The sequence below is a fragment of the Cryptomeria japonica genome, chromosome 7 (assembly GCF_030272615.1).
Source record: "Cryptomeria japonica chromosome 7, Sugi_1.0, whole genome shotgun sequence".
In the NCBI taxonomy this organism is placed as follows: Eukaryota; Viridiplantae; Streptophyta; class Pinopsida; order Cupressales; family Cupressaceae; genus Cryptomeria; species Cryptomeria japonica.
In genome coordinates, this window is record NC_081411.1 from 366,426,889 (window position 1) to 366,498,977 (window position 72,089).

The 72,089-nt window shown below is 34.4% G+C and overlaps 2 protein-coding genes across 2 annotated transcripts; both read right to left on the reverse strand.

Moving 5' to 3' along the window:
* Positions 1-41,324: 41,324 nt before the first annotated feature.
* Positions 41,325-42,414, reverse strand: LOC131040017 (uncharacterized). Its single transcript, XM_057972890.2, has 2 exons — positions 42,014-42,414; positions 41,325-41,857 (listed from the first exon to the last, which is right to left on the reverse strand). Exons 1-2 carry the CDS (start codon positions 42,290-42,292, stop codon positions 41,435-41,437), a joined length of 702 nt encoding a protein of 233 aa, XP_057828873.1. The 5' UTR covers positions 42,293-42,414; the 3' UTR covers positions 41,325-41,434.
* A 27,924-nt stretch (positions 42,415-70,338) lies between these two features.
* Positions 70,339-71,719, reverse strand: LOC131039998 (uncharacterized). The gene is made up of 2 exons (XM_057972866.2): positions 71,319-71,719; positions 70,339-71,162 (listed from the first exon to the last, which is right to left on the reverse strand). The coding sequence occupies exons 1-2, from the start codon at positions 71,595-71,597 to the stop codon at positions 70,740-70,742; spliced, it is 702 nt and encodes a 233-aa protein (XP_057828849.2). The 5' UTR covers positions 71,598-71,719; the 3' UTR covers positions 70,339-70,739.
* Between the last annotated feature and the right edge of the window lie 370 nt (positions 71,720-72,089).

The following is a 72,089-nucleotide window of genomic DNA, read 5'->3' on the forward strand; positions in this document are numbered from 1 at the left end:
GCTTGAGTAGCACGGGTCTCTTCGGAATATTAAAATAAAATTCTTGATATTCCTGGTCTATAGATAGATGTATTGTCTGTTTGACTGGAGTATTGGCACGTGCAAGGGAGCAGGATTACATTCAAGAGTATATTTATCAATGCCACGGTCATCGTAAAGCAAGAATTATTTTACTGCAACCTTGTCTTGTTGTTGGAAACTGTCATCGCAACAAGCACAATAAATCCACTCACATGTTCATCTGTCAGAAAACAACATGACGCTGCATATTCATTTAAGACTTCTTTTATGAATTTTTTATCCTTATCTTCTTCTGTCCATTTTTCAATGTCTATCTTGTAAATAAATTTACTATTCTCCAGAAGCCCATTCGGAGCCCATGTGTTGTCCATGCTCTACATTGAAGACTTTCAACTATGAACATTTATGTTTTCAAATACATTGATACAACATGTATATACATGTATGTTTATATGTTTACGCAACACAGAAATGTAGAGTAGAAACAAACGACAGTATTTGCTTGCAACAGCAGTTCTGTATTTTCTATATAAGAGTACATTGAAGAATACTCCGTTTTCTTTGTAGAGGCAGCAGCTGATCTATTTTTAATGTGTTTTGTTTGTAAAAACAATCTTCTGAAAGTGCAGTTTTATTTGTAAGAGCAATCGTCCTATATTAATTTGTATTGCATTGAGTATTTGTGTAATCTTTTCGTGATGGAAAGTGCTAAGTTATTAATATCTAAATCTATGTAATATCCCCTAAGGATCTCGCCCAAAATTTAACCCTTTTTCCCACTGAGTATTTAAACAAACAGTTTGCATGTGATGAGTATAAATGGAATTATTGAATGCAGTGATGTGTTTTCAGGCTTCCATGCAGATTTCGGGTTTGCAACATGTTTGAAATAACAATTGTGCTCAATGCATATAGATACATGGCAGTATTTTCAAAGAAATACACCTCAATTAATAACAGAATAATCCCGATTTCGAAACTGAACAGAACAGATCTGAGATAATATTCTGTAACCTTTTAATTTGAGATTTCAATCTTACGTAAGAAAGTTTAGCAATACAAATCACCCAGTGACTTTCCAAGAAACAATACATTTCTGGTGCACGGCCACGTACAACACGTCTGAAAGTAATCAAACCTGACCTCTTAAATTTCAAAGTAAGATTATTTTCTATTCCTTATGCAAATCGCAGTAGCGAGGAAAATACAATTATGAAAAAGAATTCCAGCATTGACCATACACTACACTTTGTTCTCAGAAATGACTTTACAGTGCTCAAGATTTCGAAACGACAAATCTTCAGAAATTATATCAATCTGAAAACCCAGCAGCTCTCAGAAATATTTTCTACATCCAACATTGGTGCACAAACAGCCCACGTCCAACATACAGCAGACATGAGCCGCCAACTATTCAAATTTTGTTGACAATAAAGTCAACCAGCATATTTCTCCCTAGAATCACGCAAGACACCCATACACAACAGCCGCTAATAGTTTCTATGCATGTGAATATATGTCCAACATAATTCAAATCTTATTGACAATAAAGTCAACCACCATATTTCTCCCTAAACTCATGCAAGGCATCCATACACAACAGCCGCTAATAGTTTTTATGTATGTGATTCTTAAATGGTAACTTGAAGGTTGTTAGTTTGATGTTTGATATTATTGAGAATCATAAACAGTTATTTAGTTCATAGGATGCATCAAGATATCAATATTTCTCATACATTCTAAATACATTGTAATAGATGTTTGGTGCACTCTAGAAATTGGATAATTATTTTCATACATTTTTTATTTAAGTAGCAGATGCTATCTGTGTTATTCATACAAGTTATAAGACTAACCACCAACAACTCATGTTGAACATATGCCTAGACTGTTGAAAAATATGATAAAACATACAGTGAAAATATGTTGATAATCTTATGCATCCAAATAAACAAATAACAATAAATCAAAGACAAAAAATTCATAACAAAATAGATGCAAACTATAACTCAAGAGTTACATGGAGAAACCCTTTTCGGAAAAGACTCCACACCCAAAGAGATCCTAGACTTTTATTAATCCTTCAAATGAGTTACATCAATACAACTGCTCTCTCTGAAATTCTGTAGCAATTCTTTGCTCTACGAATACCATGCTTTTCCTTCAACTCAAACAATAAATAAATATGCATGAGAGAAACTATAAATCATAAATGGCTTCAAAAACCACTTAGGTACAAATTAAAAAAAACAAAAATCTTCCTCTTTCAACTTATGATTTTATCCGCATTTTGAAAGATCTTCCTTATCTATAGGCATGATAGACATGTTCTTTGTTGGATGACTTAATTTTTCTTTACATTTATTCATTTGATGCATATGTATATGTATAACATAGAATAGGTGAGTGCTCTACTTCAAATAAAATGAGACACAGGGTGCTAGAAGCAGGTTTACATTTCATTACTCTACTATTGAACATCCTCCTAGCCAAAAATTGGAGCTTACCTATCACACTCTAAATGTTTACTATTTAGGAGTTGGATCATGTGAGGCCCACTTAACTTGACCTTTGTTGTTTTGATATTCTCACTTCCATAGTAGATTAAACCAACCTTGTTCTCACATCGAATTCTCACAAATAGTGCATAAACTCTATTCTCAAGTTGAATATTTATAGTCTTGTCATTGGTAGACTAAATTAACTCATCTCTTGGTTGGGAGGGATTGTGAATTAAAGTTTTGAACTCTCAACATGTTGAATCTCCTTTACTGATGTACCCATAAGGTCTCTCTCTCTCTCTCTCTCTCTGTATATATACATACATATACATATACATATACATACATACATACATAGATACACATATACATATACATATACATATACATATACATATACATATGTATATATACATGTACATACACACACACACAAACACACACACACACACATACATATACATATACATATACATATACATATACATATATATATACATATACATATACATATACATACATACATATATATACATACATACATACATACATATATACATACATACATATATACATACATACATATATACATACATATACATACATATACACATACATATAAATATACATATACACATGTATCTATACATATACATGTATGTATATGCATGTGTATATATACATGTAGACACACACACACACAAGAAGTCCATTAAATGACACTTTCATGTTGTGGGCCAATGTAGACACCCACATGCTTTTTTTTCTAATCAATGAAGATAAGGTAGATTAGCTTAAATTCCTAATAAAATGCCAATTATCACACATACCTGAAGGACTAAATGGAAGAAAATATCGTGAAGCATTCACTTACAATAATTTCATAATTAAAAATAGATTCGATATATGTGTGTATGCTAATTATGTGTAGGAAAGAAGAATGTGTTCTTAGTCATCACAAAGTTATATAAGTTCACTTAAATAACAATTTATTGGAGGTAATTGATTAATATAAAATAGACTTAGATTTCATCGTAAATTAACAATACTTGAGCAAATTGGAACTAAGTTTTCATGAGAACAACTTTAAAGACCAACCAACAATGAAGTATGATAACTTAATGAAGGATATTGAACAATCTATAAGGGTAATTGAAATAGCTACGAAAATATTTAAGAATAGCATATAGGTGCCAAAAATACAAGGACCTAAATCAATATAGCTAGAAAAATATTTAGTGATAGCATATAGTGGCCAAATGTACAATGACCTAAATCAAGATTTCTTAAATTCATTATTAACATATATGCCCATAAGGTTTTCAAACTTTATTGTGTAATGTAGAATAGAGAGAAGATTTCCACACGGAGTGTTTAGAACAATAGGATTATGCAATTCATGTTTTCAATTAATATATCTTATTAGGATAAACATGAAAAAAGAGAGCTTATTCATATTAATATATGGTAAAATAGTTATAAATGTGTTTGATATAGACAAGGGATGGACAAATATAGCTGGTCACTTAACTTGAAGCAAACCCTCTTCAATAAAACATTGGAATACAAACCACAAAGGTGTTAAGCTTGACCAAATCTTACTCAAAGAGAGTCAAGCAACTTGGGCTATATCCTTTTATTGTATAAAATATTGACTAACTTACCTGGATGTGAGCTATTAGAAATAGTGAGTGAGGTAAGATTATGTATGATAAATTGATAGTACATAGGTAAATATTTGAGATATATAAAAGATGCAAAACATTTCATTGGATTCACATGTCGAATATCTTTTTGTGGGATAGGATTAATGGTATAAGAAGAAAATCTCTTTAACAGTCATAAGACTAAGTCACGATATTGAGATAATATAATTTGTTTTTTCTTGATAAGTTCTCATTACTTGTCTTATGATTAAATTTTAATCACCAAACATATGCAAGTGTCAAATTTCAAATGATAAAGTGACACACAAACCAACTATAAGGGCTTCTTTCTTAGCAATTTTAATGGTACAAAAGAAATTGAGATGATAAGATAGAGGAATTGTCTTTAGTGAGGGAGGTACTAATATGACACCCGAATTAGAGCCAATTTGACATCTAGAACCATGAAAGAGCTAATTTCATGCATTATCTAATCTTAAAGGGATACCATGATGATCAAGAAATGAATCTTGATTAGGAAGAGTGAAGGGTGAAGGAGAATTAGTTAAGTGGCTAGTTAAATCTTGGCCTTTAATCACTTCTTGAGAAATAAACTTAAGGTCAAAATTTAGTTAACAACAACATATATTTATCAGTGCATCCTTAAGAGCGATATTTTACACTATATTTAACAACTTTTTTGTAGATTGCATTCATTTTCTAAGATTTTCTAACTAAAGTTTATTGAAAGTATAAGAATTCTTTATTTAATTATTTTTATATTAGAATAGGACATCTAAGATCCCTTTGCAAATAGCCTTGGACACCACCATGTTCAATATATAAAACAATAGTTAAAGTACAAGACTTGTAGATACTTCAACATACACTGCTATCACTAGTCATAGGAAAGGTATGAGCAAAGTGAAAGTAGTAGAAAAGTGAAGTGACTATATTAAAAATAGATGGGTAGGAGTTAATAATCTATATAATAGATAAGAATTTTTTTATCTCGTGGAATAATACTTCCTTTGATAAAACATCACCACTCAGCATAAAAATACATGAGTTTACCAAGGATGGAAGAATCACTAATTGCAAAGCATGTGAATATCATAATATGTAACATAAGAATATGCAATGGTTAGGGAAAATGGGTTATGAGAATCCATGACATAACATATTAATAGAGAACAAACCAAGGGTGGGTAAGAGAGTTCAAATAGAAATCTAGCAGTAAGCACAAACCCTAATATGGATAAGAAAACAAGACATTGTCATGTAAGAATATTGAGTTAACCATAAAATGTAATGAATATATACATACACAAAAGTCTATGATAATTAAATTAATAAGTAATGAATCACCATTGTATATAAATTTAATTAGCAAGAATTGACATCACACAATATAATTAAAATGGAAATTTAAAAGCTACAATAGTATTTAGCTCTAGCTTCAATGAAGATACCATTGTCTTAGATGTTAAGAATTAACACACTGTGATTTTAAAATCTTAAATCCTATTAGGACCATTATAGAACTAGGAATTTTACTATAATATGTTTTATTTCACTTTTGTGAGTGGAAAAGTAATCCGTGCATGTGCAATGGAATAGAAAATGGAGTGATGGATTAATCTTTATTTTTTTAAAGACTCCTCATGGAGTAATGGATCTAATCTTTAATTTTTTAGGACTCCTACAACCCCCTTGACTTGGTGTCTTTGATGCACGTATCCTAAAGAATGGTCCTTACAAAATTTACTTGCAAACTTGCTAAGAGAGGATCATGTTATCTTAAATTGAACCCCTTGGTGGACTCATTCAATGACGATAAACCACGATTTAAAGACAACATACAAACATACAATATTACCTTATGATATTGATGTTAAAAGATCATTCTTTCTAAATCATGTATAAATAAGATTTTCTTTATTTTGAATAATTCATGTCTCCGAATATGAATATAAGTCGAGTCAGTTGTCCATTCAGATTTAAACTAAAATGACAAATAAATAGCAGATTTAGTGAATCCATTGTGTATGTGTATGTACAGTTTAAAACAGGTGATTGTTTTGTTTGAAATAAAAACGAGACACAGAACGGGAGACATTTAAGATAAACATTTAATCAACGTATGGGGAGACATGGAAGACGAGGTTTGATTTTGGTCATTTCCGATGAGTTATGGCCACAGATGTTGAAGACTATTGAGAGGCTTTTGCTAGTTTTGTGAGCAGGAATAGTAAAGAGCAGATCGGTCAAGCTTAGAGTAAACTTGGATTACATTCAAAAGTATATCTATCATGGCTACAGTCGTCCTGAAAGGAGGAGTAGGAGTCTTGTCTTGACTGTATGCACTTACAGTCCACACAACTACCAGAAATTATGAAATCGTATGGCACAAGAAGCTAACGAGATCGCTAATCTCTAATTATATTAAATTTACTTATATTAAGATAGGAGAAAACATTCAAAGTTTGCGTCTCATCCATAAAATATCTTGTCATCAACATCCTTAGAAGTGACAATCAAAACATACAAGTTTTTTAATTTGCGTGGCAAGTGTCAAATTTCGTAACAAGAAATATCTTTCTATCATCCAATTCAACTTGGTAGGAGAATTTGAATAGGGATAATGAGGGGAGGTATTTTTCATATGCAAGTATTCTTCCCTTTCGTTAGTAGTATTTGATTTTAATGTGGACCTTTTTAATTGCAATAGGCTATATCTCATTTTTTATTTGTTTTTTGTTTTCTTTTGATTGGATTTAATAAGATCTTATAGTCATATTTATTTGGACTCATTATTCAAAACAACATCCTAGCATTAATAGTTGAATCTTTTGATTGATTAATTCAAGGATGATGAATGAAGATTTGAAGACAACATACAAGCATGCAATATGTGTAAAACACTTATAGAAGGTTGAGATGTGGACATTATGAGGAGAGTTGTTCTTGACATACAAGTATTCCTTCCACAAGTTAGTCTTGGCTTTTATACAAACCTTTTTAATTGTAATAGGGCACATAAAACACTTATAGAAGGTTGAGATGTGGACATTATGAGGAGAGTTGTTCTTGACATACAAGTATTCCTTCCACAAGTTAGTCTTGGCTTTTATACAAACCTTTTTAATTGTAATAGGGATATATCTCTTTTCTATTTGCTTTTTTTTTTGTTTCATTTTGTTTCTTTTACTGGCTTAATGAGATAGAACAAAAGCATTACCTAATTATTATTTTTATTTAACTTTTTATAAGGGTTGATAGGTAATTATTAAATAAATATTTAAGAATATTCAAAATTTTAGGTAGTTCAACTTATTATAAACATTTTGTTACATAAAATTATAATTTTTCAATTGAAAAAATTAATCAAAAACATAGCATGACAGATATGAGTGTATGCAGATTGTGATGTTATATTTTTCCTCCCCTTTAGTAGGTTGATTAAAGGAAATGATAAGCTACAATAAATTACATAAATGGAATAATTGAAGGTTAAATTATTGTGAAAAGAATACTATAAGGAATACAAAATAGCTCTTTAATAGAATAGGACTACGGATCCAAACAAAGAGCTTAAAAGATAACTATGGTAGATAACAAAAACCTACATAAAATAATTTAAAAGTAACACATGTCATAAAACTTGCACAATATAGGGATTAGAAATATATAATCTACAAAATAAAATTTTAGCAAATTATACATTGATGGCTTGGTGCAGTAGTGGAATGGTTGTTGGCTACTCGAGCTTTGAATAGTACGTGTGTTAAATTTAGATGTGAAGCCACCCAGGATCAATGTGATTGAATGAAAGAAAGATAAGAATCCAGAGATGAACAAAACTCAACAATCTCCAAGCATTGAACTAGATTCACAATCTGAGCTACTATGCTCTTCTCAATTCTTCAGCATAGGGAGAGGTGAGGGCTTGTTTATATAGAAACATATGGGCACATAGAACCAAGAGGAATAATAACTCCCTATAGCCCAAAAAAGGAGGGAGTTTTACCTACTTGGTAAATGACAAGTACATGGTTATTCCAACTCAGGTAAAGACAAGAAATGGTTATGGAGAGGTGGCAAATAAATCCAAAAGAGGGTGTGACATTCAACCACCCAAATGTGGGTGTGAATGACACATGTGAATGTAGGATTCTTCCACATATCATCACCCTAAGCACTATATTATAACCTAAACAAGCTTAATAATGTGTAGGAAAAATAAATATTCCCTAACATAAGAGAAAATAAAAACCTACACTAACACACCCCCTTAAGCATAGCTTAGGTGGGTGAAATACTCAAAGATGGGTTTTGACTACATGGCCATGTTAGGTACCCATGTACAAAACAATCTCTCACAAACGAAGTAAAGGAGAAAACCTAGTGGGACAAAAATCCTCCCCAAAAGAGAGAAAAGAAAACAAGTTTTCTAACACAAGAAGAAATCCCATGCTAGGAAGAAATACCCTTCAAATTAGAAAGGATAAGAAAGACAATGTAGCCTTCCCTAAAGTAGCTAATTGTACCAATGGTTGATGCTCGAAACTAGATGTAGAAAATGGACCACGATCATCGAACAACATTCCTCCACTTAGGAAGAAATAAAACCAAAGGTATATGTAGACTATCCTCCCATTCCTGAAAGGAAGATGAAGGAAGAAAGTGCAAAGTGTATGAAGTTTCCAAAAACTATACAATTTTCTCCATGTCGATGCCAAAAGTTGTCATTTTCAAATCAAGTGTTCTAGGCCACACTAATAAAGATGAGAATCCAAAACCTAATAGAGATGCATGTTGAACAAGTTCCAAAGACTCAAGTATCTCATTTGAATATTAAGACACCTCCTCCAGATGTTGGTAAAAAATATCCACACTCATGTCAAACTGTGATGAACGATCATGTGGATAATGAACAAGAGAGTCCAAATGTTCCTACACAACAACTAAAGAAGAAAAAACTTCATCAAAGCGAAGATGAATATCATGGATAGTGATTCCCAAGTCTAAAATATGAGACTCCACAAATAAACCTACAATGTCTATCAAGATGTCATCCCGAGAAACTGGATCTAGAAGACAATGTGTTTCCTAATTTATTGAATTACAAGTAGAAACACAAGTATCCTTTGAAGAAACAATAGATGGAGGAGAAGGAATGCAGGGTTCAAGAACTAGATTTAATGTGAGAATACCGAAGTACAAGTAACCAAAGTTCTCCTCAAAATAAGTGTTCACACTAGGAGTGTGATCAACAACCAAAGGATCAGAACCATCATCAGGTACAAATTCTAAAAAAGTATAAACCGAGATGCATGATCAACCATCCCAGTAGAAAATATCTCTCTTCTTTCCAAGTCTTGAATGATAGCCAAATTAGGTGTGAATTGCGCAATCTTCCCTATCCCACCATGGCTGATCTAATATATGGAAAGAAGATTGTCTGACAAATGAGGTACACACAAAACATCATTGAAAGTGTCATCCCTAATATCAATAGAACCTTTCCTAATTACACTCATATAAGTGTTGTTACCCATAAGAATAGGTTGCGTAACACAAGGCTCAAAAGATGAGAACATAGATTGTGTATAAGCCATATGATGAGAAGCTCTAGAATCTAGGAGCCATCTCCCTGATTCATAACTTGTAGCACAAAGAGATCCACCTTTACCTTTAGATGCTTCAAAAGCAAGTCCTGCATGACCTTTTACCTTAATAGATCTTGACTATTTTGAATTGAAAGAAGAGGTTGACTCAGACATTCTAGAAAGAAGATCAATGTTATTCTTCTTCAGAAGATGTTTCAATTCATCAACAACCTTCTTGTAGCAAGAATGTTCTTCTTGTCTAGTCCTCCTAGACAATATGAGCAAGTAGACTTCTCCTTCTTAAATGAATCAAATTTTGAAGATAATTTATTATGTGCTTGATCTATATGTGGCTTTTTCTTTGATTGCTTTTGCTTCCTATTAGAACCCTTTCCTTATTTCCCTTGTATAGCAACAAAAGCTTATGGTGTAAATTACTAAAGAATCCCCATGGCAATTAACTTTTATTGCTTAAGCATCAACATTTTTGTAAATGAATTGAATGAAGGTGTAGTATAAGCACTACCTATTGTCAATCGATGGGTTTTGAAGCTAGAAACAAATAATGCATACTCAGAAGGAATATTTCACAACAAGTTGAAAACCAACTATGCATCCTTCTTCTCAATACAACATTCTTTACATTGCCTCATGGCGATTAACTTTTATTGCTTAAGCATCAACATTTTTGTAAATGAATCAAATGAAGGTTTAGTATAAGAACTACCTATTGTCAATCGATGGGTTTGAAAGCTAGAAACAAATAATGCATACTCAGAAGGAATATTTCCCAACAAGTTGAAAACCAACTGTGCATCCTTCTTCTCAACACAACATTCTTTACATTGCGCTCTTAGCTCATTTGCTCTAGTGGCATAGTCTTGAATTGTATCAAAACTCTTAGGATCCAGATTTAGGAGATCACTTTCAAGTGTGTAACCTCTAATCTCATCAACTTGACCATATAATTTTCCAAGTTTATCCCAAGCTTCCTTGATTTTCTTACACTTTTCAATGTGAAAGATTAGATTAGGAGATATATATTTTCTCAATATTCCAAGAGCCATAGAAATTTTAATGAGCCATTCCATTTTCATATTAGGGTCATTAAAATATGAGGGTTATGAAATTGTGCCATCAACATAATGACTTAAACATTTTTCTATTAGTTTACTCCATGCATTAACTTTCCAAGCTCCATAATTATATGGAGTTAAGAGTGGAAATTTATGAGAACCCATAACTAATAATAAAAGAGCACAAGCAAGTAGATTAGAAACACAAACACCAAGAGAGACCTACCTTTTTTCACTCAATCAATAATGCTCCCAACAAAAAAATTATTTTGGCACTTTATAAATTGGTGCGTTTACAATGTTTGAGTAGTTTTCTGGAGTTTTACAATGTCTAAACATGGACTCAAATACTGAAAGAACAAAAATATCTCAATATGAGAACATAAAACTAGCAACTATGTGTAATGCTTGGAAATAAATCAACTTTAAACAAAATGGCACCTTGATCTGAGTTTGTATGTGAAAGCTACATACGTTTGAAGTTTGAAAAAATGAGGACTATCCTTTAGATCTGATTAGAAAACTTTATTTTTAGAAAATTGGGATCACTTGAGCAAAAAATGATGACTCCACTATGAAGAGCACAAAATTCTACCCTAAATAAAAAAAATTGCACCTGAAAATGCCTCCGTATGAGTGACATCAGTCTCTCCAAAGTTTGGGTGTCAAATGCAAGCCTCCAACCGTGAGGGGTCACAAAAATTAAAAAAATAACCTCTCTCCAAATTTGGAGAATGCAGCTATCTTTCAAGAACCAATCAGTTTGAAATCAGATTAAATTTGCAAAAGTACAAATCCTCCACCAAATTAGAGTACTACTAAAAATACCTCTATCATTTTTGGCTAAGCTGTTGCTAAACCTAGCAAACCACCAAATTTGGTTGAAAATTCCCGCAAAAATGACCAATAAATGTAGTGGAGGTGCCAAAATCAAACACAAAGGTCTAGGTGGGAAATAATTGTAGATCGCATAGTCGTATGGACATAGTGGATTAATAATAATATTTTGTTTTAAATTGCCATGAAGGCAATTTGTAGAGGGGGTTGGGGGGAGTGGGGCTTAAGCCTCACCCCAACCTTGCAAAGGTGTGGGGATTAAACCCCACCACGCTTAAGCTACAGAGGGGAATAAAGGAAGGGGGAGTGTTGGGCTCAACCCTCGTGTCTCGTGGTACCCTTGTGTACCTCATTTGGTATGGGTACGAGGCCCGACTGCAGGTCGGGTAGGTTGCACAATTTTTTTATTTTTTTACTTTCTAAAAAAAAACTCTTTTTCTTTTTCTTTTTTCTTTTTTATTTTGATTTTTCTAAAAAAAGATTTTTCAAATAATTTTTTTCAAAACAATTTCAAATTTGTATCATATTGGGCAGGCGGGCTATGGGGCTCATCTGCTAAAATTTTTATCCTAAAATTTTACTGTCACCAAAATTGACAAATTGATAGTCAATCTTAGCATTTTTTGGCCTTTTGGATGTGATGGCACAATCTATTTGACCTCAAAATGTGTCCAAAAATAAGCTACCCTTTGGATAAGCTAATGAAAGCTCTTCTTCACACCTTCACCAAATTTGCATCTGATGTCCGATCTATTAGACAACTTAGATAACCGGAGGACAACTGAGAGGGGGGGGGGGGGGAATCGGTTGTCAACAAATTATAAAAATTTAAGCATTAAAACCTTATTACTGGAATAACATATATAACAGATAAGCACAAATATAAACCACAGAGCATTTACCAACCATCCATAAAAGACAACACCAAGATTTGTATGTGGAAAACCTGGTAAAGGGAAAACTCATAGTGGGAAGCCTACCCACAGTCAGATAATACTTCTGTAGTAGGTATGTGATTAAAATAAGAGGAGATTGCACATTCAGGAAGGGCAATAGCCTAGAGCGCGGTGCTCATCACAAAAGGAGCCTCACTGACTACAAAATAAATCCAAACTACAATCTAGAAGAATAATGAGCTACAAGAATAGAATCTCCTATGCTTGAGTACAGTTCCAGTTAACCTCATTACTAGAGGTCTTAAACCTCTTCCACCAAGCCAGTTTGATCACCTATGATCGACCAAATCCTCTGCATATGATTACAACTTTATTCACACATAGATAATCCCATAACCTATGACCACATTAATCCCCATAAAATCCCATAATCTACAAAGAGATCTTACATCATATTTATACCAGCCTGGGACCTAAAAAATTAGGTCAGCCACCTAAAAGATAATACAAAAAATTCATAACTTAAACCCACCATCTAATGATCAACCAAGTCAGCCTGAGACTGAAATAACATAATCCAATCAATAAACCCAACTGGTAAAGCATCGAGATCATGCACCAACATGTTACATAAACTAATCTATAACCTAGCCAAATAAAATAGCATTAGGTTTGGACCCAAATCCAACACCACCGATCAATAGGAACATGAACAAGATAACCAACATCATCCTAAAAGCCATCTAGAAGTCATCCCAACACAACTTATCACATGCATCAAAAGGTCTTCAACAAATCTCTATCAATAGAACCCTTACCAGTGACCAAAAGGTTTACTAGAACAAGTGATAGCTCCTGAATCATCAAATAATGAACCAACTGATCATGATACCCATTTGAATAGCATGAATGGCAGTGTAAACTAAATGCACAAGCCAAAGCTTACCAGATCAATATCATAAACCAACCACTCTACCGGAGCCTATCGGAAGACGGTAAACAAACAAAACAGCCAGTGTTGCCATCAATGACAAAAAATCAATGCAAAACATAATCAATTCCTCCAATTGCCAACAATCTCCCCCTTTGGCATTTATGGCAACACTAGATGTGAAAAAACATCCAAGTGCCAAGAAATGCCAAAGAAGTCTCCCTCAAAGGAAGACAGTCAACAATCTCCCAAAACATGATATAACAATGAAGTAGCAAACTCCCTCTATGAATGATATCTCTGTTAATCTCTGATCTCTCCTCTTGACTGATATTTTGTTAACCTCTATTTTTCTTATATATCTCTCTCCCTTTAACATCAATGCCAAAAATATGACATGAACATCAAAGAAAAATCATAAATCCACTGAACCACATAACTGACTACTCTACCTGAATAGTACCACCAACACACCAATCCAGAATGAATAGTAGCTATGTAAGTGCATGTTAGATTGATGCTAATCAACATCATTCAGGTCTCTAGTGGAGGAGCATAAACCCTCAATCTGTCTTTGAAGTACTCAAATGATTCCTGAGGCAAAGGTTTAGTGAAGATATCTACAATTTGCTCTTTAGTTTTCACATGAACTAGTTTGACCTCATTCGCTTCCACCTTCTCCTTCAAAAAGTTATACTTGATAGATACGTGCTTTGTCTTAGAATGAAATACCAGATTCTTTGATATATCAATAGAAGTAGAATTATCACAGTGAATAACTATTGGTTCATTATAATCCACCTTTATATCTTTCAACATTTGCTTCATCCATAGAACTTGTGTACAGTTAGTAGAAGCAACAACATACTCAACTTCAACAATAGACAAAGAGTTACATGACTTCTTCTTGCTGATCCAAGAAACAAGTTTCTTTCCAACAAAGAAAGCTCCATTGGATGTGCTCTTCCAGTCATCAACATCTCTAGCCCAATTAACATCTATATATGCACATAGTGTAAAGTCATCATTTTTAGGATACCAAAAACCAAATTTAGTTGTTCCCTTTAAATACCTGAAAATCCTTTCCATCACACTACCATGGTTCTCTTTAGGATCACTGTGATATCTTGATACAATACAAACTGCATTCATTATATCCGATCTAGTCCGAGTCAAATATAATACACCTCCAATCATAGACTTGTACCTTATAGGATTTACCGATACTGATGCATCTTTCTTAGTCAACTTCTCACTTGTAACCATAGGTGTACCAACTAGTTTAGAATCTTCCATACTAAATTTCTTCAACAACTCTCTAGCATACTTACTTTGACAGATGAAAATACATTTATCAGTCTGAGTAATATGCAAACCTAAGAAAAATTTCATTTCTCCAATCATAGACATCTCAAATTCATTCTTCATATTTTTCAAAGAATTCCATACATAACTTATCCTCAACTCCAAAAATGATATCATCAACAAAGACTTCAACAATCAATATGTCATCATCGGTAATCTTATAGTATAAATTACTATCAGTATTACCTTTAGTGAAACCAAGCTTCAAAAGATATTTATCCAATCTTGCATACCAAGCTCAGGGGGCTTGTTTTAATCCATATATAAAGCTTTCCTTAACCTACAAATCATGTTTTTGTCATCTAAAAGTGAAAATTCATTAGGTTGCTCAATTCAAACTTCCTCTTCAAGATCTCCATTCAAAAATACACACTTAACATCCATCTGATAAGCCTTGTAGTTTTTATGGGCAACATAAGCAAGAAATAATCTCACAGCTTCAATCCTATCTACCGGAGAAAAAGTTTCATCACAATCAATTCCTTCCTTCTTAGAATATCCTTTACAAACCAAGATAGCTTTATTCCTCACAACTTTCCATCTTCATTCAATTTATTCCTAAAAACCCATTTAGTTCCAATAAGATTCTTATTTTTAGGTCGGTGAACTAAAGTCCATGTGTTATTCTTTTCTATCTGATCTAATTCCTCTTCCATAGCTTTCACCCAACTTTCATCTTTACATTTTTCAATTATTGATGTCAGTTCAATTTGAGAAATTAAACATACCTCATAAGCTACCAACCTTCTTCTTCTCATCACTCCTTTGTTCTCGTCTCAAATGATCTTATCAGATGAATGATTCAACCTTACATACCAAGGAGTCTTCTGAATTTTTATTCCTCTGCTCTTATCTTCAGTTACTATTGAATTTTATGATACTGCCAAAGTAACTGGTTCAACATTCTATTCCAGTGCAAGTGCTATTGGTTCAATTATGTTCATCACCACTATCGGTTCTCTCTCATAAGTTCTGATTTGATTTTTGTTTAACTCATCCACCTTGACATTAGTGCTCTCCATAATTCTCTGCAATCTTTTGTTATAACATCTATATGATTTTCTTTTATTATAATAATCAAGAAATAACTCTTCATCACATCTAGGATCGAAATTTCTAATGGAATCATCTTTTTTGATATAGCATTTACTACCAAAGACTCAGAAATACTTAACTATAGGTGTATGACCAAACCATAACTTATAAGGTGTCTTATCGGTGTCACCTTTGATATGAACTCTATTGAATGTGTATATCACCATGCTCATAGGTTCTCTCTAGTAGATATGAGGCAGATTAGCTTCCATCATCATAGTTCTAGCTGCATCCAAGATAGTTATGTTCTTCCTTTCCATAAATACATTCCGCTGATGTGTTTGAGGTGCAAATAATTGTCTCCTTATTCCATTCTTATCACAATAACTTTTAAATTCACTGCATGTGAATTCTCCACCCTAATCTAACCTTAAGCATTTAATCTTCAATCCTATCTCTGTCTCAACTTTAGCTTTAAAGATTTAAAATTTTCAAATGCTTTATATTTCTCCCTTAGAAAAGTAACCCACATCATTTTCGAATAGTCATCAATGTTTAGCATACAATATCTATCACCTTGAAAACTTTTGATTCTATCAGGACCACACAAATCAATATGAATAAGATCAAGAACACCATTAGATTTGTTGTGTATACTCTTAAAATAAGTTTTAACTTGCTTTCCCATTTGTCATTCCTTACATACCAGATTATAGGGCTTCACAATCTTATGTATATCTCTAACTGCCTTACAAGAATTGATCTTTACAATGCAATCAAAATTCACATGACATAACCTCTTATACCATAACCAACTCTCATCAATTTGCGCAATCAAACATGTCTTCTCCCCGGAGTTCAAATGAAACATGTTACCTTTAGTTTGAGTACCGGTTGCAATCTCCAGTCAAGTTTTGTTGATAATCTTGCATTTTCCATCCTTGAACTATAACAAAATCCCCTTATCTACCAACTGTCCTACACTCAAAAGATTATGCATTAAATCTTCAACATAACAAACATTGTCAATATCATGCTTACCATCTAGTGATATAGTTTCTCTTCCCTTGATCATGCATTCTTTGTCATCTCTAAATCTAACCAAACTGCCATCAAATTCTTGCAAATATAGAAACTTCCTTTTATCTCCAGTCATATGATGTGAACATCCACTATCTATCACCCATTCATCCTTGTCTTCAATTTTAGTAGCAAGTACCTTTTGTTCAAGTACCGGATCATCTTCCTTGATAACCAAAAATACCCATTCCTTTCCATTTCCAGATCCACTAGTTGAATCTTTTGTTGGCTCATCATCAGAATCAGTCACACCTTCCTCATCAACATAGTAGCATGATTTGTCTTTGTTTCTCCTGTACTTATGCTTGTTTTGATAATCAAGGTTAGGTCTAAAAGATCTTCTAACTCTTTTCTCAAATCTTGAATTCCTTTTAGAACATCTAGATGCAAAATGAGATATCTTTATACATGCAAAACATTTAAAAGGTGATTTTCCTTCGTACTTACTTCATGCAGGACCTTTAAGTACTTTTCTAGAAAATAGGGCTTCAAGTTGCTCAAAATCTTCATCTTCTTTCTTCATTTCCTCCAATTCCTTAGCATATAAGGCTTTCCAATCACTAGTGCCAGTAGAAGATATAGATGCATGAAAAGAAGGTTCAAATTTTGAAACTCCAAAAGGACCAAATTCCTCAAGCTCAAAAGCAGATAACTTTCCAACCATGGTATCCCTATTAATAGAGGTGTTTGCCATAGCTCTCAACTCATTAATTGTAGTAGCCTTCATCTTATAAGTTGGTGGCCAATCTCTCAATACTTTAGAAACTATTTCATCTTCTCTTAGAGATCCACCACAACATTGAATTCCCATGACAATCTCATTAACTCTCTCAATAAAACTAGTAATCCTTTCATCTTCTTCCATCTACAGGTTCTCATATATCACCTAGTATCCATCAAGTTTAGCAATTTTAACAGTAGGGTGACCTTCATTCAAAGTCTCCAATTTATTTCATATAGCCTTCGCAGTTGATTTGTCAAATATTCTCATAATTTGCTAATTGGAAAGTGCACACAAAAGGGAATCTCTAGCTCTATAATCATTTTCAATGTCCTTATCCAAGCGTGTTAGAGGAGGATTGCCAGATGTAGGATTATGAGGTGTATATCCATTATCAGTGATCTCCCAAACCTCCTTGCCAAGACATCTCAGATGAGTCTCCACCCAAATCTTGGACATACTCTATAATTTGTTCCACGAAGCCTAGGAATTTCTCTCTAGAAAATAGCAGTAGATGAACTTGATGAACTTGCACTATTAGATGCCATAGGACATTCCTTAATCGGTTAAGCTTTTGCAGTGAAGATGAAGCTCCGATACCAATTGTTAGACAACTTAGATAATCAGAGGACAACTAAGAGGGGGGGGGGTAGGTGAATCAATTGTCAGTAGATTATAGAACTTTAAGCATTAAAACCTTATTATCAGAATAGAAGATATAACAGATAAGCACAAATATTAATCACAAAACATTTACCAACCATCCAAAAAAGATAACACCAAGATTTGTACATGGAAAACTCGGTAAAGGGAAAAACCATTTTGGGAATCCTACCTAGAGTTAGATAATACTTCTATAGTAAGTATGTGATTACTGTAGACACTACAAGAAATGGAGGGATAAGATTGAGAGGTGTAAAAGATAAACGGTCAGCTATGATTAGAGGGTAGGTAAAAGAAATAATAAAATAATGAGAGGGTAGGTAGTGTAGGAATTAAGAGATGAATGACATGTGTCATGGGTAGAAAAGGCTAATAAATTAATTAAATAAATAAAGATTTATTTAATTATTAGAGGAAGTGGGATCAATTAAATAAATAAAAAGTATTTATTTAATTTAGGGAAAAGGATAATTTAAATAAATAAATGTATTTATTTAAATGAGAAATAAAGCTAGAAGAGGGTAAATGAATTAATTAAATAAATAAAGATTTATTTAATTAATAAAAGAATTAGGCTAAAGTAATTAAATAAGTAAAGATATTTATTTAATTATACATGACAATTTTAGGTGTCTACATTTTGCCCCTCTTTGAGACAATGCCGCTTGTCGTGTTGTTTCAAAGAAGATAATATGAACTGATACAAAGTTGCCCCAAGATGGGAATGATATGCCCCCTCAAGAGATTGGATGAAAATGTCTGAAAAGGGCACAGACAATCTCTTGATAAGAAAGAAAGGCTAGAATGGACTGATCGGATAGAGTGACAGAATCACGGGATAATGAAAACTGACTCGAGAGACAAGGGTTAGGGTAGTCTATAAGATAGACCATGAGGGGAATACATTCTCATTGTCATACACACATCCAAGAGATCAGAGTGTAGAGAGAGAATAGAGCAGTAGAAGTTAGCAGTGATGGCATTGATGCATAGATTCGATCGCATTCACCGATTTCAAAGGCTAGCAGATGCAGGAGAGCTGGTAAGTACCACAAAACCTCCTTGTACTTTGTCGCAATAAATGTTATCATAAATGCATGTTAGGTAGGGAAATAAATGTGCATTTAGGAATGTCAAACAAAGACAAAAAAAAATGCTAAGGAGTGTCTATGCTGGTGCCAGGCGCGTCTAGGTTGGCTAGGTGCGTCTGTGTTTATGCCAGGCACGTCTATGAATGCAACAACATCTGTGTCAAATGTGATCATGTCTGTGTTGTGCAGGCGTGTGTATGTTGTAACCCCTACTATCTGGGAGCCTTCTATATTTATAGAGTTGAAAGTGCCGCATGTATGGCCACACGAGCAGATGCCCTTACTAGTACCTTTTTGTTTTAGAACCCAAAATCCTTCTAGTTGTTGGGGCAGGAGGTTGAACCTCTGGAGTGGCCCACACACATACGGTTCTTAGTAGAGATACAAAGTTTGCCATGGGGAGTCTTTGTGGGGACTAATGCTTGGTTGCCCTGAGAAGTGAGTGCCAAGGGTGGAGCCAGTGGGGTCAAGCATCTAAGTGATGTAGAGCATCATGAAAACATCAATTAAATAACCATTATCAAATCTTCTCTCTATATATCAATCCATAATGATTTTAGATCCATATATCATGAATTAAACCTGAATCATTTAAACCCTTCATCTATTCATTTCTTGCAAATGAAAACCAAGAATTTGTCCAAACTATGAAATTTACTCTATTCCGGTCATGAAATTATAGTCATGAATAGTCATTAGTAACTCTTAAAATATTTATCACCTAGACAATCGCTCCGGTTAGATTCTGGAAATTCTAGTTATACCACTTTCCTCAAAATTATAGAACGATCCAATGGTGAAAGCCAAAGTTATGATGATTGTGCCAAAACTAGTCGCCGTGAATCAGGGTTTTGGGTAGTTCCAAACGGTTTTCACCAAAACTCTCACAACTTTCTCAAAAATGCATAAAATCAACTCAAACCAAAAGAAATGGAAATATTATTCAATATAATACACTATCATGATATAAATACACTTGTTTCCAGGTTGTACATGGCCGTAACAGGCCTGGAAACAAGAGGAAAAACTTCCAAGATCACAAAACAAGAGATTGAAAACAATGAAAATATGATACCAAAATGTTTCCAATGCATTCCAATTCCTTCTCCAATTTTTACACCCTCTTATGAATGACCATTATAGAGGTTTTATAGTCTTTTCATCTTCACATGGAAGTTACAACTACCCAACTTCCTCTTATGACCATACAACTTCCCACTTTGGTCTTTTTACAACTTTTGAAAAGTTGCATTTTACAACTCTTACAACTTTTGACTCAAATGACTTTACACCTTCAAAAGAACCTTCAAAACATATTGGGATGGAATAATAATGTATTTTTGTCACCATTTTATCCCTCAAAAGATATTTTATACAAATTTTACCAAATGACTAATTTAAGACCTTATTAGGACAACTTGGACAACTCATTACAATGGGCTCTTTTAGCCTTACATATTGATTCATATTGACTCAAAATGACATTACGAATGAAAATATAATTGAATATACTTATGAATTTATCTTTATCCTCTTATAGACTCCTTTTGTACTTTTGTGTTAGGTGCTCCTACACCATACTCTTGATCTTGAAATGTTTCCATGTCCCATGGAAATGCTTTGGTTAAGAACCTGAAAACAAAAATTTGTCTATTCCTCTTCATCATAGGATTGATGTCTCTGCTGCGCTCTCTCTATCCTTCAACTTTGACTCCTATCAATGGAGTGTATGTTAGCTACCTCTAAGGTACATTTCTAATATAAAGTCTGCTCCTCCATGCTGCTACAAACACCAATAACCTTTGTCCCTCACCTGGGAGTCCCTTCATGCCTCTCTCCCTAGGACATTTGGCGACACCCAATGGACCATCTTCTCTGGCCCTCTTGACAAACCTTCCTGTCTACCCATATGCAGCGAGCGAATGTGCACCTAGAACCATAAAAACTCAATAGCAAGAATCAAATCCAAAACCTTTACTCAACCCAAAATCTTGGTGTAGATTGCCTCTTTCGGCACTCTATCTACACGCTCAGAATCTTCTGAGCTCTGATACCAATTTGATGCAAAGCATCATGAAAACATCAATCCAATAACCATTATCAAATCTTCTCTATATATATCAATCCATAATTATTTTAGATCCATATATCATGCATTAAACCTGAATCATTTAAACCCTTCATCTATTCATTTCTTGCAAATAAAAACCAAGAATTTGTCCAAACTATGAAATTTACTCTATTCTAGTCATGAAATTACAGTCATGAATAGTCATTAATAACTCTTAAAATATTTATCACTCAGACAATCGCTCTAGTCAAATTCTGGAATTTCTAGCTATAAAACTTTCCTCAAAATAATAGAAAGATCCAACTGTGAAATCCAAAGCTATGATGATTGTGCCAAAAATGGTCGCCGTGAATCAGGGTTTTGGGTAGTTCCAAATGGTTTTCACCAAAACTCTCATAACTTTCTCAAAAATGCATGAAATCAACTCAAACCAAAATAAATGGAAATATTATTCAATATACTACACTATCATGATATAAATACACTTGTTGATAGGCTGTACATGGCCATAATAGGCCTGGAAACAAGAGGAAAAACTTCGAAGATCACAAAACAAGAGATTGAAAACAATGAAAATATGATACTAAAATGTTTCCAATGCTTTCCAATTCCTTCTCCAATTTTTACACCCTCTTATGAATGACCATTATAGAGGTTTTATAGTCTTTTCATCTTCACATGGAAGTTACAACTACCCAACTTCCTCTTATGACCATACAACTTCCCATTTTGGTCTTTTTACAACTTTTACAATGTTTGACTCAAATGACTTTAAACCTTCAAAAGAACCTTCAAAACATATTAGGATGGAATAATAATATATTTTTATCACCATTTTATCCCTCCAAGGATATTTTATACAAATTTTACAAAATGACTAATTTAAGACCTTATTAGGACATCTTGGAGAACTCATTACAATGGGCTCTTTTAGCATTACATATTGATTCATATTGACTAAAAATAACATTACAAATGAAAATGTAATTGAATATACTTATGAATTTATCTTTATCCTCTTATATACTCCTTTTTTTCTTTTGTGTTAGGTTCTCCTGCACCACTAGGTATCCATTTTGAATAGCGTAGCCTCATCTGGGAATCAACAACTATTGTCCTGGCCAGCCATAAGAATTGTGCTTGTCTTATTTTGAACATTCAAACATTTAAGACCAAACATAAAAACATTGTGTCTTTTGTGTCTTCAAGTGTATGGAAAATATTTTTTTACATCAAACAACACACTTTTCTTTGACTCATTTTGAGTCTAAACACTTGCAAACATTGAGTCTTCATCAACATTGTGTCCTCTTGTCACGGAAATGCAGTCAAAATTTTAGATTAGGTCACGCCAAAACAACTTCACAAATTAGAAAAAATTATAGTCCAACAAACAAGAACAGTCAGTTTCAAACTTATTGAGCTTCCTAAGTTATTTCTCCAGGTTTTCATCTAGCATTCAACCTATTTTTGGGTCTCACAAAGTCCATCATTTCTTTACACATTGCATTACATTCACATTTTTCTAAACTTGCATCAAAAGGTCACTTGCTTGTCCTCATCATACTTTGTCAACACACTACATACAACAACATTTCGCTAAGTGGTTCCTCATCAAGGTCTATCACCTTTGGGTCTCATTTGGTCTTACTTAGAGTCAAGGTCAACTTACCTCATCAAGAGAAACTATCATCTCTTTGGAAGCCACACCTACTCTACTACATACATACTTGATCTTACACTTTGGACATTGCAAGTACACTTCAAATTCATTTACATTCCATCCAACTCTTGGTCTTTCATATCTTTCCATTTTCATCTAGTTGCACACATCTTGGTTAATACCTAGTTCATGGTTGAAACCCATTTCCAAAAATCTAGGAGAGAAGCTAAAGAGGCTCAAGATTCCGCAAACATGAGTTCCTATGAGTATGACAATGATATCTTCTTCAATTCTGATCATACTACATTACTTGACATGGATGCCTATAGAAACATTCCAAATGTTGAGAACATGGACACTATAAACAACAATGATACACACAATGACAATATGGACAACATTTCAGTACATTCAGCAAAAGTGGAAGACTCTTTTACGGATCCTCATTTCAATAGATTGGTTGAGGAAATAATGAGGAGAGATAGACAATATTTCCTACAAGTGATGGGACAAAGTGGAGCCAAGATCCCTCATGATTTTGACATGTCTCAAATAATGTAAAATCGACCTTTGCAACAACCTCACCTCAACATGGATCAAAGGAGGCCTAATAGTGGAGGCAATAGAGGACCACATATGGTGCCTGAATCACCATCATCTTTGTTTCAAAAACCAGAAGTCCCATACACACATGGTCAAGCATATGATACTCATCTTCGCAGACCATTATGGAAGTCTTATGTAGAAAAATATACTCAAGCACATACCAATTCTAAGGACCAACCACCAAAGCAATTGGATATCCAAAGGCATGATCAAAATTTGGACACAAGGAAACCCCGTGTCAAATTTAGGGGCAAAACACTAGAACAAACTCATCACATGCTTGTAGAGTATAGTATACATGGACAAAACATATATTCCATTCCTCACCATGACTCTATACCAAGTGATACATATACGAAGCATCACTATAGACCTCCTCCATATGAACATGTGTATGATCAATACCGTCCATATATGCAACATGCTCCTCCTCCACCTGGTGGTTCAAGCATAGGTTATGGTCCAAGAAGTTGGTCTCCACCTAAGAATAATTTGGAACAGCAAATTAAGGACTTACAAAAGAAAATGGAGGACATAAATACACTGAAGCCAACTTGCACAATGAGAGACATATGTCCCTATCCATTTGATAAAAGCATTCCAATGCTTCCATTTCCTACACAGTTTGTGACACCTAAGTTTGATAAGTATAGAGGCAAAGGAGATCCTAAGGCACATATAAGATAATTTTTCACAGCTTGCATTGAGGTAGTAGCAGAAGAGACATATTTGATGAGATTATTCCCACAAAGCTTAGGAGATCAAGCTATGGAATGGTTCTCCCAACTCCCACCTAGAATTAAGTCATGGGGTGACTTAGCAGAGGCATTTATCCAACATTTCTTATACAACATAGAGATAGATATATCAGTCACTACTTTGTGCAACACCAAACAAAAGGATGGAGAATCTTTTTCATCATTTAAACAAAGATGGAGAAATCTAGCCAGCAGATGCTCTTGTCAAATTCCACAGAAACAAATGGTAGAGATGTTCACTCAGAATGTTAACAAAGACATTGGTTATGACTTGAGAAAATCTTTTTTTTCCACCTTCAAGGACATCATTGAAAAAGGATTAACAATAGATAAGGTCCTAATTGAACAAGGAGTAATTAAAATATTCAAAGAAAATAAAGAGGACTTCAAAGGAAAAGATAAGCCAAGATTTTGGAATAAAAATAAGAACATGGTCAATGATGGTGTTGTGGATGCCAATATAGTATGACCCAAAATCATTTTTACTCAATCAAGCTCTACAAACAATCAAGTGAATACTCAAACAACTTCCAAATCATGAAGGAAGTACACCCCATTGGGAGAACCACTAGAATCAATTTTCAAGAAGCTAGTGGCAAACAAAATAATAACAATTACAGATTTGCCTCCATAGGAGCCAAAGGTTAAACCAAATTGGTGGAATGATGATGAGTATTGTGAATTTCATAAGAGCAAAGGTCATAAAAAAGGAAATTGTCATCGACTGAAGAACATCATACAAGATCTTATTGATAGAGGTGACATTGAGATCAAGTGACACTCATCCAATCAAGAACATTGAATGTTTAAGGAACCATTCCCAAAACATGACAAGGGAAAAGCCAAAGCCACAGATGACTAGACCAACTATACCAGAGCATCTTATAACAATGATTCAACTGTCAATCACATTTCAATGGACAATTATGTCTCTACCATTATCATCAAGGACAAAACACCTGAGAATTCTACCCAAGGACCTAAGATTGTCCTAAAGGGCATTGGTTCCTCTTTTGAATGTAATGTCACAACTTGTCAAGGTAAATTCACCTTGCAAGGTGCTCCAACTAAAAACACCACTTCCTTATCAACCAAGCCTGAGTATGACCTTGTAGAACAGTTAGGGAAGACACCCGTGCTTATCTCAATCTTTGAGCTCTTACGCATATCCCCCACACATAAAGCTATTCTTGACAAAATCTTAAGAGACACTATTGTCCCCACTGATCTGAACATGGACCAATTTCAAGCCATGGTGGGATATCTTTCCATTCCACACTCTCTCACATTTACTGAAGCTAATGATGCCTTTGTGAGCCAACCACATAATGCACCTTTACACATCGAAGCCTTCATACACAAACATCGAATAAAATGAGTCCTGATAGATGGAGGAATAGGTATTAACATATGTACTTTGAACACAATAATGCTATTGGGATATTCACACAAAGCTGTGAATGCTACAAACAAAATTACCATCAAGCTATATGATGATGAAGAGCGTTCATCCAAAGGCACAGTCACCTCACCTCTCAGAGTTGGGCCAGTTACAAAAGATGTGGTTTGTCAAGTCCTAGACCTGGATCTCACATACAACATATTGCTAGGACATCCAAGGAATCATGAGATGAGCACAGTCCCATCTACATATCATCAATGTGTCAAGTTTCCACACAATGGAGTTCAAGTGACTGTCAAAGCTGACCCAAATCCATTCATATATTGCAATAACCTGTGACATAGATCAGAAATAACAATACCAGTCAATCAAGAAGTTGTTCCATCTTCAGCATATGTGGATCTAGAATCCTTGAAAGCTTCTACGTCAACACAAGTAGAGATCAAAGAAAAGTTCAAGATTAAAGACATGGGATGTGATGAATATATCTTTCATGTTGATCAACGCCCATTATCTCCTAAGAGATCGAGTCGACATGAAAAATCTATAAACAATTTGCAAGGAATTGGGTGTGAACCATCTAGTGTTGTGGCTACTAAGTCTGAATGTAAATCTCCTCTAGTGGTACAAGAAACTCTTGATATCAATAGTCCTAAGAGTGGTTCTAGAACAGAACCTATTGAGCGCATCACCATACCTCTTGATAACTCACATAGCCTTACCATTTCATCTACTCCTTCCATTTCCACTTATCTCCCAGACTTGGATCAACTGGAAAGCTCTCTGATTTCTACACATGATCTATTCTTTGTTATTTTAAATTTGATGCAAAATCATTCCTAAAAAATTGGATCTATTCTTTGTGATTTTAAATTTGATGAAAATTAGGGTTTTTCACTATTTTGATCAAATCTCACAAACAACTTTGAATTTTGGCATCAAATTTTTTTTGCAAGTCAGGCAAATTATTAGAGGTGCTCAATAAAAATTTTAGATTTTTTGGATCAACTTTTCATTTTATATGAAGTTTTTATGATTTTTCATAAAAAAATAATTTTGAGAGAAAATTAGCGAATTTTTAGAATTTTCTTACATTTTTGGAAATATCTCAGAATTATACACAGAATTTGTTCTTTGTGATTTTAAATTTGATGCAAAATCATTCCAAAAAAAATGGATCTTTGAAAATTAGGGTTTTACATTATTTTGCTCATATCTCACAAATTGCTTGGAGATTTTGTAGGAATTTTTTTATGCAGGTTGTATGGTCATCAAGAGTTTCCAGTAAAAATTTCAGATTGTTTGGATCCATTTTGCATTTTATATTAATTTTTTATGATTTTTCATAAAAAAATAATTTTTGGAGCAAATTAGCAAATGTTTTGGATTTTCTTACATTTCTGGAAATTTTTTGAAATTTTACAGGTGGTCTTTTTTTGTGATGAATCGGATCTTTGAATTGGTCAAAAAAATGCATTGTTGAAGGTCCCTATTTCACAAAGTCTTTTCGATCTAAAATTTACCTAACTTGTGTGCTTGCAGGAAGGGGTGATCATTTGAAACAATCCAAACTACTAATAGATCTTTGTTGTAGGACCTTGGCAAGTTTTTTGATCTTTCATTGTGTTCCTTATTTTCATAGATTAGCAAACACTCCAATTGGTGCACTAAAATTGAACCAGTGTCTTTTGTGTCTTGGGCAATAGGCTCTTTTTGTTTAATCTTTAGAGGGCCTGTCTCCCCATGTGATCATTAAGACTACTAGTGAGGAGAGAATGACCCAAGTGGTAGAAAGAAAAACCCACCTCTTTTGAACCACTATAAGCAACTGTATTCATGGTGAAAATAATGGATAATGTGTGCTGATTAGTTCATACTGACACTATGTCTCCCCATAAACCTGTTTGATTGAATTTATTTGATCAGTTGTACAGCGTAACCCCTACCGGCTGGGAGCCTTCTATATTTATAGAGCTGAAAGTACTACATGTATGGCCACATGAGTGGATGTCCTTACTAGCACCTTTTTGTTTTAGAAGCCAAAATCGATCTAGTTGTTGGGGCAGGAGGTCGGACCTCAGGAGCACCCCACACACATACGGTTCTTAGTAGAGATACAAAGTTTGCCACGGGCGTTTTTCATGGGGACTGATGCTTGGCTACCTCGAGAAGTGAGTTTCGAGGGTCGAGCCAGTGGGGTCAACCATATAAGTATCCGCTCTGAATAGCGTAGCCTCATGTGGGAATCAACAACTATTGTCCTGGCCAACCATAAGAATTGTGGTTGTCTTATTTTGAACAATCAAACATTCAAGACCAAACATTAAAACATTGTGTGTTTTGTGTCTTCAAGTGTATGTAAAATATTTTTTTACATCAAACAACACACCTTTCTTTCAGTCATTTTGAGTCTAAACACTTGCAAATATTGAGTCTTCATCAACATTGTGTCCTCTTGTCACAAAAATATAGTCAAAATTTCAGATTGGGTCACAACAAAACAACTTCACAAATTGGAAACTTTTAGAGCCCAACAAACAAGAGCAATCAGTTTCAAAATTCTTGAGCTTCCTAAGTTATTTCCCTGAGTTTTCATCTAACATTCAACACGTTTTTTGGGTCTCACAAAGTCCATCATTGCTTTACACCTTACATTACATACACATTTTTCTAAACTTGAGTCAAAAGGTCACTTGCTTGTCCTCATTATACTTTGTCAACACACTGCATACAACAACATTTTGCTAAGTGGTCCCTCATCAAGGTCTATCACCTTTGGGTCTCATTTGGTCTTACTTAGAGTCAAGGTCAACTTACCTCATCAAAAGAAACTATTATCTCTTTGAAAGTCACACCTACTCTACTACATACATACTTGGTCTTACACTTTGGACATTGTAAGTACACCACAAATTCATATACATTCCATCCAACTCTTGATCTTCCATAATCTTTCCATTTTCATCTAGTCTCAAACATCTTGGTCAAAACCTAGTTCATGGTTGAAACCCATTTCCAAAAATCTAGGAGAGAAGCTAAAGAGGCTCAAGAGTCCACAACCATGAGTTCCTATGAATATGACAATGATATCTTTTTTAATTCTGATCATACTACATTACCTGACATGGATGCCTATAGAGACATTCCAAATGTTGAGAACATGGACGCTATAAACAACAATGATACACACAATGACAATATGGACAACATTTCATTACATTCAACAGAAGTGGAAGATTCCATTATGGATCCTCGTCTCAATCGATTAATTGAGGAAATAATGAGGAGAGATAGACAATACTTCTTACAAGTGATGGCACAAAGTAGAGTCAAGATCCCTCATGATTTTGACATGTCTCAAATAATGGAAAATCGACCTTTGCAATAACCTCACCTCAACATGGATCAAAGGAAGCCTAATAATGGAGGCAATAGAGGACCACATCTTGTGCCTGAATCACCATCATCATTGTTTCAAAAAACCCAAGGTCCTGTACACACATGGTCAAGTATATGATACTCACCTTCGTAGACCATTATGGAAGTCTTATGTAGAAAAATATACTCAATCACATGCTAATGCTAAAGACCTACCACCAAAGCAATTGGATATCCAAAGGCAGGATCAAAATTTGGACACAAGGAAACCCCGTGTCAAATTTGGGGGCAACACACTAGAACAAACTCATGACATTCCTATAGAGTATGGTATACATGGACAAAGTAGATATTTCATTCCTCATCATGACTCTATACCAAGCGGTCCATATACACAGCATCATTATAGACCTCCTCCATATGAACATGTGTTTTATCAATATCATCCATATATGCAACATGCTTGTCCTCCACCCGACACCTCAGGAATGGGGTATGGTCCAAGAAGTCGATCTCCACCTAAGAACAATTTGGAGCAGCAAACTAAGGACTTACAAAAGAAATTGGAGGACATAAATACACCAAAGCCAACTTACACAATGAGAGACATATGTCCCTATCCATTTGACAAAAGCATTCCAATGCCTCCTTGTCCTACACATTTGGTGACACCTAAGTTCGACAAGTACAGAGGAAAAGGGGATCCTAAAGCACATATAAGACAATTTTTCATAGCTTGCATTGAGGTAGCATCAGAAGAGACATATTTGATGAGATTATTCCCACAAAGCTTAGGTGATCAAGCTATGGAATGGTTCTCCTAGCTTCCACCTAGAATTAAGTCATGGGGTGACTTAGCAGAGGCATTTATTCAAAATTTCTCATACAACATAGAGACAGATATACCAGTCACTACTTTGTACAACACCAAACAAAAGGATGGAGAATCGTTTTCATCATGTTTACAAACATGGAGGAATCTAGCTGGCATATGCTCTTGTGAAATTCCACATAAACAAATGGTAGAAATGTTCACTCAGAATGTTAACAAACACATTGGTTATGATCTAAGAAAAGCTTGCTTGTCCACCTTCAAGGACGTCATTGAAAAAGGCTTAGAAATAGAGAAGGTTCTAATTGAACAAGGAGTAATTAAAATATTCAAAGAAAACAAAGAGGTCTTTAAAGGAAAAGACAATCCAAGATTTTGGAATCAAAACAAGAACACAGTCAATGATGGTGTTGTTGATGCCAATAAAATATGACCTAAAATCATTTTTTTAGGATCAAGCTCTACAAACAATCAAGTGAATACGCAAACAACTTCCAAATCATGAAGGAAGTACACTCCATTGGGAGAATCACTAGAATTGGTTTTCAAGAAGCTAGTGGCAAACAATATAATAACAATTCCAGATATGCCTCCATATGAGCCAAAGGTCAAACCAAATTGGTGGAATGATGATGAATATTGTGAATTTCATAAAAGCAAGGGACATAAAATAGGAAATTGTCATCGACTGAAGAACATCATACAAGATCTTATTGATAGAGGTAACATTGAGATTAAAGGACACTCATCCAATCAAGAACATGAAATGTTTAAGGAACCATTCCCAAAGCATGACAAGGGAAAAGCTAAGGCCACAGATGACCAAACCAACTATACCAGAGCATCTTATAACTATGAATCAACTATCAATCACATTTTTGATGGACAATTATGTCTCTACCATTATCATCAAGGACAAAACGCCTGAGAATTCTACCTAAAGACCCAAGATTGTCCTAAAAGTCATTGGATCTTCTTCCTAACCTACCTCTGAATGTAATGTCACAACTCGTCGAGGTAAATTCACCTTGCAAGGTGCTCTAGCTAAAATCACCGCTTCCTCATCAACCAAACGTGAGTATGACCTTGTAGAATAGTTAGGGAAGACACCCACACTTATCTCCATCCTTGAGCTCTTAGGAATATCCCCCGCACATAAAACTATTCTTGACAAAATATTGAGAGACACTGTTGTCCCCACTAATCTAAACATGGACCAGTTTCAAGCCATGGTGGGATACCTTTCCATTCCACACTCCCTTACATTTATAGAAGCTGATGATTCCTCCATAAGCCAACCACATAATGCACCTTTGCACATTGAAGGCTTCCTACACAAACATCGAATAAAATGAGTCTTGATAGATGGAGGAGCTGGTCTTAACATATGTACTTGAGCACTATTAAACAATTGGGATATTCGGATAAAGCTGTGAATTCTACCAACAAAATTACCATCAAGGCATATGATGATGAAGAGCATTCATCCAAAGGCACACTCACCTTGCCTCTCAGAGTTGGACTGGTTACAAATGATGTGGTTTGTCATGTCCTTGATCTAGAGCTTACATACAAAATATTGCTGGGACTTCCATGGATTCATGAGATGAGTGCAATCCCATCTACATATCATCGATGTATCAAGTTTCCCAACAATAGAGTTGAAGTGACTGTCAAAGCTGACCCAAATCCATTCATATATTGCAACAATCTATGACCTAGATCAGAAATAACAATTCTAGCCAATCGAGAGGCTATTCCTTCATCAGTATATGTGGATCTAGAATCCTTGAAAGCTTCTACATCAAAACAAACAGAGCTCAAAGAAAAGATCAAGATTAAAGACCTAGGATGTGGTGAGTATATCTTTCATGTTGATCAAATCCCATTATCTCCTAAGGTATTCAGTCAATAAGTAAAATCTATAAACAATTTGCAAGGAATTGGGTGTGAACCACCTAGTGTTGTGGCTACTAAGTCCGAATGCAAATCTCCTCTACTGGTGTAAGCATCTCTTGATATCAATAGTCCTAAGAGTGGTTTTAGCGAAGAATCTATTGAGCATATTGCCAGCCCTCTTGAGAACTCACATACCTTTACCATATCATCCACTCATTCCATTTCTACTCCACTCCCAGACTTAGATCAACAAGAATTACAAAAGCCCTCACTCATTAGGGATCAAAAATCAACCTTTGAAAAGAAAAATTCAAAAGTAAAAAATAAAGAGAAGTCTTTTAGTCCAAATCAAAATCAAAAGCTATTGGAATCTGCAAAAATTAAAGTCAAGGATAAAAATCCTATGAAGAAAAAAGAACAAGAGATGATCTCCCCTAATATCAAAATAACTGGGGGCAAGATTTCTAAAATTTCAAGTCAAAAGATATACTTGTTGATCCTAAGTCTCCATCATGCTATCCTACTTTCACTTCTTTTCACAATCATAAGCCTTCATAACTCATCCACTTGTTCTACACGTCCTTTCCCTTCTGGCGATGCATCATGGACCTTTAATGGAGCTTCCTTGAGGGAATTTGTTATCAGGGGTGCCAAAACTTCTCTAGGTGACATGCATACGGGCCTATGTAGTTCACACATTAGTAATTCTATCTCAAATCCTTCATCAAGGAAGACAGTCGCTCGAGCTACATATCATTCAGTTAAGGAATGTCGCAGCTATGATAACAAGGTAAAGCCTTGCACATTTGAGGTGGGTGACTTAGTTCTCAGAGAAAACCCTAAAAATTAGCAAGATAGAGAGAAGAAGGGAAAATTCGAATGAAATTGGCTTGGTCCTTATATCATTATAGCAGCCTAAGGATCTGGTACATATAAGCTCTCGACACTAGAAAAAGAACCTTTGGAGGATCTATCAACAACATGCACCTTCGCAGGTTTCACAAATAGCTCTTCAGAGTATCCTAATTCAAACATACAAAAAAAACAAAAAATTTCAAAAATACAAAAAAATCATAAAAATAAATAATCGTTACTTGGTGAAAACCTGGCAAACATGTGCCTTGGGACACAAAAATTTTTTTTAAAAAAAAAGTAAAGAGAAATAAATTCATCCAATTGTGAAAACCACTTTGGTGGCCCCCTGGGCAAGTACCATGGTGAAAATTGGGTCACCAACGCCATGCATAGACACATTGCTCCTCCCTCCTTCAGGATTCCATTTCATCCTTTCACTTTGCACACACTCACAACCTATTCATTCATAACAAACTTACACATTCCCATCATGGCTTGTTATTGATCTACCAAAGATTGGTTAGCCATTCCTAATAAACCTCCCTTTTCACCCCTTTCCATCCATAATAAATCAGCTCCTATCTGTGGCTAAGGAAAATCCTACATCCAGTGATGGGTGTGGAACTGAGAGCATCACATGTTTCAAGGAGTACAATTTCTTCCAGTTTTCTTCAGTCTATCCACGCACAATCCATAATAAAGCAACATTTGCATCGCCAATCCGCAATAAAGTTCCGCCTTCTCCGCAATAAAGTATCAGTTTCATGGATTCATTCAGTTTCAGATGAGACACAACAGTAACAATGGGCTTCAACAAATCAAATTTTTCAACCGACTCAAACAACATTATGGTTCAGTGCTATCTATCCTTTTGTGAAGGAAAACATTGTGACCACAATCAAATAAGACTTATACAAGTGACAAGAGACACTAAAATTGAGGACTACAGTGGATGTTGGTGTCAAGTCTTGGCTTTCTTTTGATTTTATCTTTAGGTGACATGTCTTTTAGCTTTTCCAAATTGTCTCTGACTAGGGATTTTATCTCTAGGATGTCTTTGACTAGAAAGGCAAGGATGGGGTATCATCACCTATTTTTCTTTGTTGTCTGTGGATTGTCTCGTAGTAATGCTATGACTTGTCCAAGGATATGAGGACACTGTGAGTCTAGTGTGAACTGGGGCATTCCTTGTTTGTGACTGTCTTATCTCCATGCAAACAGGTACAATGACTTTCTGGGTCAAACATATGCCTCGATTGTCATAACCTATTTTGCCATAATAAAGCTCAATGATGATAACGCAGAAGAAGCTCTTTCACTTTCATATCTTCTGTCTTCCATCCCCCTTTCTTGATTGACTTCCATCATCCTTCTTGAGTTCTTGTAGCCTGCTATCACACGACTGAGTATAATGACGCACTAAAAATATTTGGATTTCATGTAGTTTGCACCTGCATTACCACATATTAGCATTTCATACATACATACATAGATACATATAAATATCACAATTGCATCACATCCTACACACAACAAATATTAGCACATCTTATTTTTGCATTATCATATCCTTTTGCATTTCATACATTCACATTCACATTGGCATAACATATTTAAAAACATAAAATAACAAAAATATTGCATTTCCTCATGTACATATTTGCACCCATATCATAAGCATCACATAGATACATGCATCACATAGAAACATCACATAGGTACACATGCATATAGCTTCCATAAGGATGAATCTCATATATATATCAAAATCATAATTATCATGATACAATGATGTCAAAATAATATGGCTACAATCACCCAAAGGTGTCTACATCATCATACAAAAATGGTACAAAACTGATACATAGGGAGCCCTCTAAGGCTATGATGAACTCCCTCCCTCGAAGCTGCCTGGCCTCGATGGAGTCTGAGCCCTGAAAGGACTCACCCTAGGATCATCTCTCCTGTCCCCTCTTCTTGGTGGTGGTGGAGGACCCATAACCCCACCGCTAGACATTTGTCTCCTATCTCTCCCTCTCCAGAGTCCTCCCCTAGCCCACAACCAATCCTCGTATTGCCCTATCCAGACAAAGAAACCCACTGATCACTTCTGCCAGTACTACTAGTAGTGCTAATCTAGTCTGTGTCATCATGTCCCATGCCATGTGTCCAACCCTCATCTCTAGTCCTGGATCCTGAAACACTTGTCTCAGCTCATCCCTATCTCCGTCTCGATTGTACGGAACTAACTCCCCATCAATCAGTATCCTCAAAATCCTGTATACATCCTCCAAGGTGACTTTCATCTCACCCATAAACAAATGAAAACTACAAGTCTCTGAGTGCCATCTCTCAGCCAGTGCAGTCAGCAATCCCATGTTCACCCGAAACTTAGGCACATACAAAATATGTCATAGGCTCATAGCCTGAACCACTACTCTATCCTCTACTGTCAGCTCTGCTCACAGACTCTGAGTCAAAGGGAATCTCTCCTGTGACTCCAACATAGGTAGATACTCCTACAGTCAAGCAAATCAATCATGTCAGTCATAGTAGTATTCCCTATTCATCACAAAATGCTGCTCTTTATCCTAGTGCTTATATTTATCATATGGTGCTCTATCCTAGTGACACTCACTGTTCATCACAAAGTGTTGCTTTTTATCCTAGTGGTACTCCCTGTTCATCATAAAGTGCTGCTCATATTTGCACTCACTGTTCATCACAAAGTGCTGCTCTTTTTAGTACTCCTTGTTCATCACAAAGTACTCTGTCTTGGTACTCCCTATTCATCACAAAGTGCCTTGATCTATCCTATCCTAGGGCCTCTGTTTGATTTTATTCTCTTGCGTAGTTTCTTCATTGGCAATGTATGTTCTATCACAGAATTGTCAGTCTTAGCCCTATCTACTATCCTAGTCTTCCCTAGAGGACCTGCTTGAGTGTATCCTCTCAGCAGCTTATCCAATTGATAGTGTATGTTCATCGTAGAACTGTCGATTCAGCCTTGAAGATATATTACCCTACCTAGCATGCATAAATGAAAACATTTATTGTGACAAAGTACAAGGAGGTTTTGTGGTACTTACCGGCTCTCCTGCATCTGCCGACCTCTGAAATCGGCGAACGCAATCGAATCTATGCACCATTGCCATCGCTGTTGACTACTCTCTATTCTCTCTCTGCACTCAGATCTCTTGAAGATGTGTGGATGACAATGAGGATGTATTCCTCTCGTGGTCTATCTTATAGACTACCTTAGCCCTAGCCCTAGCCCTCATTTCCCGATTCAGTCTTCATTATCCCGTGACTCTGTCACTCTATCCGGTCGGTCCATTCTAGCCTTTCTTTCGTATCAAGAGATTGTCTGTGATCTTTTTAGACATTTTAATCCAATCTCTCAAGCGGGCATATCATTCCCATCTTGGGGAAACTTTGTATCAGTTCATATTATCTTCTTTGAAACAACGCAACAGGCTGCATTGTCTCAAAGAGGGGCAAAATATAGACACCTAAAATTGTCCAGTCTAATTAAATAAATATTTTATTTATTTAATTATTTTAAGCATAATTCTTCTATTAATTAAAAAAATCTTTATTTATTTAATTAATTCACTTATCCTCTTCTAGCCTTATTTCTCATTTAAATAAATACATTTATTTATTTAAATTCCCCTTTTCCTAAATTAAATAAATATCGTATTTGTTTAATTGATCCCATTTCCTCTATTAATTAATTAAATATTTATTTATTTAATTAATTCATTAACCTTTTCCACTTATGACACATGTCATTCATCTCTTAATTCATACACTACCTACCCTTTCATTATTTTATTATTTTCTCTACCTACCCTTTAATCATAGTTGACCATTTATCTTTTACACCCCTCAATCTTATCCCTCCATTTCTTATAGTGTCTTCTATATAAGGAGATACTTCATTATCAACCCTAAGAAGTTGAATCAAGCATTCTAGCATTCGAACATCCGTATGTGATCAAGCCTACTTGCAACCACATTTCCGTTCTTTGTTGAGCTCTTGTGCACATATAAAATCTGAGAGCAAATATATCAAGCAAGATCAATGGAGATAGGAAGAATGGAGATTCAAACCCTATTGGACATGTGATGGTATAATCTTTGTGATTTCATTTGATTTGCATTGTCTTAGATAATCTTCATATGTTATGGTGGATCTTTGTTGTTGTTAGGCTAGGGTTTTGTGGTTGAATTCATTTAGTCTTTCAATATTGTTATTATCCATTTTCACCATATACAATTACAATAAGAGTAACCTCCACATGTAGGAAGGCCAATACTCTAGAGCGCACTACTCATCACAAAAGGGGCCTCACTGACTACAAAATAAATCAAGACTACAATCCAAAAGAAGAATGAACTGCAAGAATATCATCTCCTATGCCTGAGTATAGTTCTAGTTAAGCTCAGTACCAGAGGTCTTAAACCTCTTCCACCAACCCAGTTTGATCACCTATGATTGACCAAATCCTCTGCATATGATTACAATTTTATTCGCACACAGATAATCCCATAACCTATGACCACATTAATCCCCATGAAATCCCATGATCTACAAAGAGATCTTACATCATATTTATACCAACCCAGGACCTAAACAATTAGGTCAGCCACCTAAAAGATAATATAATAAATTGATAACTTAAACCCGCCATGATGAAAACACTAAGAAATAAATTAGATCTATGATGAAAACACTAAGAAATAAAAAATTAAGACTATGTGCCTTAGTTTACTCATACTCATATTATGGGATGCATTATCATTACTGAAAAATTCTTAATATGCATCACATTATCATTAGTATTTCATCTTACAATAACACCATATCCATTTGAATCATATAGATAAAATTAATCTTTGGGAAAAAGTTGTAATCCACCAAATTGATCTTTATTCTTCAATAATTTTAGGATCTAGTCCCAATAATGTTTAGTTAACAAGATGGAATGTATAGGAATTTGAATTAAAACTTCTAGAATCACATTCAAAATATTTATATTTTACAATACATTTTATAGATCTTTATTGGTTTGTTAGATAAATATGTCTAAATTTTTTCTAAAAAATGAAATGCTAAATGGGTTTAGTGTATAAGTAGGAAATTTATGCTAATATAGATGGATTACTATTTTCTTTTCTTCAATTCTAAGATATAAGATTAGATAATGATTCTTCCACTAGGAAAGCCACAATTTCAATGTAATCTAATGAGTGTTGGATCTTTGTATTGTACAATGAGATTATGAAGATGATTTATTTATTGTATTAGTATTATCTTATTGTTCATGGTGTGGTCTCTATAGCATTAATCTTTTGCTAAGATATTTTAAGTTTACCTAAGCTTAATTTTATTATTTTTAATGAAATTACCAAACATGAAAAAACTTTTTATCTTTCCTTATAAAATAATAGTTATTGAAACTCCCCAGGGTAATTCCAAGGGGAAAAAAATCCCTTGATGTTTTAAGAAATTGAACCTTTGGAGGTAGCTCTTCTAAATATCAACTTGGATAAGACAAAAGTGGAAACCCCTAGGAATAGCACAGCTAAAACAAAATATATTTGTGAGGATTCCATGAGGAAGAATATCACAATAGACTTGGACCTACATAGCTCGTAAGAGGAGGAGAAATTTTGGGAGAAAGAAAGAAAAGATGGTAGCTCAAGAGAGAAAAGATCGACTAGACTATGTGCTAAAGAAAAGAAGAGAAAGACAAAAGATAAAGTTGTGAGGGAAAACCTTGAGCAACCCCTTAATTTTGAAGAAATTGAGGACATCTCTACTAAAGATTTCAAGGATGAAGATTTTCAAGCTGAAGAAGAAGACCAAGAGGAACTATTTAAGAAAGAGAGGGAGGAAGAAAGCGATACAGTGGAAGATTCTGAAGATTCTGACCACAGCCCACAACCCTTCAACAATTTGGAAGATGATGAGATGGTTCCTTTTTCTCAAGAAATGTCATTGGATAAACAAAATAAACATGACATGGAGGAGGAGATAAATGAGCTCAAAGAATGGGTTCTTATCTTGGAAGAGAAAAATTAAATTTATAAACAAAAAATTGATAATCTGTGGGAGGCTTTTAGTTCCCTCTATGAAATCAATGATGGTGTGATGAAAAAGGTAGTTATGGGAGTGGTGTCTAGATAGGGGAAAATAAAGAAGACAAACAAGAGGCTAAGTAAACAAGGAAAGAAAGAGATGGATGTAGAAGATGGGGAGGACATGAAAGAGGACACCTAGGCTATCAAGGTTGATAAGCTAAAGCACAATTGGAACCTGATTAACAATGATTAAGCTTTCCCCTTCTGTTTCTCTTAAATGCTTTTCTAGGTATAGGAGGTTAGTGATTTTTATTATGGGTATAAGATACCGGTCTGCATGCCTTTTAATTCAAATTTTATTTTGATGGTGAATACGGTTACTATGTTTAATATTGTTGATATTTGGTATAATGGTATTATGGTAGTTAGATGGTGGCTAGTTACAATTAGTAGATTTAGCTACAGTAGCATGGCTATATTTGACTATTTCTGAAAGTTGATTTTGTTTGTTTTGGTCTAGTTCCTTGGGGCTAGGGTTTTGTTGTTGTTCTATAATTTTGTTGTTCTAAAGGTTCAGGGCCTTCTCCTTAGTAACATAATGAAAAACAATAGCTTTTGAAACTAATAAAAAAGACTTTGATTATGTGCCCTTGGAGGACTTTGTTATAGGCTCCCTCTCCCTTGGATCTGCTAACAAGGGTAAATATTAGGTGGGGGAATTGTCCAAATCTTTTAAATTTAAAAAAGGGAAAGAGAAGAAAAAATATCAGAATTTTTCTTTTTCTGACACCATCGATAAAAGAGCATTGGTGTTCCAGATGTCAAATAGACTTTGGAGAATTTAAATGTTAAAAAGAAAATTGATGAGATGGTAGGGGAGAAGGTTGACATTCCTAAGTTTGGTGGGGAACCATACGGGATTGATTTCCACAGTAAAATTCCTATTGAAATAGAGAAAGGTACCCCTATGGGAATGGATAAAGCATCCTCTACCACTAGAACATAGGATGTGCTGATGGTGGTCAAGAATATGATAATTTTCTTTTGTGAGTGAAAAATCAATCATTGCAAGTGCATAAATCAACCCACACATGCAAAATTGTGTCTTTGATATTTATGAAGGAAAGTAGAGTTTAGAATCACTACTTGTAAACGTACTAGGTGAGGATCATGTTATCCTTAGATGACCCCCTTGTTGAACTCAATTACTAATGACCAAGGAAGAGTTAAAGACAACATACAAGCATGCAATATTCTCTTAAGATATTGATATAAGTGTTGATGTTAGGAAATTCTTCTTTTTGATACATGCATAAGCTAGATTCTTTCTTTTCTTCAATATTTTAAATGAATCAAGATTACTCCTTAAATACACCACCCTGTTGAGAAATTGGAAATAATTTATGTTGTGATTAGCCTAGAACAATGAGTAAGAGAATGAAATATATGATCAACTTAAAATATAAATTTAAAAACTCAAATTATTCATATCTCCAAACATTAAAATAAGTTAAGTCAATTCTCAATTTACAGACTTAAACTAAGATGACAAATAATAAATCACTAATAAATTCAAAATCTTAAAATGTCTAAAACTATAACATAATTATGATACTATCCTAAATACTAATTATTATTCATTTTGTTTATTCTCTTTCTAAATTTTAATATCAAAATATAGTTCTCATTTAGTCCTATTATCTCGGTATGGTTGCTAATGTGACAAATTTCAATTTACAATTTTATAATTTAATATCTGGACCAGTTATTTTTAAACAAATACAGTTTTTGATAAGTAATCTACTTATAAGGGCCAGTCCCCATATATTATAAAAAAGTGTAGAACAGAAAGGGAAATAAAAGTTTATCTCAATCTTTGAAACTGATTCTCCCCCCCACAAAAAATTAATCGATTCTCCCCCCCAAACAAAAAAATAATTGGCATCTCCTACTGCCTCATACAAACCTTTATAATCATGAATTTATACATTTGATAAACCAAGTACTGCTTGCCTTCAAATATTGCTATTTATTCTAGCAGATATACTGTTCTGATGTATTTAAATCTACTATTAATTCTACTTGCCAAAAGAAAAGAAACATCAGGACTCCATTATTGCTGTCCTCCTTCCTCCGGGTCCATCTTGTCCTCTTCTACAGGGTTTTCTCTTTCCACCTCGGCAGCTGCACCAGGCCTTCCTGTCGAATGAAGGTTGAGATCCAATCAGGTGCTGGGTTGAATCCATTGTTTATGTTTATGTACAGGAGCAGGTGATTATTTTGGTTCAAGTAAATACCAAACACTGAACAGGAAATTTTTAAGCTCAAATTTTAATCAATTTAGGGAAACCCCTTTACATTTCTTTCCTATTTTTCAGCTGAGAGTGAATATCCTCAACATATTTCTAGTAAATATTTTGTAAAACTTTGTTCAGACCTTGTTCAATTTGGGTCATTTCTAATGAGTTATGGCAATGCATGCCTACAATTGCTGTGGCGTGGATATAGAGAAAGACAATGGAGTCCCCGCTGTAAACATCTGAGTTCTGTATTTCTAAGGCATGTGCTTCAACTACTTCATACATCTCGCAGAGAGAGCGCGGCATTCTTGAGGCAGTAATTCTTATTATAACTGTTTCACTGGAATAAACTGCTATACATACATTAAGACTTATAGACTCTCTATCAATGGCTGATGAATTATGATCAATCGATGAGCTTCTTGTCGCGGCCAATAAATGGGCCTTCTTCTTCTGCAAGTCCAGGGTTTTAGTCTGGAGAGTCTGAATATATTTACCAGTCTCTTCTATGATGTAATGTCTTTCTACCTGAAATACCACAAGCTCATAAGATTAACACTATCCCAATGAACTCTGGCTGTAAACAACAACTGGATTATATTCATTGCAGAACTTTATTTCAATCTTTTGAATCACACTCAGTCATTAGAATGAGGATAAGAGATGAAACCATGACTAAATTACCTTATTGGTAGTTGAAACAGGCAGTAGAGACTGTAAAGTAAAGAGCAATTGTCTCATCTTTATCCTTCTTTTCTTCTCAGAAAACATTATACTCTGAATTCTTCTCCTTCGTTTAATTTCTTCCTCTGGTTGTAGAATGAGTACTTGTTGATTTTCCACACCCACATTGCCCTCGGAGTACTGCTTCAGGGGACTAAAGTCATGTGTAACAGCATCAGGCAAATCATGGTAAGTATTGAATGACTCATGAAAATTTAAAGTATAGCGATATTCAGCCATTGTTATTCAGTGAGGATCTATCTTACGATGCTCTGCACATTTATATATAGATCCATATGCAACATTTTCCCTCTTTGAAGTGTCTTCCGGTCTTATGAAGAAGCTTCCCGCAAGATTCCTTATTAGTTTGAAGGGCGAGGCGTTGAATATTATGTAGAAGCAGATTGGTTAACTATTAAGAAAACTGGGAAAAGTTAATTTGACGACGAGGGCATATGGTTGTGCGAGCGAGGGAAATCAAAGACTATTCTGTTCTAAAGTAATGTGACTGTTTGTAAAATTTCAAAAGTTTTTATACTAAAAAATATATGTCGCCACGCATTTCACGCGCTTGACCAGCACTTGTATTTTCAGAATATTAAAATGATCGTCTCTTCAGTATTAAAAAAATTATCACATTCGACGGTATATTTATCAATACTAGTCGTCGTCGTAAAACAAGGATTAGATTTTTTCTTTTGTTTATTGCCATTTTCGCACCTTTAATGAGCTCTTATGATTGTTTTTTCTTCTGTTTATTGTTTTTTTTCCCATTTTTCCACCTTTAATGGTGACATTTGACGGTGCACTTCCCTATTTAAATGGTGTTAGGTTATTGTAGCTTAGTTGTTCATGTTGATTTTGTAGGTCTTGGAGTTGTTGGGAATGGTATTTTTTAATTAAAATTTGGAAGTTGTAAATATTTCAAATATTTTCTTATGTTAGAATTTTGAAATTTTTTATGGTGTGGCTTTACCAATTTCAATATTCATAATTCTTGTTAGTGGTTAGAATAATTTATATTGATATGATACTTTTCGCAGAAGGATACCTTAAAAATATATTTCAAAATTATAAACAAACCTTTTGGATGATTGAAGATTTCATTTTGTTTTTCTTTGTTCACACCAACCATGTGGATGTCATTTTCAATCATGGACCTTCGTATGCCCATAGTTATTTCCTTTGATTTTCTCCTTAGACCTTTGATTTCATGCTTTCTAAGCAACAAGATCTCGGATCCTTATTTCTGTTGAATTCTTAGATATGTACTTGCTTTATTGGCCATTTCTAGACCAAGTACCATGCACCTTAAGTAAGATGGTTTGTCTTGAACCACACAACTTCTATTCTACTTATCTATAGGAACAAATTTCTATGGAAGTGGATCTCTTAAAAGATATAATAGAATTAATTGATACTCAATCTAGCTGCAATTATTATGTCTAATGACTTTTCTTACTTCAACCTTCCAAAACTACTTTCACATGCCAATCTTCTGATGACAAAACCAAATACTTCCCATTTATAACCCCTAGATCAAAGCCATCTTTAAATCTTATGATTAAATTACATTTACCAAATAACAAGGAAGGTTTGACTATGTTTGATAGTTGGAAAGTTACTTGTAATGTAACAAACAAAAGCACCATACCTATCATCGATGTCGGCTTCCTTAGTAAACCTATAATTTCAATCCCTAACATTGCTTCTCATCCTCATGAAAACTCTGAATAAATTATACCAACAACTCAATCAACTTATAAAGCAACACATAATTAGCTAAAAATATTTCGTTGAGGTTGAGAAACCATAGTTTTCAAGAGCACCTCTTATAAATAGTCTTCTTTCCTAATAGTGAAGTAGTTGGGTAATTCTCAAAATGATTTGTAATGAGCTTCTCGTTGTGACACCTCTAATAGGTGTTCTTACAATCTACCTTACACCTTGGAGGAAAGGCAATAGGTGTTGAGCAATTATTTGATTGAATATTTTCTCAAACAAGACCTCTTTATAATTATCTACGAATTAGATATTTTTCATTCCAAGGGTAGGAATCTAAGGATATGCCCTTAGATCAACTTGTTTTATTAGATATTTTTCATAGAGATTTAGGATTCTTGTGAAACACTTTTGTAAACAATTTATTTTCCATCTCAATAATATTTTCACATTTCCTACTTAAAATTTAGTATAAAATGTTTGAAATATATTTGAATTATCCTTTATAATTTTTCTTACTAGATATAGCTCTCTTTTAGTTCTCCTTGATCAAAAAGTTGAAATGTATTTAGATTATACTTTTATCTTTCCCTTACAAACTTCTATATCAAATATATTTTTCTTAAAATTCTACCTGATGAAATTAGTAATGGACTTAAAGCTTACAAATTTAAAAATTCAACTCACAATTTATAAATTAATATTTTTAAAATGGTCAAATTAATAATGGATTTAAAGATTACAATTTTCAAAATTCAATTCACAAGTTATGAATTAGTATTTTTAAAATGTGTATTTTACAATGTGACAATATTGCCTCATTTGTATGCATGATACCCATGTTCTTTCATAGAAAACATAAATTTTCTTTATATTTATTCATTTTCTACATATTTATATGTTTAACATAGAATAGGTGATTGTTTTGCTTCAAATAAAACTAGACATGGTGCACTAGAATCGGGTTTACATTTTTTTTGTCTACTATTGAATATCCTCCTAGCCAGAAATGGGAGCTAATTACCACACTCTAAGAATTGACTATTTAGGTGTTGGATCATGTGATGCCCAATTAACTTGACCTCTCTCATTTCAATAATTGGCATCTCCATTTTCATGGTAGATTAAACCAACCTTGTTTCTGACATCAAACTCTCACACACATTGCATAAACTCTATCAACAAGTTGAATATTTCTAATCCTCTCATCAGTAGACTTTGTTAATTCACTTGTTCATTAATAGTGGTTGTGAGTTAAATTTATGAACTCTCAACATGTCATCTCCTTTACTAATGCACCGATGAGGTCTATATATATTGATAAAAATTAACTTCTATCATATGTTTTTATATACTTTATATTAAAATAGTTGTTATTTTTATTTTATATATTTTTCTATTCAAAATTGACTTTTGTAACTTGGTCTCCTCTCACCTAGGTCTTAGCTCATGTAATATTAGACTCTCATTAAATCTTACAAACTCATTGAATGAGGAATTCATTCACTTGAAAAACATTAATTGACACTCTCATGACGTGGATCATCAATAACCATCAAAATTATAGACAAAAATTAAAAATGAAGGAGGAATGAATATTATAATTGAATTAGGTATGACCATCAAAATTATAGACAAAAATTATGTTATTGTTGGAAAATTTTAATGATAATATAATAATTGCATATTAAAACTGTGAAATTCCATAACAAACACTTTGAACATTTACAAATGATTATAGTGTTTCTTAGTGATGGACAATGGCATCTATGACTAGGTAACCTTTCAATTGCTATAAAATCTTGATGAAAAGGTTTGAAATATGTTGTATAAGATTAGGATCTTCTTAGACTGGTTAAAATATAAACAAATTCTTTAGAATCAAAATGAAAATGAGAAGAGTAACAAAAAAATATTATCCATAATTTGAGAGGATTCTTACACAAAATGAAACATATTTGAGAGGCTTCTTAGACAAAGTAAAACCTATTGTGTGATGCAACAAAAATAGTATGCATAAAAAGTAATGTAGATGTGACACTATATTTGATGATATGAATCTAGAACAATAGAATAAAGTAGTGAACTTTCTAGATAAATTGTCATACAAAATTTAAATCTTTTGAAATTTAGATGAATTTGAAGATTGCAAAAGCAGAGTGCACAACTCTATCATAATACATATTTTTTTAACAAAAAGTATGCACTGTGAAACCATATTTGATAATATGAATTTGGAAGTTAAGATTTAAACAAATATGAGATTAACTTGAACTATTACCAACTCAAATTTTTTCTAGGGGTGAACAATACTGTTATGCATAGATAGAAATGTTGTGCAAAGTATGTTAGAACTTGCGTTAAGAATACAAGATAACAAGGTTTATTGTTTTTCAACTTCATAGGGACCTTTCATTTTTGAATCTAGGAAAATTTATCTCTTGAATCTGCGCCATAATTTTCCATCCAAATGATGGATAGTGTAATAAATAGATTTCTATATGAGACAGTCATTATCCATGACCTGTAAATGTAGTCATGGAGAAGCACTTTCATTGCTAGATCTATGAGGTGCAATACCCAAAGTTATGTAGAAAAGTGAATGAGAGAAGTTATGTGGTAATCATGGAAGATCCTTTCTTTGCAAAATTTAAAATACTCTTCATTTTGTTGCACTGCTCCATTCCTTGACTAGTAGATTGAATACGTAACAAGGAATCAATAGTTCAAACTTTTCTTGATTGCAGCAATTGGGTCATCATTTTTAGAGTTTCCTAATTTGCTGGTAGCAATAAGCATCTTATTTACTTAAAATTCTACTCCAAAAGATGAATTAAGAGCTTCTCGTAGTGCATTCTCTATGTCAAAGTGCCTATAGCCCACCTACAAAGAAGAGAGTAAAAAATATAGGCGATCATATAAGGTTCATTAGATAGCTCAAATACATCAACCTCTAGAGGCAGAATGAAAGGTCCCTTCAGCAGCAACCTCTATGCGCATTATTACTATCTTCTCAAAAGTAATGCCAAAAGGGAGAGAAAAATATAGCCCAAGACTAAATTGTTCCACTCAAGTCAAATGTTTCCTCTACAAATTTCTAAAGAAGCCTTCCAATGAAAATTTTACTACAATTTGAACAAGAGTGTCAGAGAAAACCGTAAATCAAATAATTTTTTTTACATGTCCCAATAAAGAATTTATGTTTTATCCAATGAAAACCTAGATTTACAACCAATTCACAAACCCTTCTTTCCTTTCATTTACTAAAAGACACTTTCAAAATTTTACCAATTCAACTACAAAAATACCCTTCACTTCCACTCAGAAGCATAGTTTTCACCTAGTTCTCCAAACATTGTGATTTTCCAATTTGGTATACAAAAAAGGAAACAAAATTCACACCAAAAACCACAAGAAAACCCTCCCTCTCCTTAATTGGATGGAAAAATTAGAGAAGTTAAGAAACCTCCACCCATAATTTTGTACCCACAACATAGAATAATTAATTAAGTAACAAAAATATCCACACACAACCTAGAATCCTTGATCGAGTAAAGGACAGCCTCAATGCCTTACATCCATAACTGGTAGAAATGATGAAAGCAAATTAAAACACATAATTATGACATTTTATAGAGTGAAAATTGAAATAAGTACCAAAAATTTGACTACATAGGTTTTTGAAGACTTGTTGGGCAGAAATATGACCAGCGGAATCGTTATTTGATAATATGAGGGTCAATAGAATCCCTAAAGATAGATATTATACAAAACAAAATAATGCCTTTGTGGATTCTAGGCAAATGCATCCTATTCAACTTAGATTCATGTAACTAAACATGGGTTTGATAAAGTTGAGAATTGTGCATAAATCGACAGACTAATGGCATACAATCTAGAAAGTGTGCAGATTTATTATCTGGCAGACAAAAAACTTAATATTTACTTTTTGGTAAATAAGAATTCTCTAGATTTCTTTAGATTTTTATAGTTATTTTGTAGACAAATATTTAATATTTACATATTTACAATGGATAAGATAAGATTCTCTATATTTTTATAGATTTTTTGATTTTTATAAGTTTTTAAATGAAACATCATATTTAATGTTTATAGTATTATTTTTTATTATGATAAACAGGTTTAATAGGGAGCCAAAACCCAGATCCATCAAAAAATTAAACACAATAACCAAAGTCTAACCAGCCACTAAACAACAATAGAAATAGGGGATTCACCCCAAAACAAAAAACACAAAAAACAAACCTAAACAAGATGCACAAGTAAATAAACTAAGAAAGTGCTTTCATAGGCTCAGCATTCTTTTGGATCGCTTTGTTATTAATCTCGTGGAGTTCTTCCATAATGAACCTCGAAGTACCCTTTTCCTGATATTTGCTCTTGGTCGTGGTAAAAGGTCCTGTGGATGCCTACACCTCTTGGTTCATCTTAGCCAAGTTGATATCTGGAGATCTCTCGATTCTAGTCATCTGCTCCTTCTGAATGGCAATATCATCCTCGACTCTTTTGAGGCCCTCGACACTATTATGCATGACTTCCTTGCTAACCTCCACCAAACCCTTAAGTTTACTTCTCAGCTTCTATATTTCTTTCTCCAGTGTGTCGATTTTAGCCTCATGTTCAGTTTTCATAACCTTAATATCTTTGACATTTTGTTGGGACAACATCAGGAGTTCGTTAGTCTTATTTGGAGCTGGAATATCAGTGAAAGTGACAATGAGATCCTTAATCCCTTGTTTCAGAATACTAATTTCCCCAAAAACCTATCAGAAGCACTTCTCCTGATACATCAGTGACTCCCCCAGGAGCTTACCAACATTTGTTTCATCATCTTTGGTCTCATTGGGGTCCACATACAGGGATGGGTGAACTCACAATAATGGTTCCCACTTTTTTGCCACTTTTGACACTGAGATGAACAATTTTAAAATAATCTTCAACTTCCAACATTTATAACTTTTAAACTATTAAGAATTTGAAGATGATGTAAATTAGTGATTTGTAGCATTTTGTCTGTAGATTCTATATATAGTTTTTTCAAATTTTTTTGAAGGATTTTTTTTAATTTTTCCATCTCCCTCGAAAAGTAGTTTTTCACAACAAACTACATATTTTAAGAGTGATGTGCCTCCCGAAATGCATAACTTTTTTTCTATAAATGATAAAAACTCAATTATTTCCAATTTTGGTTTGTAACATCAGTATACAAGGCTTGCAGTTGGTTTGATAGTGATATGTTCAATATTTTTCATTTTATTAAATTTTGAAGTCTGACTAGTCATAGTTCAGATATAGGTTTAAGTTTGAACACATAACTTGTTCTATATATGTATCGAAATTCAATTTATTTATTTTGTTAGAAAGAAGACATCAATACTCGGGGCTTAGATATTTTTCATAATTTTTTCGAATTAGTTTCCTATTTTTCCCAATGCGCTGAACAGAGAAGTTCATGTTCAATGAAAAACCTATGTTTGGTAAAATTAGAAAAACAAGTTCATAATAAACTTAATATGTAATAAAATTATAATCATTAGAAAGGTTGCTTTGAGGACTACAATACTACATTTTGGGTTGTCAAGATCATTCCATTCGAGTCTTCAACCAGAGGTGTAAAGGCCAAAATTCTGCAAAAAAATGTAGAAATCTTCAGAGAAGTGTTAAAATAGGGGTTCAAATGAAGGGGGGTTCGAGCGAACCCCTCATTTTTAGGGGGGTTTGAATGGAGGGGGGTTCTATTGAACCCCTGCGCTATAATTGAAAAATGACATAAACAAGCATTAAAGGTGATACACTCGAAAGAGGGGGTTCAAGCGAAGTGGGGGCTTCGCTCAAACCCCAAAGGGTACTCAATTTGAACACCCCCACTTTGCTCGAACCCCCCCGTAAACAAAATTCTCCACTTTCGCCGATTTCCTTTGTTGGAAAAAGTGGAAACCATTAATGTGGGATAACCCGGGGGTGTTAATTTTAATTTTAATATCCTCCTTGACAAGAATCTCCACCTTTTTTCAAGTCTTTTATTTTTTTCAGATTTTTTGGGCCCAAGATGTGGGTCTGCGAAACAAGGGATTTCTTTTTACCAACCCATCTAGGTGGGTTTTTTCTACTAATACTAGTACCATGAGTGGTCTTCTACAAGGGACCCTGATTCTCTGAGGGTTTATATTCTGAGTCATCTGACACATGGACATCATTTCAGTCCATAGCCATTCCTCCCTCGACATTGTCAAACTCCATGTCTGAAACATCGTGCACCTCTTGGCTGGCTAAAGACTTAGGGTTTTTCAAAGCAGGGATGGGTTTAATCTGATGAAATTTTACATACTCTATGATTACAAGGATTAAATCCTCATGTAGAACCTGATTGTCCTCATTCTTGGAGTGCTTTTTAATAGACAACTCCAAAGAAGATAACAAATGAAATGGAATGAAAAAAAATTTGTCACTCCTTTCCCTGAAAATTTTCCTCCCCTCCATACTGAGCCTAGAGATCTTAGCAATAAAGGATTCATCATTTCTGAACTCTGCCCCATACACACGCAACACCCCATTATCCCAATTGCTCACAAACAAATTCGTGAGCTGATGGTTGTGTCCATGAAGTTTCCGAACAAAGGGCTCCATTCTGCCATCAACAACTTCGCTCCAGACGTTCTCATTTTTTTCCCAAAGCTCACACGAGGATGACTCCATTCTATTTTTGTCTCCCCCCATTATGTTACTGCTTCTATAATTCTTTCTAACGACACCAAAACCAAACTTCAAACTGGCTCAAAACAAATAGAGCCATAGGAAAAATCTAGAAACTTGATTTCACTTCTTTCTATGAAAAGTCCTACACATGTGATCTGTCATCACTAATGTTCAAGTGAAGAGAGATTTTTGGCATCCTTCCTTGCCAACTCACACAATTGGAATGGGAAGGAATCCCCTTCATGCCACCACTTTTCATCATCTCTAACCACACTAAGATTAGCCACATGGTTAGCTGGTGTATTACCCTCCCTCAAAACATGCGATATTTTAATAGCCTTAAATTTGGTCATCATTTCAAAGAATTCTTGCATTAAATGCTTAATCATTCACCTACAAGGAGATTTTTTGTTCAAACAATTAATTATATTTAACGATTCACTCTCCATCTATACCTTCTTAAATCTTTCATGGCTAGCCAGTTTAAGCCCAATGTAGGTTGCATTTGCCTTTACAAAAATGTTTACAGTATTGTTTATAGTAGATAAGATAAGATTTTCATAGGTTTTTCTAGATTTGGAGATGAAAAAAATTAATATTTACTTATTTATAATGGATGAGATAAGATTTGTTTAGATTTTTATTTTTTTCTTGTCATGTGAAACATCACATTTAATGTTTACATTAAATATGAAATAAATGCAAATACTTTTAAAATATTAGTACCACAAGATTTTGCTCGTTTCATTCAATGAAATAAGATTTCCAAAGATTTTTTTGGAATGCAATCACCATTTATCATTATGGAGGAGACAATAATTTATTGTCCTTTTGGGTGCTAGTAAATAATATTGCCTAAATAACTAAATAAATTAAAAATAAAAATATTTTTTTTGTATTGACTATTTGGAGTGAAGACCAATAAAAAAAGAGATAAATTGTGTTTTATAAATTGAAAAAACATTGTGCCTCAATTTTAACTATAGAAATCCATGCAAATATGTAAAAATACTACCACATTATTGGATGGATTCAAAAATCAAATATATTCAATGAATGCATTAGTATTCCTGCCTATCGACAGGAAACTAATAAATTATGTTTATAAAAAAATGAAAGTATTGATACTCAAAAAAAAATATTCGCGATGAATGGGGGTCACAATGCATTTCACATGCTTGAGCAGCACTTGTCTCCCTAGAATATTATAAACTATCGATATTCCTGTACTGGATGTATTGCCTCTTTGACTGAAGTATTTAAACATGCAAAATATCTGGATTACATTCAAAAGTATGTCTATCATGGCTACTATCACAGACCTTATCAGCGAGATCTTCGCCACACTTGAATTAGACTTCTCAGGTGCGTAATGGCCTGCAGACAACCAACCCAGACTACGCCTTCTCGTACCTGATTGGTCGGAACTCAATGTCACCTTAAAACAATGTTGTGAATGTTGCCAATGTAGAATCCAAATCAATGCAGAATAAAACAACTTAGATGCAAGTCATATGCAATGCAAAACCCAAGATACACAAGAACACACAAAGTTGGTCGGTGAACATGGATGCTTTTCAATTATGCAAAACCAACATTACAAAACCAAAGCCACGTATGATGTGTTGAGAAACACTAGTCTCCTCAAGTTCTCGATCCATGAAATCGGCCTGCCAAGTGCATAACCGCTCAAGTTGTAAAGCACCTCGGTACTTGTCCCAACTCAAGTCAGCCCCAAATACATAAGTGATCCCATGCGGATCCACTTAGACTGAAAAAGTGTCATCCAAACTTGGCTAAGTGTTCAAGTCAATGAACACACAAAAAGACTTCATCCCGAAAAGAATGCAAAGTCTAGGTCTGTTACATCCTTCCCCACTCAACCTGGTGCAATGCCCTCTTTGCTAAAACTTTGAACCAAGAAGTCACAGAGGGAATTTTCTCCTGCACTTCAAGACTACAGAGTCAAGTTCCTCTTGAGGAACTCCATGATCTTTTCCTCATGATGCCAAAGAGTCTCACTAGCTTGCCAAGAAGAGAACTCATGTGGCTCGCCATCGAAAACGATCAGGAATTCTCTATGCACTTTTCTGTCATAGCGTAATATTTGCATAGCCAAGATTTGACCTACTCACTTCTTTGGATGGTCAACCACATTCATAGGCCCCCTCTAAGGAATGTTCCTAACGAAGTCTTCTCCATCTACATTGTGTGCTCTCAGTTGTGACACATGAAAAACTGAGTGCATTCCCAGATGTTTCGGTAGATCTAACTAATATGCTACAAGACCCAAATTCTTCACAATGTGGAATGGCCCATCCCACTTGCAAACAAGTGCAGTGCTCAAACCCCTTGGCACTTTAAATTGGTAAGGATCCATGCACAACAAAACTCTGTCACTGACTTGAAATTACACTTGTCTTCACTTTCCATCAGCATTCCTTTTCATTCACTCTGATGCCTTGGTGAGATGATAACAATCAAGGTCAACACGCTCATTCCAATTCTGTACCATGTCTGCCGCATCGGCATCACCTCCTTGATATCCATGCATCACAGTATGCGGAGTAAAAGGCTACTATCCCATCGCCAACTCAAATGCCTCAAGTAGACTTCCAACACAATATTGATCTGCTATTTTGTCCATCCGTCTATGGATGATAAGAAGAACTCATCAAAAGTTTGGTGCCCACGAGCTTGAACAACTCAAACCAAAAATTCAATGTAAACATGGTGTCCCTTTCTGAAATGGTGCTCAATGGTATGCCCCAGTACTTTACCACATTCTTGAAAAAGTACTCAGTTGCTAGCTCTGTTGGACATAGCTGCTGGCAAAGGTTGGAGCAAACCTCCCAGTCATTCATGAACTGACTTATCCTGCTAGCAAGTGATGCAAGTCCTCACATAGATCTCAACATCATCTCGTATTTTCGGCAAGTAGAAGCCATGTTCCATAAGTGCCAAAGTCTACTTCTGCCCAGGGTGGCCCACCTAGGTAGAATCATGACACTCTTGTAACAACTCTCTGCGCAACTCCTTCAATTTCAGGATGTACAAATGATTCTATGCATAGTAGAGCAATCCATCTTGCAAATAAAATCTCTGAGTCCACCCAACATGAACTTGAAGAACAATCTAATAACCTTGAGAATCATTCTAAAGTCCTTCCTTAACTCAATCCATCACATCTTCAACCACTGTGACTTGGCTGGCCCCTCCTTACAAGTTCTCCAATATACCCAATTGTTTCTAGAGACTGAGAGCATCCACAACCACATTGTTCCTTCTCGGATTATACACGAGCTCAAAATAGAACTCAGCAAGGAACTCTTGCCACCTTGCTTGCTTCGGGTTAAGTTTGGCCTATGTTTTGAAGTAAGTCAAACTGATGTTATCAGTCTTCACTACAAAAGGCACTCCCAAAAGATAGTGCCACCAAACTCTAAGGTAGTACTCAATGACTGTCAATTCCTTCTTATGGGATGAATATCTGCACTCCCTATCATTAAGTTTCCTTGACTTGAATGCTACTGGGTGCCCATGCTGCATAAGAACCCCTCCGATCGCATAATCAGAAGCATCTGTCTGAACCTCAAATGGTTCATTATATCTTGGCAATGCAAGCACAGGTTCCATTGTGAGGTCGCTCTTCAACTCCTCAAAAGCTTGTTGTTGACGCTCACCCCAGATCCACCTCTTTTCCTTCTTCAACAAGTTAGTCAAGGGCCTCGTGATCCTGGAGTAGCCTAGAAAAAGCTTCTGATAGTAGTTTTCCAGTCCCAGAAATTATCACACCTCATGGACATTCCATAGTGGTTACCAATCCTGAATCGCTGCAAGCTTTTCTGGATCAAGTCAGATCTGACCACATCCCACAATGTGCCCTAAGAACTAGACCTCCTAATGTGCAAAGTCACACTTCTCCCTTTTCGCAAGAGGTTGTGTGCCCTCAGAAGGCTAAACACCTCCCTAAGGTGCTCCCTATGTTCTGCAAGACTTCAACTATACACCAAGATGTCTTCCAAATATACAACAACACATCTATCCAGCAAGGATCTTAATACATCATTCATGAGGGTGTAGAAAGTAGTTGGTGAATTGGTTAGACCAATCAACATAACCAAAAATTCATAAGATCCATACCTTGTTGTGATAGCCGTCTTTGCCTTGTCACCCAGTGCGGTGCGGATCTGGTAATATCCTTGTCTCAAATCCAACTTGGTGAAGTACCTGGCCTCCACAAGTAGATCAAAGCTATTCACAATCAAGGGAAGAGGGTATTTGTTCTTAATGGTCAGCTTGTTTGGCACCCAATAGTCCATGCACAAACGAAGTGATCCATCTTTATTTCACTGAAATAAGACCTAAGAAGCAAAGGTGGAGTGAGAAGGTCGCAAGTATTCCACCTCCACAAGCTCTGCAAGCTACTTCCTCAGCTTGACCATCTCATGTCTAGAGAGGCGATAAGGAGATCGAGATGGTTGTCTTGCTCCCGTCTCCAATTCAATCATGTGATCCACATGCCTCTTTGATGGCAGCACTATTGGTAACTTCTCCAGCATAACATCCGTGAACTCCTTCAGGACATCCTCCACTACAGAAGGATTAGATGATCCAGATGGTTCGCCTTCATCCCATTGACTAAGTAAGGTCGCTAAAAAGAGCTACTTGATCGCCTTCCTTCCAACTCGCTTAGCACTCAGAGCACTCAAAATCTGAGCTGAGTCACTTTGCCTCACCATCGAAATCATACAAGGCACTGTTGGATCCAAGATCAAAACGCATCCCAAGTATGGAGCCACCATAACTGTTGCTTGTCTTAGGTAAGCCTATCCCAATATCAGATCAAATTCCTCCATTTCGATCACCACAGGGTTGGCTGGAGCCTACCATGATCCATTCCTCATGATAGTATTTGGGATCTCGCCACTGACCTTCCATGCGGCAGCAGTAACTACCTTGAAACTAGTGACTTCACTCAGCTCATAGAAATGTAATTATGTGTAGCCCCAAAATCAACCATCGTCAAGACCTTCTTTCCTCCAAAGATGCCTCAATGAAGCATAAGTCATGTCGACTTGATGCGCTTGCATTTGGATTCGTTGTTTCTTTTACAACATTCAGCAACTACAAAACGCCCATCTCGGGTTGAACTTTCTGGTTCTCAGCCACCAATGAATTGATGCGAGTGTGCTCAGGACACTCCTGAGCCTAATGTCTAGATTGTCCACAAATAAAATAGTTGTTGTCCACCTTCTTATCTTTCACAGGTTTATCATTTTTTGCCTTCTTGGGTGGGTGGTTCCTAGTCAGTTTATTCTTCTTCTTCTCTTCTTCCTTCAGTTGTGGACCAGCATTCCACTTATCTTTCCTGTAATGAAATTTTTTACGTCGATCTGTGGAGTCACACCGTGCTCCCCCAAACCCTTTGGCTGCATCACCCTTATAGTCCAACAAGTCGTCGGCCAAAGTAATCGCCTAAGCTAATGTTTGCACCTTCTGCCTTTGCATCTCGTCGGAGGCACAAGGTTGCAAGTTCCTCATGAACAAGTACAACTTCTCAAAGTTGTTTATTTTGGTGCATTCCAAGTCTAACACTTGGAACTCACGGACGTAGTCCCGAATCTTCATGGTATGCTTTATCTCATCAAAGTGAGCTAAGGCCACCCAATCCTAGTTGCCTGGATGAAACTGATCCTGTAGAGTCGCCTTCAATTCAAGCCAATTCTTAATCGACTACACTATTTTTCCAGCTTGCTCGTTCACCACCAAAGTTTCACACTTCTCGTGAAGCATGAGGTGACCTTTTGGACTTGTGCCTCATCAACTAGCTCAAGTGCACTCGACAAGTATTCTTCTACATCCCAGAAGAAGTTATCCAATACTCTGTCGTCATGATCACCATCATACGATGCAATCGATGCTGATGTCTTGGAACTCTACGTTCCAACCTGGAGTAGTGTACTATAAAGTGACTTCCCTTCCTTCAAGAACTTGGTCTCATCGCGATGCACCTCCATGATCCGATGGATCCTATCTAGGACATCCTACATATGTTCGAGTCTTGATATAATGCTCTCAAACCGTCCTTCCCAAGCCTCCAAGTCAGAAATCCATTGTTCATGATCCTGGAGCCAATGCTTGGTATGCAACCCCCAAACATCGTATTCTTATTGTTCCTCGACTTCCTCTTGATGTCCCTCATCCAAAGGTTCCCCCATCTTGTTCCTTTGCAAATCCTTTGTAAAGTTTTGCTCTGATGCCAACTATCATAGACCTTATCAGTGAGATCCATGTGACACTGGAATTAAACGTCTCTGGTGCACAATGGCCTACAGACAACCAACCCAAACTATGCCTTCTCATACCTGATAGAATTGAAACACAATGTCAGCTTAAAACAATGTTGCGAATGTTGCCAATGCGGAATCCAAATCAATACGGAATAAAACAACTTGGACGCAAGTCGGATGCAATACAAAATTCAAGATACACAATAACACACAAACTTGGTCGAAGAACATAGATGCTTTTCAATTATGCAAAACCAACATGACAAAACCAAAGCCAAGCATGTTGTGTTGAGAAACACTAGTCACCTCAAGGTCTAAAGCTAACAAAATGCTTAGCCAGACTTATTACAATGAAATCACATAGAGCTCACGACTCAGTCTGGAGTCCCACAATTAGACCTCCTCGGCTCACCTAGCTGCCTTTCACCTAGTTGCACTGTGCTCCGAATTTTTTCTCTGATGATCTGATATGTCGTATGATCAAATGACTAAGGCTTCCCACCTTATGTAGCCAATTTGCCTATGATGCATCGAAATTATAAAAATTTTCCTTGTCATAGATCTTGTAATGGCTCAATCGTACGACACACAAAAATCTGGTTGGATGATCTGTGCGCTCCAATGGTCGGCTCAACCTGCTAAGTAAGTCGGCCCAACATAGGTCATAACGTGTGCTAAAGTAGGTTCACACCCAATCGCGAACCCTTGAGTACTCGTTCCATAAAATTTTCCCGCCAAGTGCATAACCACTCAAGTTGCAAAGCACCTCAGTACTTGTCCCAACTCAAGTCGGCCCTAAATGCATAAGTGATCCCATGTAGATCCACTTAGACCAAAAAAGTGTCATCCAAACTCGGCTAAGTGTTCAGGTCAGTGAACACACAAAAAAACTTCGTCCCAAAATGAATACAAAGTTTGGGTTCGTTACAGCTACAGTCATCGTCTTAAAAGGAGGATTAGAATTTCCCTACAATTGGCACAGACAATTATTTCAAAGAAACCTTGTCTTGACTATAGAAATTGTGACATCATATGGCATAGGAAGCTAACGACACCGTTGTTCTCTAATTACTTTTTAAAGTTTTTAAGATAAACTTATATTAAGATAGGAAGAAACATTCATACTTTGTATTTCATCCATAAAATCTCTTAACATCCACCTTCTTGGAAGTGATAGAATCAAAACATGAATATTTCTTTATTTGCTGTGGAAAGTGTCAAATTTCGTAAGAAGAAATACTTTTTTTATCATCCAATTCAACTTGGTACAAGAATTTGAATAGGGATAATGAGGAGAGGTATTTTTCATATTTAAGTATTCTTTCCTTATGTAAGTTGTTTTTTACTTTAATATGGATCTTTTTAATTGCAATAAGATATATTTCATTTCTATTTTTATTTTTATTTTTGGTTTAGATTTAATAAGGTATTATAGTCATATTTATTTTGACGCATTACACAAAATAACATTCTAGCATTATTAGTTGAGCTTCTTGATTGACTACTTCAATGATGATGAACCATGATTTAAAGACAACATACAAGTTTGCAATATATGTAAACCACTTATAGAAAGTGGGGATGTGGGCATTATGAGGAGAGTTGTTCTTCACATACAAGTATTCCTTCCATCCACAAGTTATTCATAGTTTTGATAGAAACCTTGTTAATTCTGATATGATATATCTCATCTTCCTTTGTTTCTATTTTATTTTATTCCATTTTTTTTTTTTGGTTTAATGAGATAGCACAAAGCATCATCTATTTTTTAATTTTTTATAATGGTTGATAGGTAATTATTGAATGATGGTTTAAGAAATGGTTGATGTAGACTTGATAGATGCTTCATTTATTGATCGAATACTCCACATAACCTGTACTTTCACTTCATGAGTGTCTCCTTCAATTGATTGTAGATGGATCCTTCAAATGAGGAAAGCAAAGGCTATATGAATGAAACCCTAACTTTGTTTTTAATCATATGCTGACCTAGAGTCAATATAATCTCCCAATCCTTTGGATTTGAACATAAAAATACTACCAAAATATGATCCCAAAATTCAGGGAGAAATAATAGGGACCAAGAGGCATCACATTATTAGTCCAACCAACTTCTTCCTAAATTTTTAGGGAAGCAAGGTATTATAATTCTAAAGTCGATTTCATAAGGATGCGATGATTCAAGGTGTTTAGATATGTGAAATTGGGCCTTGAAGATTGAAATATGACATAATTAGGGCTTTTGATGAATTAATTAATCGAAAGAATAAAATAAAAAGGGGCACACTTAGGGTTAAGGGCCAAATTTTATGATGTGTAGAATGATAAAAGAGAACTTTAGATTTAATTAAATGAATTAGCTAAATTGTTAAAGGGAAATTGAAATGCAAGATGAAAACACACTAAGGCAGGTGCTAACCTAAGCATGGAATTGTACCACCCAATTAAGAGTGTACAATTTACGATGCTGATTATGATAATTATGAGTGTATGCAATTTGTAATGTTATATTTTGCCTCTCCTTTAGTAGGTTGATTAATTGAAGTGATAAGTTACAATAAATTATGTAAATGAAATAATTAAGGGTTAAATTGTGTGAAAATAATACTATAGGGAATGCAAAATAGCTCTTGAATAGAAAAGGACTATGCACTTGAACTATGATCTTAAAAGATAAGTATGTTAGATAGTAAAAACCTATATAACAATTAATGTAAAAGTAAAAAATGTCATAAAACTTGCAAAATAGAGGGACTAGAAAAATATAATCTTAAAAACAAAATTTTAGTAAATTATACATTGATGACTTAGGGAGGTAGTGGGATGATGGTTGTTGGTTACCTAAGCTTTGAATAGTGCATGTGGTGGCATGAATAGATGATTAATGGTATCACCTATGTGTGTCTTCAAGCAATAAACTTTAGCCTTTACAAACACTCAAGTATGTGTGTATGTGTGTGTGTGTGTGTTTGTTTGTGTGTATAATATTTATTTTTCAAAAAATATCTTAATATATTTAATATTAAAAAAATTGTAAATAAAAATATGTTTCTATGTAAACAAAAAAAAAGGTATTATCTATATTATCTATAAGAAACTTAATAATAATAAATATAGGGTAGGTCATTTTTCACTAAAATATAATTTCATGGCACTGAAAAAATGGAAAAAAAATAATTTTATTAAAAAAGTTTGAGAGTATATAAGACACATTTTATAACAAATTTAAGCTTATGGTAGTGATTATTTCAAGTCTTGATTGAAAAATTGGAGAGCTCTCCATCTACTTAAATATCAAGGAAGCAGTGGTTCATTATGTACATTAGAGTTTTAAAACATTCTCAAACTTTGATTGTGTCATAATTTCTTCATATCTCTAAAGATTTATAATTTAGGTATAAGATCTAAAATGCTTGATGTTTTCATTTTCTAAAATATAATATATTACTATATTATCACTTATATTTATGAATTTAAATAAGATTTAGAAAATTCCAACTTTAAAGGATAAACTATTTAAGAATGAGCCTCTTTGATCACTATTGAGATCCTATTAGTATTCATGAATTAAGTGATCTCAAGTACTACTTTAGATGTAAACATTAAGATAGTATTTGTCAACTAAATGATATCAGAACCAAACTAATTTGGGGGTTGAAGAATATTAATCAAGTAAAGCTAGTATTCTATCTAATTCTTATAGATGAAGACCACAACCATATTGACATGGTTGTGCGTAGTGTTAAATGTAGATTTTGCACTCTATAAAAGAAACACAAAGAAGAAATAGAAAATTGGATGCAAATAGTTGAACAACCATACATAGAATGAAATTAAAAATGTAAATGTTTGTAACGTAAATTTTTAATTGAATTTGTAAACAACAATGCATCATTCTTTAATTGAGCTCATTCATGATAGGATTTGTTTCAAAGAATAAGGAAATCATATTTATAGAACTCATTGCCCCTTAAAATAAAATATAACTCTGAGATAAAAAAAATAGAGAAAACTATTTAAAGACTTGTTATCGTGCAGATTTCATGCCTAGTTTTCTAAAATCATAGATACATTTTAACTCTTTAACATGTGCAACATCAATTATATAATATTTATAGACTAATGTAACAAAATCCCCAATTGGTGGGATTTGTCACTTAGTTACACTTATTTGAAATAAAAATATTAACATTGCCAAGCTAGAGAAGAGCCACTATAATGTCGATGAAACTGCTATTAATATGAGTATCAAAGTGTGCAAATATACTAACATGTCACTTAAGGAATTTCATCCCAAAGAACTACTTATGAACTCACTATGAATAATGCCTTATAAACATAAAAAGCTCTTAGACTAGATCTTAATTATTAGCTATGATAAAAACATTGAGAAATAATATTTACGACTAAGTACCTTAATTTTCTCTTGCTTGTGTTATCGGATCTATTACCATTGCTAGGAGATTTTCAATCTATATCACTTTGTCATGAGTGATTCATCTTACAATTACACTACATCCATTTGAACTATATAGATAAAATTAATCTTTGGGAAAAAGTTGTAATTAATCAAATTGATCTTTAGTTTTCAATAATTTTAGGATCTAGTCCCAGTAAAGTTTAGCTAACAAGATGGAAAGTATAGGAATCTGAATTAAACTTTCTAGAATCACATTCAAAATATTTGTATTTTATTATATATTTTATAGTATTGGTTTGTTAGATAAATATGTTTAAAAAATTTCAATAAAATAAAATTTCAAATGGGTTTAGTGTACAAGTAAAAAATTTCTGCTAACAAAGATGGATTACTATTTGCTTTGCTTCTATTATAATATACAAGATTTGATAATGATTATTCCATTAGGAAAACCATTAGGAACACCATAACAATCCCTTATTTTAATCAAAATTTCATATTAGAATAGGACATGCAAAATTTACTTTTGCATAAATCTTTTGACCCTACCCTAGTTGATATAAAAATTAATTAGCTAAAGCACAAGACAAGTCATAACTTCATCATACACAATTATTGCTACTTATTGTAAAGGTTTGGTCGAAGCAAAACTTGTAGACAAGTTAAGTGAGTGTATTGTAAGGAGAAGGACGGAGATTAAAAATTTCTTCAGTAGAGGAGAAAACACTTATGTTATGTCCAACAATGCCTCTTGTGATAAAACATATTCATCCATAGCTTAATAATACATTAGAGTATCAAGGATGGAAGAACCACTAATTGTAATGCACCATAACATGTAAAATAAGAATGCATAGTGGATAGGGAAAATGGGTAATGAAAATCTGTTTCCTAACATATTAATAGAGCACAAACTAAGGGTAGGTGATAGGGTTAAGATAGAGATCTATCAATAAGGACAAACACTAATAAGGAAAGGCCAACAAGACATAGTCATGTAGGAATAAGAGCTCACAATAAAATGTATTGAATAAATACATGCTTACATAAAAGTCTAGTTTAATTACATAAATAAATAAAAAATAACCATTCTACAAAAGATTAAGGATCTAAGAGAGACATAACATAATATAATGAACATGGAAATTGAAAAATTACAATAGTTTTTAGCTCTAGCCTCAATAAATATACCATTGCAATAGATATCAACATAAAACCTTAGTGTCTAGAATCAAGTGATAATTGTAGAATTAGAAATTTGACTATAAATCTTTTGTTTTCTTTTGAGAGTGAAAAAATGATCATTGTAGGTCCATAAATAAACCTACACATGAAAAAATATATCTTTGATATCTATCAAGAAAAATGGTGTTCTAATTACTAAAAAGCAGGATAGGCCCGAATCGTTAAATGATTGTTAAACAAAAACAGCTATGGCACATGAGGAATGCACACCTAGCCAAAGACAAAGAAAACACCAAAACCAGCGAGGAGAAAGACCAAAGAGAAAACACAAAAACATCAATGAAAATGGTGTTTAGAAACATTACATGTAAAGTTTCTAGGCGAGGATCATGTTATCCTTTGTTGAACCCCTTGTTGAACTCAAATAGTGATGATGAAATGAGAGTTAAAGACAACATGCAAGAATGCAATATTCTCATATGATGTCGATGCAAGTGTTGATATTAAGATATTCTTCTTTTTGATACACTTGTAATCTAAATTCTTTCTATTCTTGAATATTTTAAATGAATCGGGATTACTCCTTAAATGCAGCACCCTAATGAGAAATTTTAAATAATTTATGATGTTATTAGCTTAGAACAATGAATGAGAGAATGAAATATAAGATCAGCTTAAAATATGAATTTAACAACTCAAATTCATGTTTCCAAACATAAAATTAAGTTAAATTAATTCTCCATTCACAGATTTAAACTAAGATGACAGAATCACGATTCAATCTCAAGTACTAATTGTTATTCATTTTCTTTATTCTTTTTCTAATTTTTTATATCAAAATATAGTTCTCATTTAGTCCTACTAACCTGGCATGGTTGCTAATGTGGCAATTTTCAATTTCAATTTACAATTCTATAGTATAGAACAGGTGATTATTTTATTTCAATTAAATCCCAGACACTGAATAGGAGAAATTTCAGCTCTATTTTGAATCACTGTAGGGAAGCCCCTTTACATTTTCCCTTTGTTTCACATTGAAGTGTCTTTCTTTCTTAGGAAGAAGCTTCATGTAAGGTTCTTTATTAGTTTGAAGGGCGGGATGTTGAATATTATGTTGAAGCCGATTGGTTAACTTTAGAGAGGAATGGGAAAAGTTAATTTGCATATAAACACGAGGGTATATGTGCGCACGTGCGAGGAAAATCAGAGCCTATTATGTTCTAAAATAATGTGAATGTTTATTAAATTTCCAAAGTATTTATTAAAAAATAAAACAATATAAGTTCCTAGTGAATGGGAGCCGCAACGCTTTTCATGCACTTCTGGTCAGAATATTAAAATTATAGTCTCTTCAGGATATTCAAATTTTTGACAGCTTCAAGGGCCATGATCAGGGTATCCTACAGGGACTTTTCCAATTTATCCACCATCTTATTCAATGTGGCTACAGAGTTCTTAACAATCTTGTGGCTTTGTTTCATAATGGCATTCATAGTTTCCCTGATTTTGCTATCTCCCCCTTCAAGCTTCATGGTTTTCTTCTCATTTTCTTGTTTCATCTTTTCCATAAGTTCCACAATTCTTTGTAGACACTCCACCATGGATAGCTTTTCTTCCTCAGTCCAAACTGCCCCTTCAGCCTTTTTACGGTACTCATCCAATTTACTAGTAGTTGCTCTATTCTTGAGGTTAATGCCTTTGATTTCGTGAAAAACCCATTTAAAAACCCTAAAGAGGTCCACTGCGTCATTCCTAGCAATAGCCAAAACATCATCTGGAGATTCCCTGTCTAACTTAAAGTAGTGGTCATCCAGTTTGAGGTCTTTACGAAATCTTGGCCCATTTTCTCTTTCGATGGAAAGGTGAGAAGATTGGGATTCTTCAGAGGTTCTAGATTTATCAGAGGGGTCACCCGATGAGTCCTCAGAGTAAGATACTAGCTTATTCTTAGAGAGGGCGATCATTTTATTTTTAGCTTTGGATTGTCTTTTCACAGAGAGCTCTTGCTTGCTCGAAGACATGCTCAAAGGGGAATTTTTAGGCAACTTTTTAGGGGGGGCGAGTAATTTCCTCTTCCCAGTCCTAATCCCCATCAGAATTACCCTCAGACACACTAGTTTCATTGTCATACCCTTTTGAGTCTGGGGATGAAATGGGGTTAGACGGGACAGACAAACTGGCAAAGTGCTCATGAATGAGCTGGATAAGACCAACATGCAGAACAAGGACATTCCTAGGACTTTTATGATGTTCCAAAATATAGTGTTTAAGCGAACACAAGAGATAGTAGGGGAAAGAAACCCTGACCTTGTACCTAAAGTGGTTGAGGAGGATGAAATGATAGCCATAAACCCTTGTGAATCTACCATCCATGGTAATATATTCAATCACCACTCTTAGTACCTCCCTCTACAAATTCTTAATGGTGTCAGCCTCAAAGTGGTTGTTCGAAACCTTAAGCAGTGCTTCCCTTTCCCCCTCTGATTTTGGAAATTTAACAATCACTTCATCAAATATGATTACTTCTGTTTGTTTATTGTTTTTTTTGTTTTTTTTCATCTTCAGTGAGGTCTTATGACTGTGTGTGTCTATTTAAATGGTGTTAGGGTGTAGTAGTTTAGTTGTTGACATTGATTTTGTATGTTTTGGAGTAGGGGAATGATACGAATAGTTGATATAGCTAACTTCATCCATTCTAAGTTTCTAGGTGATATATCATATGTGACCTAATTGTTTATAGCTATTGTGACTTTTGGGTGCTCAAGATGAACGCCATAGGATTTGTTATGTACACAAGGGTATAAAAATGGTCATTTAGAAGTGTTGCCCAATACCTACTTAAAGATGTCCCAATAACAATGCACTACAACCACCCCAAAAAAATTGACAATTAATCCAATACATATTCCTACAAGAAGCAATACATTTTTCTATAATAACTGTTTTTATCCATATTATAGACAATTATATTAATTTGACTAAAAATATCATAGATAATTATAGAAGATTTAAAGTTCTACTCTTAAAAAAGTGATAAATTGTATATGAATCCATTGTAAGTAATTGCTCATCAAATTACATTAAATTTTTCATCACAAGATTTTTCATGAACTTTATTAAATAATAAAACTCAAATTACTTTAGTGTGGTTAACGATAATACCTAAACATTCTTAACCTTGTGTACCCATTTACAGCTTTTGTATAACATACATGAATTTTGCTTATTTCACTTTTTATTGAGACGATAGGCTCTCAGTATGGGCTTTCTTGCCCGGAAAATTGTCAGTATGTTGGTAAATTTCTACCGGTCACATTTACCGGTTGTCGGGCAATGAAAATCTTGTTGCTTGATCTACACCTATCGGCTCAATTAAGTGGGCCCATGGCTCAATTAAATTTAATATATTTATCTTTAGTTGTGTTCGCCAGAAAATAGCGTGGGGATGGCATACGGTGGAGGAAAACGATAGTTAATGTCCTTTAATAGCATTAACTTTAGTGTTTGATACTTTCTATGTTTGACATAATAGCAAAGTTAATGTGTGTATGCCCACATTTGAGAATTGTTTTCTGCAAGCGAATGTTTTTTTCTACAAGCGAATGTTATGAGTAGGTTTGTATATGTTCTACATCTAGGTTTGCATTGTGATTTTGTTTTGTATAGTTATGCTTCATGCAGTCTTTGAATTGTGGGTTTAAAACTGATTTCAAAATTTTGGGCTAGGGTTTTCTCAACAGCTAGGTTTCTTCATCCAAGACAAAAAGTGTGTGAGAAGACTGCATCATGCCTGGAGCTAGGTTTCTTCATCCAAGACAAGCATTGAACGAGTTTTAGGGGCATATTATTTATTTTATTTTTTTATTCATGGTATGATAATGCAACTCAATTTGGGTGTGGGGATAAAATTCATTTCAATGGTAGTTTCTACGATAATTTTTTGCATTTTGTAGACCTGCAGGGTTCTCTTTGCGAGGACAAGATTACGTCATGCTTGCAGCTGGGTTTCTTCAACCAGAATAGCATTGTATGCTTCTGTTGCTTCTATAGTTCAGACAATAAAAATGGTCCGTAATGGGGTATTTTTTTTTCATTTTATGCAGTTTGTATTTTATTTCACAACATTTTCAATGTTGTTTTTAAAAGTTATTTAGGAATCCTATGCTTAGGTTGGTACTGACTAGCAAAAATAGGAAAGAGATATCGTAGTAGAGGGATTTTGAGTTTTAAATGCTAGGTTTCTTCATCTAGAATAGTATTGTATGCTTTTGTAGTTCAAGCAACAAAAATGGTCCATAATGGGGTATTTTTCCTTAATTTTGTGTGGTTTTTTATTTTCTTTCACACTATTTTCAATGTTTTTTAAAAAAGTTATTTAGGATTCCTATGCTTAGGTTGATACTGACTAGGAAAAATAGGAAAGAGATATCGTAGCAGAGGGATTTCGAGTTTTAAAGCACTTTATTTACTTAATATGGGATTTTTTTTTAAATAATTTTTTTTTGAGTTGGGTGTAAATGGATTTAATATTTGCTTTTCTGCATCTAAGACTTCATTGTCAAATTTCCTCTTATTTGTTTTCTCTGCTGGACATTCATGTCAAAATGATAGACGTAGATCATATAAATACAACTGACGATCTACTAAGGCACAGTCATGGATGAAATCAACTAATTGGTGAAACCCTGAAACAAAAATTGAACGTACTTGCCTGGATTTGCATCTTCATGCCGAACTTCCCTCTTGTTTCTTTACTTTGCCAAACATCCATGTCACAATTATAGGCATTGATCATTTAAATGTACTGAAGATCTGATAAGACAGTCATTGTTGAAATCAAATAACTGGGAGAATGTTTTGGACCCCCAATAATAATAGAATGATGTTCTGATAGAAAGCCCTACAAAAATCATGTATGAAATCAACTAATTGGTGAAACTCTTAAATAAAAATTAAACGCACTTGTCTGGATCTGCATCCTCATGCTGAACTTTCATCTTGTTTCTTTTCTTTGCCAAACATACATGTCACAATGATAGGCATTGATCATTTAATTACCACTGAAGATTTGATAAGACACAGTCATAGTTGAGCTCAAATAATTGGGAGAAAGCCCTATTTTTGGTACCTAATAATAACAGAATGATGTTTCATTGTATATTTGTGTTGAAATCTCTGCATCTCTTATAGTGGTCTCTTAATGTAAAATGCCCCATTGTTTATCATCCACTTGAATAAATATTTTGCTAAGATATTTTAAGTTTACCTAAGCTTAATTTTATTATTTTTAATGAAATTACCAAGCTTGAAAAAACTTTTTATCTTTCCTTATAAAACAATAGTTATTGAAATTCCCGAGGGTAATTCCAAGGGTAAAAAAATGCCCTAATGTTTTATGAAATTGAACCTTTGGAGGTTGTTCTTCTAAATATCAACTTGGATATGACAAAAATGAAAACCCTTAGGAATAGCCCAGCTAAAACAAAAAAGATTTGTGAGGATTCTGTGAGGAAGAATATCACAATAGACTTGGACCTACATAGCTCATAAGAGGAGGAGAAATTTTGGGAGAAAGAAAGAAAAGATGGTAGCTCAGGAGAGAAAAGATCGACTAGACTATGTGCTACAGAAAAGAAGAGCAAGACAAAAGATAAAGTTGTGAGGGAAAACGTTGATGAACTCCTTAATTTTGAAGAAATTTAGTAGATCTCTACTGAAGATTTTCAAGCTGAAGAAGAGGACCAAGAGGAACTATTTAAGAAAGAAAGGGAGGAAGAAAGTGATATGGTGGAAGATTCTAAAGATTGTGACCACACCCACAACCCTTCAACAATTTGGAAGATGATGAGATGGTTCCCTATTCTCAAGAAATGTCATTGGATAAAAAAAATAAAAATGACATGGAGGAGGAGATAAATGTGCTCAAAGAATGGGTTCTTATCTTGGAAGAGAAAAACTAAATTTATAAACAAAAAATTCATAATCTGTGCGAGGCTTTTAGTTCCCTCTGTGAAATCACTGATGGTGTGATGAACAAGGTGGTTATGGGAGTGGTGTCTAGACAAGGGAAAATAAAGAAGACAAACAAGAGGCTGAGTAAACAAGGAAAGAAAGATATGGATGTAGAAGCTGGGGAGGACATGCAGGAGGACACCTAGGCCATCAAGGTTGATAAGCTGAAGCACAATTGGAACCTGATTAACAATGATTAAGCTTTCCCCTTCTATTTCTCGTAAATTCTTTTCTAGGTATAGGAGGTTAGTGTGTTTTATTATGGGTATAAGATACCGGCCTACATGCCTTTTAATTCAAACTTTATTTTGATGGTGAATATGGTTACTATGTTTAATATTGTTTATATTCGGTATAATGATATTATGGTAGGTAGATGGTGGGTGGTTAGAATTAGTAGATTTAGCTACAGAAGCATGGTTATATTTGACTATTTCTGAAAGTTGATTTTGTTTGTTTTGGTCTAGTTCCTTGGGGCTAGGGTTTTGTTGTTGCTCTATAATTTTGTTGTTCTAAAGGTTCAGGGCCTTCTCCGTAGTAACATAATGAAAAACAATAGCTTTTGAAACTAATAAAAAAGACTTTGATTATGTGCCCTTGGAGGAGTTTGTTATAGACTCCCTCTCCCTTGGATCTGCTAATAAGGGTAAATATTAGGTGCAGGAATTGTCTAAATCATTTAAATTTAAAAAAGGGAAAGAGAAGAAAAAATATCGCAATTTGTCTTTTTCTGACAACATTGATAAAAGAGCATTGGTGTTCCAGATGTCAAGAAGACTTTGGAGAATTTAAATATTAAAAAGAAAATTGATGAGATGGTAGGGGAGAAAGTCGACATTCTTGAGTTTGGTGGGGAACCAAATGGGATTGATTTCCACATTAAAATCCCTATTGAAATAGAGAAAGGTACCCCTATGGGAATGGATAAAGGATCCTCTACCACTAGAACATGGGATGTGCTGACGGTGGTCAAGGATGTGATGATTTTCTTTTGTGAGTGGAAAACCAATCATTGCAAGTGCATAAATCAACCCACACATGCAAAATTGTGTCTTTGATATTTATGAAGGAAAATAGTGTTTAGAATACATACTTGTAAACGTACTAGGTGAGGATCATGTTATCCTTAGATGACCCCCTTGTTGAACTCAATTACTAATGACCAAGGAAGAGTTAAAGACAACATACAAGCATGCAATATTCTCTTAAGATATTGATATAAGTGTTGATGTTAGGAAATTCTTCTTTTTGATACATGCATAAGCTAGATTCTTTCTTTTCTTCAATATTTTAAATGAATCAAGATTACTCCTTAAATACACCACCCTGTTGAGAAATTGGAAATAATTTATGTTGTGATTAGCCTAGAACAATGAGTAAGAGAATGAAATATATGATCAACTTAAAATATAAATTTAAAAACTCAAATTATTCATATCTCCAAACATTAAAATAAGTTAAGTCAATTCTCAATTCACAGACATAAACTAAGATGACAAATAATAAATCATTAATAAATTCAAAATCTTAAAATGTCTTAAACTATAACATAATTATGATACTATCCTAAATACTAATTATTATTCATTTTTTTTATTCTCTTTCTAAATTTTAATATCAAAATATAGTTCTCATTTAGTCCTATTATCCCGGTATGGTTGCTAATGTGACAAATTTCAATTTAAAATTTTCTAAATTAATATCTGGACCAGTTATTTTTAAACAAATACAGTTTTTGATAAGTAATCTACTTATAAGGGCCAGTCCCCATATAGAACAGAATGGGAAATAAAAGTTTATCGCAATCTTTCAAACTGATTCTCCCCCCCACAAAAAATTAATCGATTCTCCCCCCTAAACAAAAAAATAATTGGCATCTCCTACTGCCTCATACAAAGCTTTATAATCATGAATTTATACATTTGATTTAACCAAGTACTGCTTGCCTTCAAATATTGCTATTTATTCTAGCAGATATACTGTTCTGATGTATTTAAATCTACTATTAATTCTACTTGGCAAAAGAAAAGAAACATCAGGACTCCATTATTGCTGTCCTCCTTCCTCCGGGTCCATCTTGTCCTCTTCTACAGGGTTTTCTCTTTCCACCTCGGCAGCTGCACCAGGCCTTCCTGTCGAATGAAGGTTGAGATCCAATCAGGTGCTGGGTTGAATCCATTGTTTATGTTTATGTACAGGAACAGGTGATTATTTTGGTTCAAGTAAATACCAAACACTGAACAGGAAATTTTTAAGCTCAAATTTTAATCAATGTAGGGAAACCCCTTTACATTTCTTTCCTATTTTTCAGCTGAGAGTGAATATCCTCAACATATTTCTAGTAAATATTTTGTAAAACTTTGTTCAGACCTTGTTCAATTTGGGTCATTTCTAATGAGTTATGGCAATGCATGCCTACAATTGCTGTGGCGTGGATATAGAGAAAGACAATGGAGTCCCCGCTGTAAACATCTGAGTTCTGTATTTCTAAGGCATGCGCTTCAACTACTTCATACATCTCGCAGAGAGAGCGCGGCATTCTTGAGGCAGTAATTCTTATTATAACTGTTTCACTGGAATAAACTGCTATACATACATTAAGACTTATAGACTCTCTATCAATGGCTGATGAATTATGATCAATCGATGAGCTTCTTGTCGCGGCCAATAAATGGGCCTTCTTCTTCTGCAAGTCCAGGGTTTTAGTCTGGAGAGTCTGAATATATTTACCAGTCTCTTCTATGATGTAATGTCTTTCTACCTGAAATACCACAAGCTCATAAGATTAACACTATCCCAATGAACTCTGGCTGTAAACAACAACTGGATTATATTCATTGCAGAACTTTATTTCAATCTTTTGAATCACACTCAGTCATTAGAATGAGGATAAGAGATGAAACCATGACTAAATTACCTTATTGGTAGTTGAAACAGGCAGTAGAGACTGTAAAGTAAAGAGCAATTGTCTCATCTTTATCCTTCTTTTCTTCTCAGAAAACATTATACTCTGAATTCTTCTCCTTCGTTTAATTTCTTCCTCTGGTTGTAGAATGAGTACTTGTTGATTTTCCACACCCACATTGCCCTCGGAGTACTGCTTCAGGGGACTAAAGTCATGTGTAACAGCATCAGGCAAATCATGGTAAGTATTGAATGACTCATGAAAATTTAAAGTATAGCGATATTCAGCCATTGTTATTCAGTGAGGATCTATCTTACGATGCTCTGCACATTTATATATAGATCCATATGCAACATTTTCCCTCTTTGAAGTGTCTTCCGGTCTTATGAAGAAGCTTCCCGCAAGATTCCTTATTAGTTTGAAGGGCGAGGCGTTGAATATTATGTAGAAGCAGATTGGTTAACTATTAAGAAAACTGGGAAAAGTTAATTTGACGACGAGGGCATATGGTTGTGCGAGCGAGGGAAATCAAAGACTATTCTGTTCTAAAGTAATGTGACTGTTTGTAAAATTTCAAAAGTTTTTATACTAAAAAATATATGTCGCCACGCATTTCACGCGCTTGACCAGCACTTGTATTTTCAGAATATTAAAATGATCGTCTCTTCAGTATAAAAAAAATTATCACATTCGACGGTATATTTATCAATACTAGTCGTCGTCGTAAAACAAGGATTAGATTTTTTCTTTTGTTTATTGCCATTTTCGCACCTTTACTGAGCT

What these genes read in the sequence shown, in the direction of transcription:
- LOC131039998 (XM_057972866.2), bottom strand. Translation starts at nt 71,597, where the DNA reads ATGGCTGAATATCGCTATACTTTAAATTTTCATGAGTCATTCAATACT. An exon ending in CTGTTTCAACTACCAATAAG is followed by an intron (nt 71,163 to 71,318) that starts GTAATTTAGTCA and finishes GTGGTATTTCAG; the next exon opens with GTAGAAAGACATTACATCAT.
- LOC131040017 (XM_057972890.2), bottom strand. Translation starts at nt 42,292, where the DNA reads ATGGCTGAATATCGCTATACTTTAAATTTTCATGAGTCATTCAATACT. An exon ending in CTGTTTCAACTACCAATAAG is followed by an intron (nt 41,858 to 42,013) that starts GTAATTTAGTCA and finishes GTGGTATTTCAG; the next exon opens with GTAGAAAGACATTACATCAT.